The sequence below is a fragment of the Maylandia zebra genome, linkage group LG3 (genome assembly GCF_041146795.1).
Source record: "Maylandia zebra isolate NMK-2024a linkage group LG3, Mzebra_GT3a, whole genome shotgun sequence".
NCBI lineage: Eukaryota > Metazoa > Chordata > Actinopteri > Cichliformes > Cichlidae > Maylandia > Maylandia zebra.
Window position 1 is genome coordinate 59,884,423 of NC_135169.1, and position 72,089 is coordinate 59,956,511.

The 72,089-nt window shown below is 42.3% G+C and overlaps 1 protein-coding gene and 1 long non-coding RNA gene across 4 annotated transcripts; both read left to right on the forward strand.

Annotated features, from left to right (window-relative positions):
• Positions 1–2,771: 2,771 nt before the first annotated feature.
• LOC112433051 (uncharacterized) lies at positions 2,772–7,724 on the forward strand. Of its 3 annotated transcripts, XR_013096994.1 has the most exons (5): positions 2,772–2,853; positions 2,945–3,019; positions 3,171–3,246; positions 4,929–6,245; positions 6,365–7,724. It is a non-coding gene; the product is annotated as an uncharacterized LOC112433051 (long non-coding RNA). The 3 variants fall into 3 exon arrangements; XR_013096993.1 differs by having other exon boundaries at positions 2,853–3,019; XR_013096992.1 differs by having other exon boundaries at positions 2,853–3,246.
• Positions 7,725–16,071: 8,347 nt separating this feature from the next.
• On the forward strand, positions 16,072–40,916 carry LOC112433227 (protein NLRC3-like). The gene is made up of 9 exons (XM_076882486.1): positions 16,072–16,287; positions 16,372–16,470; positions 16,618–16,716; positions 17,480–17,581; positions 22,859–23,094; positions 23,211–25,002; positions 26,513–26,686; positions 38,581–38,754; positions 39,430–40,916. The coding sequence occupies exons 1-9, from the start codon at positions 16,199–16,201 to the stop codon at positions 39,437–39,439; spliced, it is 2,775 nt and encodes a 924-aa protein (XP_076738601.1). The 5' UTR covers positions 16,072–16,198; the 3' UTR covers positions 39,440–40,916.
• Positions 40,917–72,089: the final 31,173 nt, after the last annotated feature.

A 72,089-nucleotide genomic window follows, 5' to 3' on the forward strand; every position in this document is an offset into this window, starting at 1 on the left:
GTATGCTTTTCTCTGTAAGCGCTTCGAGCCTGTACTTTTTTGCTTTAGCTGAGTAATGAAGTTGAATCAGTACTTTAACTTTCACTGGAACAATAGTATTTTTACTTCTACTTAAGTGGAGAATGTCTGATCTTTTGCCAACTCTGGCTGTCTCTCAGTCTTGGAATACCCACTTGTTGTCCAGCGGTGTCCTGGGAATATGGGAACTAGACAGACTGGGGAAACAATGGGAGGAGACACAAAGATGGAATCACTTTTACCATCTTTTATGTATTTGCTGGTCGTCTTATTTCTTCTATTTTGCAAGCACAGTGTTGCAATCATTGTCTTTGTGGTACAATGACACAGGTAGAATGCAGGTGTTTTCATGTAACACGATGCCAGAAAGATGAGTAATGTGTTTTGAAGAGAAGATAAAACATCATGTTTGAACAAAGATAAGCAGCAGACACGTCTGTGTGTGAGTTGTTCAGGTTCAGTAAGAAGGTAATATGTCTGCAGAATTTGTAATTCTTATGAAGATATTGCTTGTACAATAAATAAAATCCCTTTAACTTCTTCTGGAGAGTGTCTTTATATATTTAGTCATTTTGGGGCGATCCTTTATTTAGTAGTAACTCTAGTCGGGGATATATATCAGAGTTTACTTTCAGATATGAGCATTGTGTTTCCTGTGGATGAATGAATGAATTATTTATTTATGTAATTTTTGAAAGACTGGCTCATGTAAAATCTCTGAAAGTATGACAAAGCTCTCCTGTTACACTTTATGGACACCTGAGCGTCACCATGAGGGCCTGTCTTTATTCACTTTATTCACTGAAATCCACTTTTATAATGAATTCACAGTAATCACTGACACCTTCAGAGCATTACATTCATTAAAGACGTCTTCTACACCTACTCTTCCAGACGACCGACACATACTTCAACCACTGCAGGTTAACCAGCCACTCATCAGTAAAGCAAAAACTAAATGTAAATGTCCTCATGTGGAAAAGACTGAAACACAACTCCCATATATCACTAATGTAACAGATCCATTTAGGGAGAGTGAGAACACTAGGCTGGATGTGTTTTAATGCAGGAACATTCATCATGTCTTCAGTTCAACAAATCATTTACATTGAATATGTGAGCTGGATGGTTACACGACACAATGTGATTGTCAACAATAACTGCAATGAACGCTGGTTTGAGGGCGGAGTCAAGGAGGCCATTTACGTGAAAAGGGAAAGACCCTCTCTGAATCAAGGAGGGGGCCTAAGGGTACATCTGTCACCATCTTACAATGCTGTGATTGCAGCCGTTCTCCAACTCTCTGTGAATGGTACTCAGGACCATTGATCAGTGGTTGTTGATCAATGGTCATGAGAATTTGCATAATCATGATTAAGGAACTGACCTCCCAGCCCATTGTTCCTTCAGTCGGCTGGTTTCTCTGACTGAAAACGCTACGTCCAGAAGAACAGAATCAACTTTTGGAGATTTACTTCCCTGATGATTGAGCACGCATCAAGACCTTTTAATCAGGCCAACAAATATCTTGTACTCAATTTTAGCAGCAGCCATTGTGACACTGATGATAAAACTTGTGTAAAAGTGCGAAGCTGTAAAAAAGTAATTATAAAAAAGCGTTTTTGTAGCTGAATGTTACTGGATAGCTGTTTCATCTGTAACACATCAAAATAACCTGCTAAGGTTTAATAGGCTATAAGGAACACACTCACTTCCTGAGCCCTGGGCAATAAGAGACGTTTTGTGTTTTATGATTTATTGATATGTTTGATCCTTTCTGAGCTGCGTTAATGAAGCAGTCATTAGAGCACCATGTCCGCTAGAATAGTTCTGTAGTTTGATGCTTGAGTCGTTGCAGACTTGTTGAAACTCCCTCACCCGTCAAAGCAGCGTCTTTGTTATTCGAGTCCAGCAGATGGCAGTGTTTCACTGTCTGACGGCTGTCTGAAGCTTCAGCTGGATTATCCGTTTTCATGTTTGATTAGAGGTTTGTGTGTGTGTGTGTGTGTGTGTGGGTTTTTAGCCACGAGTTGTCCACGATAAAGCATATTGAATGGCCTGTCTAATATTGTTAGAATTCTCCTTTGGGTTAGTTTCATTACTCAATCGGGACATTTATTTGGAAAAAGAAAAAAAGAAAAAAAAAGAAAAGAATTAAAAATAAATAAATCCTCATAGTTTACATTTACAAATATCAATACTGAATGTTACGTCCCTCTGCAGCTTCTAATGGTCTCAGTGTTTTCAGCTGGTGCTAATTGGCCACACCTAGTCAGGTGTGGATAAAAGCATACCTGAGGCAAGCTTCCCGGCAGTGCACTAGTCTTTGCCTTGGTGGCACCAGCCATTTTAGCCAACCTGGTTTTCCATTTTAGGATGAAACCTCTTCTCACCCACACTCTGCTATTCATCTCTGTTTTTATGTTGCGGCTTTTGAGCCGGGTCGTAACATGAGTATAATCACACTGGAAGTACCAGCATCAGGAATGTGGTTTCTTCTTTTTGGATCTATAATATTTAGTCTGGTTAGTTATTGTTACTGTAACCAGTGCAAAATCTGCTCTGATGACGCAACGTTAATGTTTGAGCCCCTGAGCGCTAAAAGAAGTGTTTTGTAAAGTATTAAAACTACCTTTAATGGAAGGAAAAACGGATCACTGCTTCCTATAAGAGTTGGTTTTCTCTGTGTGTGTAGCCACTCTGTGCCTGGTGGACTTGGCTGGCAGTGAGCAAATGGTGAAGAGCCAGTCTCAGGGTGACCGTTTCAAAGAGATGACCGCCATCAACAGCTCACTGTCCAACCTGGGCGTCGTTATCGCCGCTCTGGCCAAAAAGGTCTGCAGCTGCAGTTTCTGTAGTCTTAGATGTCACACCTGCTTTCTTTACATTTACAGTATTAATGATTTTTTTGGCCTTTGTGTTCCAGGAGACTTACGTAGCTTACAGGAACTCGAAGCTCACGTACCTCCTTCAGGGATGTTTGGGGGGGAAACGGCAAAACGTGAGTTTGTTGACATCACAAATCTTTATAATGACGACACATAAAACTGAAGGAATTTATCCCCAAAAAATATTTAACAGCGTTTGATCTCATCACTTCAGATTGTGACTGTTTATTCTTTGGCACTAATTTTGGATGTCTTTATTTGCAGCTTGATGTTTGTTAACATTGCTCCGGAGCCCGACAGCTTTGGGGAAACTCTGAACTCATTGAGGTTTGCCAGCAAGGTCAGTGCAGTCTTGTTTCCAGTGTTCATTGGACAGAGTACATTAATGATGTCCTTACATCAGCTGTTTATGGTAAACCAAAGCTCCATATCCATTTTAATACCTTGGTGTGTAATTCATACTCACATTTTGTCTGAAGAGTAGGGATGTTCCTGGCGTCTTATTTACTAGTCGACTAATCGAGGGGGAAATAATTAGACTAACCAACTAATGTAAAACTAAGGAACATTCAGATATTGAGTTGATTTTCAGAACTGATTAATAGAAACTGTCAAACTAGACGCAGAGGTATCTTAAACCATTTATCACATTCTGTTAAATACAAATGAAAATGCATTACTACAAAAGATGTTCTATTAAAATATGACAATCATTTGAGAATCTAAAAGTACGTCTAAGTGTGGCGAGAATGATTCAGGTAATACATTATACAGCCGTTTTCTAGTCAGGTTGTGGGGGCAGCAGGAAGGACTACTCCTGACCACAGCTGATAGATGTAAACTGGCTAGCATGACCAAGGATGCTGGGGCCTCCTACTGGTAGGACGTGCCCAGCTGGAACAGCCTCCTGGCCAAGGTGGCTGTCACCTTTTGATGTGAAGGAGGAGTGACTCTACTCTGAGCCCCTCCCCCATTGACTTAACTGCTCTCCTAAAGGAGAGGTTTTCCACCTCTCAGGAAACTAATTTCCTCTGCGTGTATCTGCGATCTCAGTGTTAACAAGAAGATCAGGGTAGATTAATAGATTTATGGTGTTTCTCAACAACAGTGCACCATCTGGTGGTGGATCGCTGCCTAACATTTAGAACACAATGTACCAGCATTGGGCATCAATTAAAATGTTAACAATTAGATTGAACGACTGGTAAGTCTGATACAGACTAGTGACAATTAGTCGACTAGTCACATAAATCCCTGATAGAGCCCACAGAAGTGGCCTGCACCATGTGCGTGGCTTGCTTTGCAGTTTAACCCTCAGTAGGACCTACAGCCATTTTTCATCCCCAGCGTTTTTTAATATTAGTCCATTTTCACTGTGTTGAATAGAATATAGCCAAACCTTCCGACCCTTTTTTTTTCTTTTTTCTTTAGAATTGCAGTCTCCGTTTATTAGATTAGCTTAAAGTGGCTAAGCTACAAACCGCCATCCACATGAGGTCCTAGAGCCATAAATCGCCCCATTGAAACCCATTATAAACGCTATTTTTCACTGCAGAATTATTACCATTAACGTATGGGTGATGGCTTCTGTTTCGGTTCCGTGTTGGACAAGGGGCCTTAGAATTGTAATTTTTTTTATTTGGCCACCGGGTGGCGCCCTTGTTCCGCATGTGACGCCTGCTGGAACATAGACATTTTCCAGCGGGCTGCTCGAGACATACACCCGGGAAAGGCAGACTCATTCCCCGAGTGCAGCAGCAGCTTGGCCCGCTGCTCGTTCGGGATCATTTTCTGCCCTTAGGGCTGTTAGAGGGTGCATTTTGACCTTTATATTTAAAAATAAATAAAATAAAGGTCTCTCTGCCTAAAAGAAAAAAAATTTGTGTCTGTCTCATTCTAAGTTTAGATAAAAGCCTTCCCTCTTTGAAGTACACCCTGCAATGCAAACAAATCTAACATGAAAACAAGAATAAAAAACAAATTAGACTTTATTTTGTCGCCAACCTCAGCTTGTTTATGCAGGTGCAGGCAGGAGAGGTTATAAGAATAAGCCGTAGCGCGGGAGTAGGCATTTTCACGATGGCACGGTACCGAGGAAGTAGTGGACATCCTGATGCGCTCTGACAGCGAGGATCTCTCCTCTTCATCTGCCGAGAGTGACTCTGATTCCGGGGGTGACACGGATGATTCGTCTCTCGACACTGATCACCAGGAGTCGTCCTCTGATTTTTCTTCTGAAGATGAGAACGAGGGGAGGACGCCGGAGGAAGCAGCGGCGTGGACCTCCAAAGATGGGAAGAAATGGTCCGCAACAAACGCCGAGACGCTGCGCTACGTCGCAGCACCCACGGGGCTTATTCCGGGACCGACCCACTACGCCGTAGCCCGAATTACGGACCCACTCTCCAGCTTCAGGTTGTACATAACTGATGGGATTATACAGCATATAGTTGCAATGACAAACCTTCAGGGCAGACGCTACATCTCATTCTGGAGAGATTTAGATAGCAACGAAATGCTCGCTTATGTGGGGCTGCTAATTTTGTCCGGTGTATACCGGTCAAAGCACGAGGCCATCGCCAGCCTTTGGAGTGAGAAAACGGGAAGGAAGATTTTCCGTGCCTCAGTGGCTGAGAAAAGATTTTGTCACATAACCAGAGCGCTCCGATTTGATGACAAACTCACCCGACCTGCACGACGTGCGGACAAATTGGCTCCCATTCGGCAGATATGGGACATGTGGGCACACTGCCTGGGGATGTTGTTTAGTCCAGACCGGGACCTTACGGTGGATGAGCAGCTGGTACCGTTCAAGGGAAGGTGCAGTTTCCACCAGTATATCCCCAAAAAGCCTGCGAAATGCGGCATAAAGGTCTGGGCAGCATGCGATGTCAAGACATCATACGCCTAGCGGCTGCAGGTTTACACCGGGAGAGCAGCGGGCGAACCGGCCGAGGTAAACCAGGGGATGAGGGTCGTCCAGCAGATGACTGACGGGCTCCATGGGCATGTCGTCACAGTCGACAATTTTTTTTCACCTCATCTGAACTGGCAGAGGAACTCCTCAAAAATAAAATGGCTCTGGTCGGCACAATCCGCCAGAACAAAAAAGGAATCCCACCCGTTTTGCGCCAGATGAGAGGGAGAGCCGTCTACTCCTCGATCTTTGCCTTTTCAGCGAAACAGACCCTAGTGTCGTACATTCCCCGACGGGGCAGGAATGTGCTTTTATTGAGCACGAAACATCGCAGGCCGGAGGTCAGCGATGACGAGAGAAAAAAGCCAGCGATCATCACAGACTACAATCGATGCAAAGGAGGTGTCGACAACCTTGATAAGGTGGGTGTCATTACGCATCAGTTACGCACACCTTTATTCATTTTTCTTCATATATTCTTGTGTAAAATATACAGAGGTTTTATGTTGGTTTTTTTTTTGTTATGTTTATTTTTTGTTAGGTTGTCGGCACCTACTCCTGCAGGAGACGGACCAATCGATGGCCAATGGCCCTTTTTCATCACATCATAGACGTCTCCCTCTACAACGCCTTCATGCTGTGGACCTCCGTGGATCAGGCCTGGCATCAGCAGAAGCCACACAGGAGGAGGATGTTCATTGAAGAGGTGGGAGAAGGCCTGATCACGCCCCATTTGTCACAAAGACAGCGTCTTCCCCGCTCATCAGCCACTGCTGAGTTAGTAAGAGATGCGCAGGATCAGGGACGTGCAGAGGGGGGGGCTAGAGGGGCTTGAGCACCCGCCCCTTTCCTGATGAGTGCCCAAAGTGCCCTTTTGTTGAGGCAACTTTTAAAAAATTTTTATTTATTTTTTTATGTGTGTGTGCGTGCGGAGTCCTTTCTGTGCCCCTCAACAATAATATTTAACTATTAATCACAGTTTTGCTAAATAAAAGGATCTGGCTTGCATCAGTCACATGATCACTATTAACCAATGATCGCCCTCGACGGCAGAACGCGCTGGTTACGAGCCGGGAACGAGCTCACAAAGAGCACGCGCATTTTTTGCGGTCCGGAGCTGTAGGAGAAACACAAGTTAACTCAGAGACACAGACTGATGCGACAAAACCAGTAAGTAGGTGTACAGCGTACACTGTAGTGTGTAGCACCCAGGAGTATTAGCTTATTACGTACACGTTGGTAAGATGTCTTGTTGCAACTGACGAACTGAAACAAACGAGCGTGCTGTGTGTGCAACAGCGCGACAAACATTACCTGTCCTTTTATTAACTGCACAAGTAGTGCTGGTCATAGCTGCTGGCTACCTGTGTAAGGCTGTCATGGGTCTGTAGCTCTGTCACCGTTTTAGGGAACATATTTAGTTTTAAAGTATTTAGAACATATTTAGTTTTAAAGTATTTAGAACATATTTAGTTTTAAAGTAAGTTTCTGGGCATTTCCTGCCTTTCTGGAGGGATTATATTTCACTAAAAAACGATCTAATATGCATGTCCACATAATAATTATTATAATTATAATATATTAAAAAACACAAGCTGTATTTTAAAAAACATACATTAAGAAGCAGATTATATTAGATTTATATTTTAAATAAGACAAAAGTTGGATTTTACAGCAGTAAAATGATTGTATCTCTACAGTTTAAACATGTAATAAGCTTTGCCCTGCACAGAGTGGATAGTGAAACAAATGGAATCATCATAAATACATTATTTCATATTTATTACTTCCCCCTCCTCATTGCTTTATTATTGTAGCTCTAGTAATGAATAATAATGTAAGGATTCTGGATCAGCACCATGATGCCCATAGTATATACAGTATTCTGAAGAAGGTCTAAAATGTCACTGTGTGTGCATATGTGTGTTTTATTTAGCTGGATTAAAAAAAATATTACTCATGATATAACATTGTGCAGACATGGCTGGTAAGGACATGAGGAGGAAACAGTAGGAGCTGTATGAGGCTACTAAAGGCAGTGCTATAACATTTTTCTGTCATCATTTTATTATAGATTAAGTGCAAGAGTTGTTAGGTGTGGATAATTAGATTATAGTTTATTGCAATAGCAAGTTGTGCCTTGTTCTCAGATAGACAGCAAGTGGAGAGTGATATATGAAATGATGGGAAGGAAGGAAGAAGAGAAGCAAAGAGTGATTCACAGGCAGAGCCTAATTTATTTCTCACAGTTTTTTGTGTCCTTATGGTTCCAAGCGCTGTCACCAATCTTTGCATTTTGTTATTATCTCATGACACTTGTTTAATCAGCTACCATCTCTCCTATGGACTTTTTAATGTCTACAGTCTCAGATCAACACAGCCCTGCCCTTCCCATATTAGATTCTTGATGAATGTGTGTTGTTGTTATTCAGCCTGGTTCAATGTGCCCCTTTTTAACTTTGAGCACCCGCCCCTTTAAACCTCTCTGCACGTCCCTGCGCAGGATGGTGCTGCTGCAGGCCCCTCTGGAGTGACAAATCCCAAGGGCAGGAAGCTCTGTGAGCTCTGTGTTGGGAAAAGGAGGCGAGTGGGAAACACATGCAGCAAATGTGGAAAATTCAGCTGCCGAGCCCACAGCAAATTTGTCTGCAGCCACTGCTCTACCTGAGCAAGACATTTACCCCCCAGCCACACACACGCCCCCCACCCTCTCACTGCTTTCTCACTTTCTCACACTCTCTTTCTCTCTCATACATTTCCCCATTCCCAACAACACTATACATAATTACATTTACCATATACATGTTCTTGTTCATTGTTGAAAAATAAATGTTTATTTGGTTCAAACTGATCTTGTATTTTTATTTACATAATGCTTTTTATTTGATTTTAGATGGCAACAAGGTAATATGCATTTATTGGGGCAAGAGTGAAAAACGTTCTCCTGCAAAAAAAACTAACGGCCGATCAAAATGAAGGTCAGTAGTAATTTTTAGACCATCCAAAGGCCAAATTAAAAGTACAATAAAATATAACTTTCAAATGTATTTTATGGAAAATATTTAATTTTTTCATTTTTTTTGCCAAAAAAGGCAGTGTGCTCATGTGACAAAACCGGGATATAAAAGGTTAAAATCGCGAAATATAATTAAAACTTTATATGAATATTTCAAGGAGAAGTAGGTCTAAAATATTGGCTAATTTAAAGTGGAAAAATATTAATGTATAATCTTTTTATAGCACTTTTTATGGCGTGGTCGATTTTTGGCTCTAGGTCTTCATAAGGGGTACTTTTTTTTTTTTTTTTAGGACTTACCAAGGGTTAACCACCAAAACACTCGTCTGCAGTGGAATTTCTTTGAGCTAATCGATTCATTTCATCTTCTAATTAATGTGGAAAATGGTGGCAAAGGTGGATGAAATGAGTGATTCCTAGAGTTACATTTTATTGCCTTTTTTCTTTCCTTTTCTTAAAGTTATGAAGGCATCTTGGATGCCATTTCAGTGAGTGGGGGTTAATGCCCCACACTCTTTTCTGTCACTGCTTTGAATGCACAGACTGGTCTTAATGTTGATCTTTGTGATCTTCAGTGTTACGACCCGGCTCAAAAGCCGCAACATAAAAACAGAGATGAATAGCAGAGTGTGGGTGAGAAGAGGTTTCATCCTAAAATGGAAAACCAGGTCGGCTCAAATGTTCTGTGAGTCATAGGAGTCTACTAACATTTCCATGATAGAACAAGGCTGCAACCTTTGTACACTATATAAGGCAAAGAACTAATTAGCCTCATTTTGTTTTCATTCTGAGGCTTGTTTTTTTTAGCACATACAAACAACTCTTCTTATGAGAATATTAGGACGCGTCTTGTATATATGATCGGCTCGCACATGGCCCGAAGATTGGTTTACCTTCTGCCATGTTGAGGCCAAAAACCCTGAGGACAGAAAAAACCAAAAAAAACCAAATGGTAGGTTGTCTCTGTGTGAGAGACGTTGGCATTATACCCGATATTTTTTTAAAAATGCAATGTGTGGATTTCTTTTACAGACAACATCTGCCATGTTGTGGACCGCTCAGAGTCTCCCCCTCCAGCACTGCTAATCCAGATGTTGGATCTGTGTTTCCACAAGCCCCGCGAATTCTAGAGACTTATTCATCATGAAGAAAACAAGGGAGGCCACCATGAAAATGACCTCTAGATCCTCCTCCTCCTGCTGCCTTTATTGAGAGACCGTTCACACAAAACACGTCAGAACAAAGCCACACCCAGACAAGGAAGGGTGGGTGTGTGTGTGTGTGTGTGTGTGTGTGTGTGTGTGTGTGTGTGTGTGTGTGTGTGTGTGTGTGTGTGTGTGTCAGACCTCCTGCTGACCAAAGGGTCATAAACGCAGGAAGGTTACATCAAAAGAAGCACAAGGATGTGTCTGTGATAAAAGACTACAGCCCCCCACCTTGATCCTCGAGAATCTGGGGGGAAGGACAGTGGAATTTCTTTCATCAGAGTTAAAACAATGTACAAATGGTAAACATAAAAATGACAAACATTTAACAATTCACTCTAACACCAGACCCCACCGACTCCGCCCCCCTCTCCAGGATGCTCACAGGACTCTGCAGGATCACACCCGTCTGAGGAAACGGAACTCAACATTAAACTCGCAACCTTCCACCTGCTGTCGACGGCACTGAATGAGTATGTGCAGGAGATATGTTATGGATGCCAATCCGGTCACCCCAGCCAGTTACAACACAGTTGCCTGTTTGAGCTGCCTGTGTTTTTCTTCGAGATCTACTATGATGAGGTGATGGAAAAGCTCCGGACGCCCCGATTCATCCCGGCCATCCGTCTGTTTGTTTGCTCATACAGTGTCAGTGAGGCTGAAGCACAAATCATCAGCACTGCAGAGCGTCTTCTGTGTGAACTGAGATCAGTGCCGCACATTGTTTGCACCACTGATGAGAATGTCGGATACCTGCTAAATACCAATCATCACACCCGCGGAGTTAAATCAGCGCTGCTCCACATGATTGGAAACTACTGGTCTGGGAGACACAAGATTTAATGCACATCTGTTATAAAAACCTTACTGTGCACTACACAGAAAATGAAATAAAAACGTATGCTAACACTTTTTTCTGGTCATTTGTGTTTGTGTTTGGTCAGAGTGATTATGGAAAACACGCTGAGAAAAATATATCACAACCCTGCACACCCAGGGGGTTTAGGAAGTGTAAAGAAGCTCCGTATCGCTGTCAGTGAGGCAACAGGCTTAAAGCCGTCATTACCTGACGTGGAGCGTTTTTAAAAGGAGATGACACATATACTCTTCATAAACCTGCAAGGATAGAGGACACAGAAATGCAAGGATACAGAAATGCAAGGATACAGAAATAGAGTTTTGGTTAACGGGATTGACAAACAGTTTCAAGCTGATTTGGTTGACATGCGTGAATATTCTGCGGATGATGATAATGTTAGGTACTTATTGACATGCATAGATGTGTTTTCTAAGTATGCATGGGTTAGGTGCCTTGAAACCAAGACAGGACAGGCTGTTGCTGAGGCTTTTGGTGATATTCTGAGAGAGGGCCGTGTGCCTGAAAAACTCCAAACAGATTTAGGGAAGGAATTTTATAATAAACATTTAAAAAACTAATGGAGCAGCATAACATCACACATTTTTCAACCTTTAGTGAAATGAAATCATGTGTGGTAGAGCGTTTTAACCGCACCTTAAAGGGGAAAATGTGGAAATACTTAACATCAGTTAACTCGCCAAGATATGTTAATGTGATCCAAGATCTTGTACAGTCCTATAACCTGTCTTATCACAGCTCTATCAAAATGACCCCACCGAGGTGTGCAAAGATAATGAGAAAGCAGTCTTTAACACCCTGTACAAAATGAAACCCCAAAAACCGGTGACTTTTAAATTTAATGTGGGCGATACAGAGAGAATATCTAAACTACGAGGCATATTCTGAAAGGGTTACCATCAGACCTACACAGACGAGTACTTTACCATAAAGGAGCGTTTAGGAAGAGACCCTCCCGTATACAAACTGGAGGATCTCACAGGAGCTGCAGTGAAAGGTGTAATTTATGAATACACAGCAGGTGACTATTGACAAAAACAAAAGGTTTAAAATAGAGAAAATACTTGGCAGAAAAAAAGAGGCACTTGGCACTTGAGTTTCCGAGCATTTTTATCCTGAGGTTATAACACCTATTGTTTTAAATGAACCGTATGAGGTCGGTGTTATAGAATTTCAATACCCAAGACTATGGTTGTCTTTTCCACAATCAGATTCGCGAGTGGAAATTTATGATCCAGTCACAAATGGAGCATTGTCCATAACCGTGATTGAGCTGTCTGTGGGGCATTATGCATCTGTGGCGCAGATAATAAAACATTAAAACATAACACCGACATTAAAACACAATACAGTGAAGTTAGTAACTATGTTAGTGTTATGGGCCCTAGGGGCACAGTTCTCACATTTAGAGGGAGACTGGCAGGAATCTTAGGATTCAAATCAGAAGACCCGTTTGTACTTCATTATAAAAACACATACGCATCACATCCTGCAGACGTATACGGCGGAAAATAGAACATTTTTATTTATGCAGATATTGTTGATTACCAGCTTGTGGGTGACGCCCATGCGCAGCTATTAAGAGCAAGAAATATAACAGACGATGACCGTCGGGGAGCCATTCTTCAATTTGACAGCCCACACTGCACACCGGTCTCGAAATCCTTAATCGATGACATAGAAATTGATTTGATAGACGACCAAAATCAACACATACCGTTTTTCAGGCTGGTGGCGAATTGAATGGTTATATTGGGACCAGCACGCAATGTGGCGCAGGTCTGGGAGGTTTGTTCAGCAGCCTGTTTAGAATTGCTGTACCATTGTTTAAAAAAGGAGTCAGCACAGTCAAACCCCACCTAAAAACAGCAGCATCAGGCATAGTGTCTGATGTGATATCCAACATAACCAAGCCAACATCTACTAAGCAGGATGGCAACGGCTTGTATGTGTATACACCCAAACCTTCTAAGACCCCTCCCACTGCACTTCTTTTTTAGCTGTCTGTACTGTTGATCAGTCATTTTGATCAGTCAGTCTTTACTGAAGAAGTGTTTTAGAATATTTTCCCTCACAGTACTGTTGATCAGTCAGCGGGATAACACCTTTCAAAACATTGAGCGATATCTCACACAGAGCATTAATAAAATCCATGCTTGCATTACAAATAATATTCCTCCGTACGCTGGGTGGGGATTTATACAACAACTCCAACAGTGCAATGTTTCTCTGCATCCGTGAATACGACATCCTTTTTACCGCTTTAGCAACAAATTCTGAACTAAATACATGCAGCTCAAGTTCCTATGATGAACGTATTGTGTGAACACATTTTGAACTTCTATGCTGTCAGACGCAGTATTCATCACATCGTTCTTATCCGGAGGTAAAAGGACATCGTCACTCAGAGACTCCGGTATACCATTCACAAAGGTGATTTTTCTTATATATATATATATATATATATATATATATATATATATATATATATATATATAAGATACCATATATGTGCGCAGGACCCTCAAGCTCCCAGGCCTCTGGTAGAGGACCCGAGCTTGAAGGATAAACCGCCCGCAGGGGCGTGCTGGTTTTTTTTTATAAATATATATATATATATATATATATATATATATATATATATATAACTGATTGTATCTGCAGTTTACAGTGAGCACTGAGGGAAGTCAGAAGTGGGTTTAAATTGGGATTCTGGGTAAAAAAGGGGGTGTAGGAAGTAGATTTAGGACATTTCACATTTCACAGGTGCTGTCTTAGAGCTTTATTTATTTGTTGTGGATAGAAGTAATTATGACAAAATAATAATGAAACATTGAAAACATAAAACCCGTTGAGGGGACAGATAGGGTTGGGCAATTGAAAGGTTTCATTTTGTTTAGCATAATCTCTTTTGTTATATTTTAGCCTTTTAACATGCAGGTAAACTTAATGGGATAAATTAGGAATTATGTCGTGTTTCTTAGGAAACACGAAAAGGGGGAGAACTGTCATGTAATTAATATATTCTTAGTGCTTATTTTCTGATTATATTGTTTTATGTACTTTAATAATAAAGGTTTGTAAAGCAAGGCCACTTTTGACTCACAAACTAAGTGCTCAACCAGACTGAAAAACAGGAAGTTAGTGTAGAAATATACAAGCATATTAATAAATACAGGAAGCCAGATAGAAAAAACAAACTTGTACCATATAAGGAGTTGTTGAAACTGTGTGACGTGTAAAGTACCAAAATAACACCTATATGAGACACATTTTTAGCTTCTAATGTTAGAGATCCTACAACTGCCATTGGGCCCATCTGATCTCTTCCGGAAGATGATTGAATAAAGAATTATAAATGTTTTGACCACTATGAGTCGGGTTTTCTCTGTTCTATCATGGGGATCAAAGAATCGGGTTTTAATACCAGTCCACTGCTGCCACCTGTGGCCAAGTGCCATAGCCTACTACTAGATGAACTTGTGACACACATCTGCAGCAGAGGCTGAGTGGCTGCTCTCACACCTGGAGCATCCAAATCGACCCACAAACACGCTGAAAGATGCAATGCCATCAATGTGGAGTGTCAAGACTGAGAGACCTCTTCCCTCTGACCCCTCCCCAAACCCTCAAACCCTCCTACCCACCTCGACATACAAACTCTGTGTGGCTTCATGTGTTCTGTTGATGTTTACATGATCGAAATAACTTGAACACAAACACAAACAAACAAAGAGGAAGACCGCACCGGAAGGAAACAACTACAAGTCCCAGCATCCTCTGTGTTTAGGGAGGTGCAGTGAAAGTGAAAGTATTGAGCCTCCGTTCAGAGCAGCAGGAGGAGGAAGGTGGAGCTGAGGCAGGTGAGTGTTAACATGAATATGTTTCTTCTTATGACATAAAATAATTCCACGCTGTACACTGACTTCATTTACTGAGGTTATATTTATCGAGTTTTTATTTCCTGATGTTCGTATGTGTCATACGTATTCCAGTCGCCAATTCTGAATTATAACTAACATTAAAAACACATTTAAGGAGGAGAGAGAGCAAAAAATTTCGATTAACATCTGATGTTTGGGTTGTAGTTATTACAAATATGGTCGCAGCTGTGGTTCAGGTTAGAGTGAGTGTCCATGGAATAAATGTAAGTCAGTGAACTGGAAACATGACTGTGTTCAAACGTTTTTTCTTTTTTATAATGAGTCTAATCAAAGGTGGACAGAAGTATCTCCACTGTGACTTTTCTGTGTCACCATCAGAGCTTCTGCACAGTGTTTCTGGGGCAGATAACATTGCAGCATTATGGAGACATTATGGAGACAAAAAGAAAAGCGTCTGGACTTCTTTAAGTTAAACTTAAAGAAGTCCAGACGCTTTTCTTGGACTGTTGGTTTCAGTGTTTAGTCTCATTCACACACTCCCTCAGACTCTTCACACACACTGATTTGCTGACATAAACACACTCCTGTGTGCTTCACACACACACTGAGGACCATCTACAGACTGTGAGCTCCGTCTTCTTTGTCTTTGGAGCCGAACTCTGACAAAGTTAGGAACAAAACTTTCTCCAGCGTGTGAACTTTCCTCCTAGACTCAGTCTGAGCAGTCAGACCACATATTTCTAAAGCAGCACATGAAGGTGTGGCTCACACACACACAGGTGAAGGAAACAGCTGCAGTATTAAAAGCTGCTTCACTGTCTACAAATATATGAACTGAATGTTTCTTTCAGGCTGTAAAAACCTTGTTTATCCTCCATTACAGTCCTGCATTCAGAGCATTACTTCTGTTATATTAGTACATGTATTTTATTCTGATGAACACATGAAACTCTGAGCTGGATTGAATCCATTGAATCAGAGTTCAGGACTCAGACTAAACACACTGAATGTGTCCTGAGCTCGGCCGCTGTTCCACAGTAACTGCTGTCAGAGTCACTGTTACTGAGTTAGCTTAGCTAGCAGAGCAGCTAGCAGTTAGAGTATGAACTCTGTAAGCAGTCAGCTCGGTCCTGGACGTTGTTACTGACATAAAGCTGCTCTCTGCAGCCATGTTTGACCTTTGTAGGACTACAGTAATGGAGGATTTGGAGGCTGAACTCGGCTCTTTGACACTTTTTGTAGTGAACTGATGAAAGCTGCGTCTCAGATGGATGTTAGTCCAACACATCAGACACGACCTCTGCAGCTCTCAGTTGATGTGCACATGAATGATTTGTGTTTCCTCTGCAGGTGAAGGTAGAAAGTGTGTGTGAGCTGATGTGAACTGAGCAGCATGGATCAGTGTGAGGACAGAGAGGAGGGAGTCCCTCCCTCTAAAAGCACTCTGTGTGGGGAACATGAGAGCCAGACCAAAGCTCAGAGGTGAGATGACCATCTCTAACTGTCCATGACTCTTCTCCATGTCACAGCTCAGCACTCACATCACTGCTGCATCATTATTCACAGGAACCCGCCTGGACCTCCACCCAGAAGTGTGTCCTCTAAGAGCAAACGGGTGAAGCATTTCTTTCGTAATTTAGGGCAAAAAAAGTCATCTGACAAAAAGTAAGTTCATGTCAGTATTAAAATGTTTGAAATTTTAATCAGCTTTTTACTATTTAACGATTTAAATAATATACTATTTACATAGTTTATACTTTTTATGTAATGTATTGGTCACATTGGATGTGACACATGTTCACATATTTTTAGCGTCAATGAGAAACCATCCAGCTCTGTGTCCTTAAAGAGTGACCGGTCCAATCATCGATTCATTGGTTTTAAATCCCAGCCTGTCTCTGCTGCAGAGAGGTGAGCTGTTAGTAACAAAAACTCTCTGATTTAAATGATTTTGATGTTTCCTGGTTTCTAAAATGCATCTCTGTAGCAGAGCAGTGTCTCCAAGGACACACAGGCTCAGCTGTAACTGTCAGTTTATCTGGTTTAAGACACATTTGGACTCAATTGGCTGTTTTTAACTATGTATTTTAATCAGAGGTGTAAATTTAGACCTCACACATCTGGATCCTAAACTATGATAGAAACAGCTGCTAGCAGTGGGTAGTTTGACTTTGATACGCTGCTCTAGAAAGCAAACAAAGGTTTGTGCAGCTCCTCTTCAGAAAAGTGTTCAGAGAGCAGCTGCTGTATTAGACAAAGGCTCGTCGTGTGAGCCCAGATGTGTGTAACAGCTGGATGAAGGAGAACCATCACAGTCGCGTCTCCATCCCGCCTTTATTAATGAACTTCCTGTTGCTTGCAGATGACAGGAACACAAAGTGTTTGTGCCACGTGATGCTGCAGGATTTGTTAACGTGTCCATGATGGTAACATCTCCTCGTCTAACTGCAAACACATGAGCGCTCCTAACGGCAGCTATCACAACCACACAGGCAGACTGTGTCTCACTGTTGCATTCAGGGACATTTGTTTTCCTGTAAAAAGCTGAACTCTAATCTAAGAGGACTGTTACTGACAGGAAACAGCTGCATTATCTGCAGTCTGTGTGATCACAGCTGCTTCAGTCACTTTATCAGAGAATTGATCATTGAATAAAACATGTTTGTGTCTGCAGAGGTCAGAGGTCACAGTCTGCAGGATCCAGCTGTCCGTCTGTGAGGAGTGACCGGTCCAGACATAAACCTCCAGAGTTCAGTGATGAACCTGGACCAACGAGGTCAGAGAACTGTGATGACTCCTTTACATGTTTGTGTTTTCCTGGATAAATATGACCAAAGATTCATTAAAAAGATAAAAATATTAGACTTTGTCCTGTAGCGCTGTGTGGCAGGCAGGATTGGACCCAAACACAACAGGATGAAGTCAAAGAGGCAGCTTTATTTCAGCTGTGAACATGCAAACAGCAGAAATAAGAAAACATAACTGTAGGTTTGCAGTGAATGAAGCCTCAGCTCGATGCTCCACTTTGTCCCTCTTTTCCTTCTCCAAACAGCCACATCAGGAGTCTTTGATTGAGTTTTAAAATATTTAATTACAAATGTCCAAAGATGGGTTCAGGATACCTGAATCCACAGTTATTAAAGCTAAAATAGTTCACAGGGTTTGGACTTTGTTAGGTAACGAGAGAACATCAAAGTGTTTTTATCTTCAAACAGTATTTTTATCACTTCAGTTGCTCTCACAGCCCTGTTTGTTATTTTAGTAAGTAAGTAAGTAAAGTTTATTTATTAAGCGCTTTTCATAGACAGGTAGTCACAAAGTGCTGCACACAGAGATTAAAATAAACAGTACGATAAATAGCAAAATGCACAATATACACAATATAGAGTTTAAATGTAAATTAAAAATATAACAATGTAAACAGCATTGGTCAACAGAAAGCTTGTTTAAACAGTAAAGTTTTTAACTGTTTTTTAAAGGATCCCACAGAGTCAACCAAACGTAGTTGTAGAGGTAGACTGTTCCACAGCCTTGGTGCCACAGACTGAAAGGCTCCGCCCCCTTTCGTCTTCACACGTGTTCTGGGAGCAACCAACAAACTCTGAGTCTGTGAGCGGAGACAGCGAGCAGCAGTGTATTTAGTGAGAAGCTTGGATAAATAATCTGGGGCCATTTAGTGCTCTGTACGTTAAAACAATCATTTAAAACGAATTCTAAAATCTATTGGGAGCCAATGTAAAGAACATAAAATAGGAGTGATGTGAGCTCGCTGGGTAGAGCGAGTTAGTAGTCTGGCTGCTGCGTTTTGTACAGCTTGGAGGCGAGAAAGAGATGATTTATCCAAGCTGGTAAACAGGGAATTACAATAATCTAAACACGATGACACAAATCCATGGACAATTTTTTCCAGTTCAGCTAAGGAGACCATATGTCGCAGTTTAGAAATATTCCTTAAATGAAAGAAACAGGAACGAGACAGAGACTTTACATGTGAGTCAAGGCCCAAAGAAGAGTCAAATATTATTCCAAGATTTCGAATATTTGGCTCAGCAGAAGAACAGAAAGGGGCAACAACTTGACTGATTTTAGAATATAGATCAGGAGGAGCTATGATCATGGTCTCTGTCTTGTTCTAACAAGGTAGCTGTTAGAAAGCCAATCAGAGATTTGAGTTAAAGCCTGGACTAGGGTGGACAGCCTATCCAGCTGATGAGGCTTAACCAGAGCTCTTATGTTTCACTCAGTGCTCCCACCAAACACCTTGGAGGACACATTAGTGTGATTTAGATTTCATTGCTGTAAACACCAGTCACACAAGCTAACCCATGGAGGCAGCAGCAGGCTTTGTGTTTGGTAAAGTCTGTTGGCTTAAACTAAGAGAGTTTAGTTTGTTAGCACAAAGAGCTGTCAGCTAAAGCCCCGAATGCACTTTGAATACAGACGAACTGAGAAAAACACTTTAAATACAGCAAACAGTCAAACTGACCACATGTTTTTCTGCTGATCATCCACAGCAGTACGTTTAGCATTCATGCTAGCAGCAGGCTATGACTGTTAGGGTTGCCAACCGTCCCTTAAAAAACGGAATCGTCCCGTATTTAGAAACAAAAGCACACGTCCCGTATTGAGCTAATAAGGGACGCACTTTGTCCCGTATTGAGCTAATAAGGGACGCACTTTGTCCCGTAATACAGTGAAAATCAAAAGTGGTCTATAAATGTTTATGGAATTAACGCTTTGTTTGAAAACATAATTCCCAGCCCCTCTCCTGCTTTGTGACCAATGAGCTGACAGCACACTTATGACAATTCAGATTACCGCTCATCTCATTGGTCGAGGAAAGGTCGCTTGCGGAGAAAATACCGGAAGACAACAGATGACCACAACAAGAAGCATGGCCAACAGGGAAACAAACGCTGACACTGCGGTGCAAGTCTCGGACGACAGTACACCTAAAGCTGGGCAGACACTGTGCGATTTTTTCAGTCACGTTATTCAGCTCCTGCTCAAACTGCACGATTGACTCGCAGTTGGTAGGTCACGATGCAGGTCTCACACTATACCGCCCGATGCTCTGATGCGACCTGAGTGCTCACACTGTGCCTCCATATAATGAAGGTTATAACAGAAAATCTGTCGCTCTCTCTCTCTGTCTTTCTCTCACACAGACACACCACCACCATCAACTTTGCTAAATTGCTAATGAAAAACATTGATCAGGCAGCTGTGATTGAGCAGCAGTGTAGATCCAACTATGTTCACGGTTGTTGTGGTCGTGATAATTTTGTGATGCCACATCGAAAAGGCTCTGATGAGCTTTCCAAAGTTCTACAGTTGTGCCTCCATCGCTTGTGTCCAGATCACACGCTGCACAGCCGTGCTGCTCCGTCTTTTTCACCAACGTTTACGTGTTTGCGCGTGAGCAGTGTGAGCGGCTGTGGTGACACGCTCACGAGCGATTGATGATCGGGAGCTGGTCGTGAGGTGTTAATCGCTTCTCGTTACCCCACGTATACTACACGATGCACGATGAAGGCCAAAATTGGGCCGATCGCCAAATCGGTCGCATGACTCAAAAATCATCTCAAAATGGGCCAAAAATCGCACAGTGTGAGCCCAGCATCAGAGCAGCAATGTTTTTTCGCTCAGAGAAAGGAAAAAAAGGCTGCAAAAGTACAGGGAGGAATGGGAAAAGGAAAACACCTGGCTGGAAAAGTGCACGATAACACCTATAAAGCACACTGCACTGTGTGCCGGCGCACTTTTTCCATAGGCATGCTTCTAATGGTGGGCACATGAAGAACATGAGGGGCGTGAAAGCTCGGGGAACCCTTAACCAATTTGTTGTCCACCAGGCCACGGCAGAAGCAGATATGGTATGTAGACACTGGTTTGTTTTTTAAACCCTCTGGTTAAGGTTAATATGGGCATGTGCAGTGAATATCAGCGCTATGTGGCCAGAAGTGTGATAATATAATTTATTTTGTGTAATAAACAACTGCAAGGATAGATGATTACAACAAATAGATGACTAATACATAAAAGTAATACATAGATGAATAATGATGATGAGTTATGATGCGTAATCATGGGAACAAGCGGGTTTACAAACAGGAGCAGCTGATTAGCATTAGAAAAGCTGAAATAATACCTCAGCTGAAGCCAATTGCACTAAATGCACTATATGTGCACTGTTACAAGAATATTTTTCGTTCTATTGCTTTCTATTAATTTATATAATTTTAAGTTAAGCAGGACAGAGTTCTTTTAAAGAAAGATTTACTTTTATTCTCAAAAGTTAAGCATGACAGGCTTCTGTTTAAGAAAGAGACCTGTTTTACTGTGTTAATGTTGTCATTTTGAGCTAAAAATAAATGGCTAAATGATCATTTGTTTCCCATATGGTCATATCACAAAGAATATGCATCTGCTTAAATCAAATTCAAGTCAAATGGTTAAAAAATAATTTCACACACACAAAAAAGAGCTACCACACTGGGAAGGGTGAAGACAACTAGGTTGCCCGGCCCTGGCCACGAGGTGTCCCTTATTTATTTTTCAGGGAGTTGGCAACCCTAATGACTGTCCACTGAGCACCAACACAGGTAGGAGTGAGCAGTGATGAAGCAGGACTGTGGGCAAGTTTGAGCTACAATCCTATTGGCTTCTCAGTTTCTCCAAAGAAAAGGGGAAAAATTCTTGGTGTTGTGAAGATGTGAGTTGGTCTTGTTGTCGTGGGGCTGGAAGGATGCTGGCAGTGAGAGGCTTTTCATACAGTGTTGAGTAGCAGAATGAGAAGAAAGCCACTGCACATGAAACAAGGTGCTCGTAGTGTTTGTTTACTGTGTTTGTGCCACAATGTCAGATCAGTTGTAGATTCACATGCAGACTTGTCCAGTGAAACCAGTGCAAGTACTGCAGTACAGAGCAAAGACTAAGCAAGCCAGGAGAGCTCTCCAACTTTCTGAAAGTATCAGGATATTTGAGTGATAAGAAAAAGTGGATCGTGCAACAATGTCCCTCAGCACACAAAACAATCAAAGCAGAATAAATATAATGTTTTAGATCAAACACTTACAGGGACCTGAAGAGAGAGAACCAACAAGATGTCATGGCTAACAGAGGAACTCAAGCACAGACTGAGTTCTGACAAACAAAAAGGTGACAGTTTATTTACCAAAGGGGTGAACCACAGTGCTCTATATATGTACAGTGAGTTGGGGAGGGGGTCCAGGGCTCCAGGGAAAAGAGGGAAGGGAGTCCACACTCACTCCTCTTCAGTCACTCTTGTCCTGCTCTCCACTCACACAGCCACACACAGGAATCACAGGTAAGCGTCTGTAACCAGGTCCGGGGAAATATTTACTCAAAGTATACACAAAGTTTACCCAACTGGTGAATTTAGAGAGAGATTTCTTAGCAAGGAGCTGAGATCATGAACACAGGAGGGTCAATGTCCCAGCGACGAACTGCTCCATGCCGCAGCGTTAAATGGTTACCGGTAAGCCCAGGTGAATCAGCAACAGGTGGTGTAATCATCATAACTGTGTGGACCAAGAGCGAGAGGCCATTACAAGCTCCACCCAGGCAGGCAAAACGCTAGCAGGAGAGAGCAAAACATAAAACCTGAAAAGCCATCATGAGCCAGCCAGAGAGACACAGAGTTTATACTAGAAGAGAAACCTGCTCATCTTCATCATGTTTGTTTAAATAGAGAAAATCAGAAGTCTCTGTGTGTCGGACCACGGCTCTACACGGACACTTCTAAGCTGCTTCAGAGTGAACTGACCCAGATAATCTGCACACAGCGGCTGTAAAACAGTGAAAGTCATAACTGTCTCTCTGATGGAAAGCTTTTATTGTGAAGTCAGGAAGTCTGCAGGAAGTGTTGAGTTTGTATTCATCACTCAGTGTTTAATGAGACAGGCAGACAGGAAGAGCAGCTCATTAGTGTTGATGACATCAAAGGAACTGTGAGGAACTGCAGTTTGGTCACATCTGGATGTTTTTCACTGACAGTAAATGTTTTAGTGATAAAGAAATGTGTTCACAGAGGGAGGAAGAGGAGTGGTGTTTGTGATGAGGAGCAGCTGTCCTGCTGTGCTTTGTGTCAGGACGTCCTGAAGGATCCAGTCTCTACCAGCTGTGGACACTGGTTCTGCAGACAGTGCATCTCCTCATACTGGGACCAGTCTGCTTCATCGGGAGACTCCTCCTGTCCCCAGTGTGGAGAAAGATCCAGAAGCAGAGCTGGACTGCAGACAGCCAGTCAGAGCAGCTGTGTACAAAGTAAGACTGAACATCTGTCTGCTGATGGACTCATTTCTGAAAACTGGACTTCTTGTGTTGTTCAGACATTGAAGAGTTTTCTTTCTCTTTAGTCTCATTGTTTTTCTTTCTTTCAGCAGATGTTGGTCTGCAGGAGGTTTTAGATGAACATAAGATCAGTCTGAGGAGGAGATGTGAACGTGTGACTGAAGGAAGTGATGAAACAGGAAGTAGAACCCTCCTCAACACCATCTACACTGAGCTCTACATCACAGAGGGACAGAGTGAAGAGGTTCATACCCAACATGAGGTGAGGCAGCTGGAGACAGCTTCCAAGATGGACGCCCTCCATGACGCTCCAATCAGGTGCCAGGACATCTTTAAAGCCTTACCTGACCAAAAGAGACCCATCAGAGTGGTTCTGACCAACGGCGTGGCTGGTGTTGGAAAAACCTTCTCAGTGCAGAAGTTCACTCTGGACTGGGCAGAGGGCTTGGAGAACCAACATGTCAGTGTGGTGGTTCTGCTTTCATTCAGGGAGCTGAACCTGATCAGAGATGAGCAGTACAGTCTTCTGGAGCTGCTCCATGTTTTCCATCCAACATTACAGAAGGTCACAGCAGAGAAGCTGGCTGTCTCTCAGCTTTTGTTCATCTTTGACGGCCTGGATGAAAGCAGACTTTCATTGGATTTCACCAACAGGAAGCTGCTGTCTGATGTCACACAGAAGTCATCAGTCAGCCAGCTGCTGACAAACCTCATCCAGGGGAATCTGCTTCCCTCGGCTCTCGTCTGGATAACTTCCCGACCCGCAGCAGCCAATCAGATCCCTCCTACACGTGTTGACAGGCTAACAGAAGTACGAGGCTTCACTGACGCCCAGAAGGAGGAGTACTTCAGGAGGAGATTCAGTGATGAAGAGCTGTCCAGCAGAATCATCTCCCACATGAAGACATCCAGGAGCCTCCACATCATGTGTAGTATCCCAGTCTTCTGCTGGATCACTGCTACAGTTCTGGAGCACATGTTGACTACAGAGCAGAGAGGAGAGCTGCCCAAGACCCTGACTGACATGTACTCACACTTCCTGCTGGTTCAGACAAAGAGGAAGAAGAACAAGTACCACGAGGGACGTGAGACGAGTCCACAGGAGCTGACGGAGGCTGATAGGAAAGTTCTTCTGAAGCTGGGGAGGCTGGCGTTTGAACATCTGGAGAAAGGAAACATCATGTTCTACCAAGAAGACCTGGAGCAGTGTGGTCTGGATGTGACAGAGGCCTCGGTGTACTCAGGAGTTTGTACAGAGATCTTCAAAAGAGAGTGTGTGATCTTCCAGAAACCAGTCTACTGGTTTGTTCATCTGAGCATTCAGGAGTTTCTGGCTGCTGTCTACAAGTTCCACTGTTTCACCAACAGGAAGACAAAGGTGCTGAAGAACTTTTTGGGAAAAAAATACAACGAGTCCTCTCTGGATGATTTCCTGAGCAGAGCCATGTATAAATCCCTCCAGAGTAAAAATGGCCACCTGGACCTGTTTGTTCGCTTCCTTCATGGCCTCTGTCTGGAGTCCAACCAGAGACTCTTAGTAGGTCTGCTGGGTCAGACAGAGATCAGTCCAGGAACCATCCAGAGAGTCATCAACAACCTGAAGGAGATGAACAGTGATAAAATCTCTCCTGACAGAAGCATCAACATCTTCCACTGTCTGATGGAGATGAACGACCTCTCAGTACATCAGGAGATCCAAGAGTTCCTGAAGTCAGAGAACAGATCAGAGAAGAAACTCTCTGAGATCGAGTGCTCAGCTCTGGCCTTCATGCTGCAGATGTCAGAGGAGGTTCTGGATGAGTTGGACCTGCAGAAGTACAACACATCAGAGTGGGGACGACAGAGACTGATTCCAGCTGTGAGGAACTGCAGAAAGGCTGGGTGAGTCCAGATGTGATCATTAACATCATTGATCAGTGTAGGTTAGTAGTTTAATTTTGAAAATAAAATCAGATTGTAACCACAAAGTGTTTGTGTCCGTACGCTGCAACCTTCCACACCATTCCTTTATTGTACAGACTCAGCAGCAGCTCCATGGATCCCAAATCCAAGAGTGGAGAACAGATTTGAAGTGTGTCACATCCATGCAGTCACAGCTGTGTCCACCATGTTTCCACTGATATTAATCCTGTTCAATGACACGTTTCATATCAGTGAATATGTTCTTTAGGACGTCCACTGACATGTTTAAGTGTCCTGCTGGAAATCACTCAAATCATCCATGAAATCCATGAAAAATCCTTTTAGTGTTTCTAACTTCACCCTCTGTCCTCTCTCTCTCTCCATCCTCCTCACTGCTTCTTTCACTGATAATCACACAAACATCGTATTCAGCTACAAAATAACACAATAATATCATCTGATGATCATTATTATAAGAGCAGGATCCATATTTGATATCAGAGTAACACACTGCTTGGTTATGTGCAGTCATCATCAGTGACTGTGGGTCAAACAGAAGCTCTCTGATTGGTTGCTGACCTTGGTCACCTGTCCACTCTCACCTGTTTGTGTTTGCTCTCTCTTTGCTGTCTCCATCCTCTCTCTCCTTTCTCTCCCTCTCTGTCTTTGTACGTCACTCAGGTCCAATGGAAACAGTGACATTTACAAACCAATCAAAGACAAACTGATCCATGTCAGGTTATAACAATATTCAAAGTGAATACAGGCTGCTGCTGGACACAGACAGGTAACATCATTTTGACTTGCTGTCACCTGGATCTGGACTCATAAACACTGAAGCCCTGAACAGGAATACAAATCATTTTCTGCCAACTAGCGACACAGCAGCAGATAATGGCTCAGAAAGCTCAAATGAGCCAATCATTTCTGTGTTTAGTTCCCCTGAAATCAGATCTGATATCAGCAGCTCTGAGTTCATTCATCATTATTGTCCAGTGATGAGATTTCTGCTCCGTTTGGTAACAGTCAGCAGGTTTTTCCTGCGTGTGGACGTGAACAGTCGTACCTGACAGCAGGTAGCAAACAGAGATCATCTTTCCAGCTGGAACTCTTCACTGAGCTGAACTCATTCAAAATGTTCTGGAGTCAAAACAGGAAACAGTCCAAATGTGTGTCTTCACTCTGACTCTGGATCAGATCTCAGTGACAGACTGTGGACATTATGGAAGCCAAAATGTGACACCTTCTTCCTCCTTCATCTGCAGATTAAAGCCAAACAAAGATTCTCATTAAAAGTCTGCAGGTCTGAGAGAGACTCAATCGTTGTGTCATGTCAAACACAGTAAGAGGAGCTGAAGCACAGATGTGAAGAGCAGATTCATCAGATTATGACCTCACTCTGTTTTGTCTTCATATACATTCAGTCTGTGTTTATAATGCAGATTTTCTGCTTTTATAATAACACATTTTATATTTTCTATCATCACAGACTGACTCACTGTCTACTCTCAGAGTCTCACTGTGAAGTTGTGGCCTCAGCTCTGAAGTCCAACCCCTCCCATTTGACACAGCTGGACATGACTTGGAACAAGCTGCAGGATTCAGGTGTGAAGCTTCTGTGTGCTGGACTGGAGAGTCCAAACTGTCGACTGGAGACTCTGAGGTGAGTTCACTGACTGCGGCTGTTGTAGTTTTTCTATATTTCAGGTCTTTGATTGATGTTTGAAACTTTCTTTAGTTCCTAAATGTTCAGGATGTGTCTGAAGACAAATGTGAAGGAGTTTGAGTGCTTTCAGAAATGTTGTCTTTCCAAACGACTGAACAACAGTTTTTTCCTTTTGGCTCCAAACAGAAGTGACAGACTTGAGCAGGGTTCATTTAAAGGCTGACAGAAGTGGAGTGGTGACGGGGAGATGTTTGACAGGACAGTGTTTCAGCCTCCACAGGTTCATGTTGTGCTCCATCAGTCAGTGAAGATGAAGTCGGTGCTGATGAGGCTGTAGAGTGTGTGAGGGATGTGAATGAGGATGATGAAGATCTGATGATAGCAGATAAAAACAGGCTGCAGAGACTTTGAGCCATACAGGGCACACAGTGTGTGTACAGAACAGCTGAAATCATTATGGAGGCCTCACTGGAATATGGAAGCATCACAGTACAGCTTCAGTGAAGCATTAAAGTCTCTGATATGAGATGAGAAATGAAGCAGCCAGAGCTTTTTCATGAGTGGAAACCCACTGTGACTGTGAGCTGCTGCTACAGCCTCCAGATTAGCCAGCAGCTCATCCTGCTCAACATTTTCTCACCAACTTTAATGGAAGTGTGATGTTTTCAGCTGGAGTGATGGTCAGGGTGGCCTCCCTTTCCTCTTCTTCTCCTCTTCCTCTTTCATTTGTAAAGCCACTTCTGCTGCTTTCATTCATTTGGAAGTCCTGTAGCTGAGTTTGGGAGAGACTAACAGCCTCGGCAGCAGAGGGGAGAAAGGCTGTAACACCACCACTTTACTCTGTTCTACCTGTCACATCATTTTATCAGGAAACAAATATGCTCATGTTTTTACTATGTTTGTCTTGAAGATGTAAGAAGATCACATGGTGCTTTTTATTATTGTGTTGGTTTGTTTCCTGTCTCTTGGATGGAGCCCAGCTGTGCGTGGCCCCTGGGCCTGTGGTCAGAGTGTGTGCTGGATAATCCGGCCCAGGATGAGGCCAAACTGACATGGGATGAAATGTCTGTCACATAATTGAGCTTAGTGTAGTTTCATTTCTGCACAATTTAACAACAACCAAAACTTTGTTCTGTCTTTTCTATGTTATACTGTAGACTTTCTTTGATACTGTGTCCAAAAGGAGCAGCTTTTACTTTGAAGGGGAGGCGTCTCTGTTTCCTCTTCAGGTTGGATGATGGAAGCAAATTAGTAGCTGTGTCCCAAAACGTCGGCTGCATCCTCCAGAGGCTGCATTTGAAGGCCGATTACGTCACAGCCAGGCGATGAAGGCTGTCCGTATTTGTCGACTCCTTCAAATGTGCCCGACAAATGCGTCCTTCATTTCCCCGAATTTGAAGGATTCGTCGGGTGTGTCCTTCGTGGCCCACCATATCCCAGAATTCATATCCCAGCCAAATTTCAGCTGCCAACAATGGCGGCAGCTACTAAGTTTTCAAATTACTCTTATTAATCTTTCTGGGTCACAAAGTAAACTTTTAACATATTTTCAGGCGAGAAAGTAGCTGTGTAAACTTCAAATATCTGCTCGGTTTATCAAGACATCGCATATTTGCAAAAGTGTGCCGACGTTTTCGGAGACGTCTGTTACCCACCCGCTCGCTAGCAAGCCAGGGGGTTCAATGGTCACTCCAGCCGGCGAGAGCAGCGGACGCCCGGCTTCATCGTTTTCAGACCCCTGCTCTTTCGCTACTCAGGTGAAACACGATATATAAGTCACTCGGATAACTTAAAAATGTAATTGTTTGCCTTTTTTCTGTGTTTTATTTGTTCCGGAGTAAATCGGTTTGGCTGAGATCAAAGTTCCTCCGGGATTTTCACACAGCTGAATAAACGTTAAACAGGAAACTGATTAAACAGAAGTGTGAGACGGTCGAGAATTTACGCCAGTGTCCTGTTATATTTTAGATAGCAAGGAGCAGACGGCCGAGTTTATTAAACTCCACAAACACAGCGGTGACGCAAATCTGAAGGCTAGACCGTCCCATTTCACAGCCTCGCACTTCCAGCCTTTTCGGTCTTTGAAGGACCCGGCCCACGTAGACCGCGAATACCGGGTCCTCCGAAGGATGCAGCCGAGGTTTTGGGACAAAGCTAGTGTGTGATGTTCTTTCAGTGTTGCACTTTGTAGACGCTCCCTGAGCACTGGTCTCACAGCCAGCTGCACATAGAGACCAGTGTTGTTAGTCCAGGTCAGAAGATGACTTGTTGGAATGAAAATGAGCTTGTAGTTTGTCTGCTTTAATAATGTGACTGGAAAAAGGTGTTGGACTTCAAATATGTCCATTTCTTTCACACTTCACCTTTAAAAGTGAAGCCTTGTGGTTCCTGGAAGGAAAAACACGACTTTTTCAAGTCTTTGTCCTGTTTTTATGAGAAATGTACGACTTTAATGTGAAACATTCAGAGTTTTTTCTCTTGTTGTGTTTGTTTGAAGCTGCTTCCTGTTGGCTTCAGCTGTTTGGAGTTTCCATTTTCTAAACTTCTACATTCTGAACCTTCTTCAGCTCTGAACAGATGATGAAACACTGAATGATTTCAAGCACTTTGTCTAATAAACTTACATCTTTCATTCTTTATACAGATTGTGGGGCTGTGGTTTGTCAGAGATCAGCTGTGATTATCTGGCAGCAGCGCTGAAGTCCAACCCCTCCCATCTGAGACAGCTGAACCTGAACCTGAACAACAAGCTGCAGGATTCAGGAGTGAAGCATCTGTGTGGTTTCCTGGAGAGTCCAGGATGTGGACTTGAAACTCTGAGGTCAGTCAGCATGTTTTAGTTGTGCTGAGATGAATATGATGTGAAAGTTGTGCTGACACTAAACTGCAGACATCAGGCTGATATTATACTGATCCACACTGAGGATCTTCATGGTAAAGTCTGTTTTCTTCTTCTCTGGTTTAGTCCATTGACTGCAGCAGAACAATGTTCACATTTCAAACAGTGAGACTCAACGTATGGCCCGCGGCCCACACGCGGCCTGCCCACCTTTCCTGATTCAGAGAGAGGGGACCCTGATTAACTGTGTAGTGTTCTTCCTCACAGTTCTAAGTATCAGACACAACAATGAATAATCCACAGCTGACTGTCTTTAGCAGGTCAAAGGTCACGGCACACAGCAGACAGTGGGAAATATTATAACTCTGATCATGCGCCAACCAGCGTGCAGCCTGTTACAGTCGCTCCTGCTTTTCTCTTAGTTTAGCTCTTTTTTCTTACGTATTCTTTTTTTTTCTCTGACTTGTATTTTCCTCCGTTTTCTATCTCTTACTCAATCATGTGGATTGAGAGAGTTTTTGTTCTTCTGGTGGCCGTGGAACTGTTACTTTTATCATGGAACGGGACCGCGGCACATCTCCTACACGCACGGACTGTTTACTCCAGAGATCAGCTGATCGCCCTGATGCCGGCCGGCTCGCTGGCCAGGCCCGCAGAAGTGCCCGCAGAAGTACCAGCTGAAATTTGGAGGAAAACACATCGGGGATGCAGAGGTCAAGGACAGAAGAGAAGAAAAAAGGTGACGGTGAGACAGCGGAGGCTCGAAGCGAGGAGGAGGTTTAAACCGTGTCTGCCGTCTATCGTGATGGGAAATGTGCGATCGTTGGCAAGTAAAATCGACGAGCTCTCAGCACTGGTACGGAGTCAGAGGGAATACCGAGAGTGTAGCCTGATGTGTTTCACCGAATCATGGCTGCACCAGGTCATTCCCGATGAGAATGCTTCCGTGGAAGGCTTCCACACTGTTCGGGCGGACAGGGACAGCATCGCTAGCGGTAAGCGTAAAGGAGGTGGGCTTGCTGTTTTAGTTAACAACCGGTGGTGTAACCCTGCCAACATAACAATCAAAGAAAGGACTTGTTGCCCGGACACTGAACTGTGTGCTGTTGGACTCAGGCCGTATTATTTACCCAGGGAATTCTCTCACGTCATCTTGGTGGCTGTTTATGTTCCCCCCTCTGCTAACCCCACAGCTGCATGTGACACTATCCACTCTGCCATAGCTCGGCTACAGACTCAGCACCCGAGTGCCTTTATTGTGATCTCGGGTGACTTCAACCATGTATCACTGGACAATACACTACCAACATTCAAACAATATGTGGACTGTCCCACCAGGGGAGAGAAAACTTTAGACTTACTGTATGCTAACGTCAAGGATGCATACAGCTCCTCCTCCCTCCCCCCACTTGGTAGGTCAGATCATAACCTGATTCACCTCACCCCCCGCTATGTGCCAATTGTGAGGAGGGAATCTGTGACCACCAGGACTGTTAGGAGGTGGTCAGAGGAGGCAATAGCGGAACTACAGGGCTGTTTCGAGGTGACTGACTGGGAAACACTCTGTGAGCCTCACGCCGAGGACATCAATGGGCTTACTGAGTGTATCACAGACTACATAACTTTCTGCACCGACTCCATTGTTCCAGCTCAGACTGTTCATTGTTACCCAAATAACAAGCCGTGGGTGACTAAGGACATCAAAGCCCTCCTCAACAACAAGAAGAGGGCTTTCAGAGGGGGCAACAAAGAGGAGGTGAGGAAGGTCCAGGTGTTACTAAAGGACAAGATCAGAGAGGCTAAGGACAATTACAGGAGGAAGCTGGAGTGGAAACTCCAGCAGAACAGCATGAGAGAGGTGTGGAGGGGCATGAAGACCATCACTGGATTCAGGCCAACCAACAGCAGGGGAGCTGAGGGAGGTGAGAATAGAGCCGACGAGTTGAATCTGTTTTTCAATAGATTCGACACCACAGTGTCTGCTCCCACCCCCACAACCTCACCTGCAGTCAGCCTGGAATCCAGAGCCACACCACTGTGCCAGCCTCTCTCTTCACATGTTGCCTCCTGTGAGATTCCTGACACCCCTCCCCCACCCATCACCTTCACTCAATACCAGGTTGAGATGCAAATGAGGAGACTTCACTCAGGCAAGTCTGCTGGACCAGACGGAGTGAGTCCCCTTGTCCTCAAGACCTGTGCCCCCCAGCTGTGTGGAGTCTTTCATAAACTGTTTATGCTGAGTCTGAGTCTGCAGAGGGTCCCGGTGATGTGGAAGACATCATGCCTCGTCCCTGTACCAAAGACGCCTCGTCCCAGTGGCCCCCAGGATTACAGGCCCGTGGCACTGACCTCCCACATCATGAAGACCCTGGAAAGGCTCATCCTGGACCAGCTGCGACCCATAGTAAGACCACATCTGGATCCCCTTCAGTTCGCTTATCAGCCTCGTCTCGGAACAGAGGACGCCATCATCTACCTGCTCAATCGTGTCTACACCCATCTGGACCAGCCGGCGAACACTGTGAGGGTCATGTTTTTTGACTTTTCCAGTGCTTTCAACACCATCAGGCCGACCCTCCTGGGTGATAAGTTAGCAGCGATGCAGGTGGATGCTTCTCTGGTGTCCTGGATTGTTGATTACCTGACAGGAAGACCACAATATGTACGTCTCCCACAGTGTGTGTCTGACAAGGTGATTAGCAACACAGGGGCACCACAGGGGACTGTCCTCTCCCCCTTCCTCTTCACCCTCTACACCACAGACTTCAGCCACTGCACAGAGACCTGCCATCTTCAGAAGTTTTCTGATGACTCTGCGGTGGTTGGATGCATCAGCAGGGATGATGAGACAGAGTACCGGGCTGTGGTCGACTCCTTTGTCACGTGGTATGAGCAGAATCATCTGCAGCTCAACGTGGCAAAGACCAAGGAACTGATCGTGGACTTCAGGAAGACCAGGAAACACTTGACCCCTGTTTCAATCCAGGGGGTCAGTGTTGACATTGTGGAGGACTATAAATACCTTGGAGTACACATTGACAATAAACTGGACTGGGCTAAAAACACCACAGCACTTTACAGGAAGGGCCAGAGTCGTCTCTATTTTTTGAGGCGACTGAGGTCCTTCAACATCTGCCAGAAAATGCTGAGGATTTTCTATGAGTCTGTGGTGGCCAGTGCGATCCTCTATGCTGTTGCATGCTGGGGGAGCAGGCTGAGGGTCGCAGATGCCAACAGACTTAATAAACTGATCCGTAAGGCCAGCAATGTTGTGGGGATGGAGCTGGACTCCCTCAAGGTGGTGTCGGAGAGGCGGATGCTGTCCAAGATAAAGACAATGTTGGATAACACCTCCCACCCACTCCATGACATGTTGGTCAGTCACAGGAGCTCGTTCAGTGAGAGACTGAGATTACCGAAAAGCACCACTGAACGACACAGGAAATCATTCCTGCCTGTGGCCATCTCCCTGTACAACGCATCCACTTAACACACTGTTTGCTGCTACAACTACACATGTTTCTTTTCCAAATATTTATTTATAAGTGACTTATGTATGTATGTATGTATATATATGTATATATTGTACTATTCTTAGTTAGCGTATTGTCTGTCTTGTCTTAATGTTGGTTTAAAATGGAGCACTGTAACAAAAAATAATTTCCCCCAGGGATCAATAAAGTATTCTGATTCTGATTCTGATTTATCAGCACATATCCATATGTATAAAAACAAAGCTGACACTGTGAGACTTGATCAGAGGTGTGATCATCACAGCAGAGGCCTTTGTGTCAAAGTCACTGAGGATCAAACAGAAACACATGAAGCAGATTTTCCTGTTCTGGCTTTTTATAGCAGATAACCTTCAAAATATTCTGCAGTCCATCAAAAACTGAAGCAAACCATGAATCAACATGTGAACATGAGCTGATGCTGCTGAAGTGAAGCAAAGTTACAGAGGTTTGATTACAGACACAGCTGAGAGTTTGTAATCTGTCATCATTTTAAAAGGTTTACATTTCTTCAGTATATCCACATTTGCAGCTGGTACCTCAACCTCCACTTGTCCAACACAACTGCTGTCCACTGCCTCCATGACATTGTGATTTTGCTGTTGGTCTTCTGTCAGATCTTCATCAATCACTTCTGCACGGGGCACACCTTCAGACTCTGCAGCTGCATAACGAAAGCCTGTAAGATAAAATTAGACATAAGGTAAATGTACACCAATATTCCAATGACAGGTGTGTGATTCATCTGGAAGTTATGTGCGGATTAGTGTACAGTGATAGCAATTTAGTATGTTTTTAGAGGGGGGGGGGTTGTTTACCTCCGATGGGTGCTCTTTTTCGCTTCCGTTGCGTACGCCTTGAGTGCCGGTCCGAGTCTGATACAGGTATGTCGTCATGCCCCATGTGCAGTGTTGGTGCCCAGTCTGGATTTGTTACATCCATTTCATATGCTGGTTTGCCTGCAATAATGCCAAATCATAAGCTACTCAGTCGACATGATGTGGTTCTGCAGCATCACACATTAGCATGTTTTATCTCATTATCTATGACCTCAGCACGTTGAAAATCACACTAAAAGCCTTTCAAGAGTGATATGAATTAATTTAGAACTCACCGGAAAGAAAATGCCGTGAGCAAACCAACAAAAAGCTGGGGATTGCAGAGAACTCGATATCCGCTCGTCTCACCGCTGCAATCCAAGCCTGACGTCTTTGTTTAGTAATATCGGATACATGGGATCCCTCACGTTGCCTCCAGGATGGAAAACGATGAAAAGAGAGCCCGTTATCCAGCTTCTTGCCTTCACGATCGTGTGATCTAACGTTGCAACCGACAACACAACACGTACGATCCATAGCTGAAATGGTATCCTTTGGCTGGCCTACTGTCATGGCGGAAGGGGGCATGGCCCATCTCCCGTGACATCACGCTCCAAAGCCCTATAGGTGGGAAAATGTACCATGTCGACCAATCAAAAATGATATGGAAACATGACATTTGGTTGTTTAGCAAAAGGGGGAAGTTTTAGGAGTGACCGGCAAGAGAGAGCGAGTGAGCGAAAGAGAGAGAGAGTTTTGATACGTGAGAGATTTGTGACGTTTACCGTGTTTGGTCTCAAGTTAGTTTGTTGTCTTGTGTATTTAGTGTGTAGCTGTTGTTTTGTTTTGTGTGTCAGTTCTACTAGTGATCGTCACAGTTGCTGCCTTAAAGCCAACAAAGGCAGATTGCAGTGTAAACGCTGAGTGACACACCTGCTGTCAGACCTGCAGGTTTATCCCTGTGCTGTTCTCATATGTGTTAGAGTGACACAAACTATTGTTTGACACCTGATTGTTCTGTAAATAGTTTGAAATGATTATATGAAAAACGTCTGAGCCTTGGCTGCATTTTTTGGTAAATAGTACCATATAACTTTGTTGTTTGCAAAACGTGTGCGTATTTTTAAAAGTGTACAATCTCTATTTGCATTTCAAGTTATGAAGATGATTCGTTAAACATGTGTGTGGTTTTTACAGTCAAAATATCACTTTCTACTTGTATTTTAAATTTTGTCTGAATTTAGATAAATTGTGCTGATACAGTTGGTCAAAATGAGAAAATAACAGATTGGCAAGATAAACTGTTTTTAAAGGTAAAATATAGAGGCCACATCAAAAGTAGTCAAGAAGGGTTAAAGGCTAAAAGCAAAGTTGTCACCAAGTACTGTTTATATTTGTGTGTATTGCTGCAGCTTTTTTGAGTATTAATTTGGTGCCTTTGTGTGAAATAATGGTATTGTGAGTGATCCATATAGTCACAAAGAATAGCCACTTGTTTCTGTGCTACCAAAGTTCCCCGGCTTTCATTCAAAATGTGTTTATCGTCAGCACCTGCACATTAAACTACTTAAACATTATAAATGTCTTCAAGCTCACACTGAGGCCTGTGGGGTACTATCAGCCACTGAGACAGTACACACATTTATATGTGTTTGTATATGAATATTTCATACTTTAAGACTGCCTGTTTATTTAAGGGAGATGAACAAAATACATTGGAATTGTACAAAATAATATCATGGATGATAAATTAAATAGATTTTAAGTAGATGCTTGTGCATTCTTAAAGTCTTATATGTTGAACTGAACTATGTGATCTGTTCAAAGCCTTAATCTTAATTTGAAGTGAAATGTGCATTTTGAGTTTATACACTATGTATATAAGGCGACCGTTTCCTTTTGCAGTATTTTTGTGTGGTGTACTTTTCTATGTCTTAACAAAAGGGGAACAAAGGTGTTTAAGTTCACCTAGGATGATGTGTTTTAATTTTCACATGGTCTTGCTTGAATTTGACCCTGACAAAGGCGTATGAACTCTGTCAGCTGTTTGGAGTTTCCATTTTCTAAACTTCTACATTCTGAACCTTCTTCAGCTCTGAACAGATGATGAAACACTGAATGATTTCAAGCTCACACTTTGTCTAATAAACTTACATCTTTCATTCTTTATACAGATTGATGGACTGTGGTTTGTCAGAGATCAGCTGTGATTATCTGGCAGCAGCACTGAAGTCCAACCCCTCCCATCTGAGACAGCTGAACCTGAGCTGGAACAACAAGCTGCAGGATTCAGGAGTGAAGCATCTGTGTGGTTTCCTGGAGAGTCCAGGATGTGGACTTGAAACTCTGAGGTCAGTCAGCATGTTTTAGTTGTGCTGAGATGAATATGATGTGAAAGTTGTGCTGACACTAAACTGCAGACATCAGGCTGATATTATACTGATCCACACTGAGGATCTTCATGGTAAAGTCTGTTTTCTTCTTCTCTGGTTTAGTCCATTGACTGCAGCAGAACAATGTTCACATTTCAAACCTTCAAAGAAGAAGAAAAATCCTCCACTGGATAATTCACTGTGAAACTCTGCAAGTCTTCATTCCACCTTAAAGTCTGTCTGACACTGAAATCCAAAGCAAAATGTGCGTTTGCTTTACAGACAGCAGTCCAACACAAACATACACACATCATCAAAACACAGTCCAACATCCAAATCTCCTCCACTGCCAGCATGAATGATGGGAAAGAGAAGGAGGAACACTCTGACATTCAGGGTTAGAATGAGTTTCATGAAGCAGACTGTGAAGATCAAAGCTGCATTAGAAAGCTTACATGAATGAATGAGTGGACAGAAGTGGACAGAGATCATCTGAAGCACTTCAAAGGCTTTAAATCAGCACATTTCTCTTTATTCTTTATCAACTCTGTTAGTTTCTCTCAGTTTTCTGTGGAATGAAGCTAACAGCAGGCTAATAAGATGCTGACCAATAGGTTTCTATTAAAGGTTGTAATTTGTATATGAAAAGTGCTTTGGCTCAGCAGGGATCAGCTTACAGGTAGAATACAGCTGCTGGATGGGATTAGCATGTCATAGCTATCTACCAAACTGCTAACTGGGGGATTTCAGGCCATCTATGGATCATTTTTGCTAACTGTTTATTCAGCTTAGGCTCACAGGGCTGCAGCCTGTGCCCTAGCTGTCATAGGGCAAGAGGCGTGGTCCACCTGCACAGGTGAGCAGTCCATCACAGGGCCAACAGAGAGAGACAGAGAAGCACTCTCTCACATCCACACCTACAGCCAATTTAGAAGCACCAATGAACCTAAGCAGCATTTCATTGGACTGTGGGAGAACATCCAACCTCCACAGAAAGGCCAACAAGCTTCAACCTACAACCTTCTTGCTTTAAGGCACTAGTGCGAACCACTTTTCCCCATTTCAGCCCAAATCCTGCATCTTCCTGTTTTTGACTCCAGGCCAGCTCCACTAACACTTTTTCATCAGACACTGCCACCTAGTGGAGGAAGTCTTAGTTCCATTTGAAGCTCCAGATTACAGTTAGTTCCTTTACAAAGAGGTGGAGGTGGTGGGGCCACAGCACCATCATCACTGAGTGCCATAGGACACTTAACCTTTGTTTCCATATGCTGGGAACTTCCTGTTGTTCCAAGGAGGACTGGAAAATGTGTGAAGATCTCCCAGTCAGTTCCTCACAGCACACTTCAATCATTTCCCTCCCACAGCATCAGGACCAGGGCTTTTTCTCTCTTTGGTCCCACTAAGAGATTTCCACACAAACACCTCATCAGTGGGACTCTCAGAGCTACCAGCCCTTTGCTACAATCACAAAGCTCTTCATTGAAATCAATGATATCAAAGCTGGAATCAAATGAGTCCAAGTCTTCTGCTGATTCAGCATCACATTCATCTTTGCTCCTTGTTCTGCATCCCCACCATGGACTTCATTCCTTTCCAAGCCAGCCTTGAGTGTCCTTTATTCAGCTCATCCTCTGCTTTACTTTTACACCTGATTTTAGCTGCTTTATCTCTCTTTCAACAAGTTTCTGTGCCTCAATCTTTTTCTTCTCTCCTTCATAACAAGACAGCTTCTTCTGCCTGAGAACATGTTGGAGTGATTTACTAATCCAGGGCTGCTTATTGGGGAAAATACTTCCTGTTTCCAAAGTAATCCCCATTTTTCCCAGAAAGAAATGTAAGTAGAAATCGATGATCTAAGTGAGAACATGAGCCTTTAAAAAGTCTCAGTGGGTGCAGTCAAAGCAGTCCCTCAGTCCCAGTATAGAGTCTTTGGTCCAGACTGGAACAACTGTGTGCCCAGTTTGAGCTCTCTTCAGTGCTGTGACCTGACAGACCCAGAGGGGCCATCACATCACATTTAGAAGCTCCCCTAATGGAGCCACAACACATGTCCAACACTTAGTCTGTCTTGTTGGACCAACTGGAAGAAATGATTCAAGGACTTAGTCACAGAACAGAGATTCAAATCTCCAAAATCCAACTGGCTGCATCAGGACATATAGTCTGAAACTCTGCACAGTTTCCTGTTTGAAGCTGCTTCCTGTTGGCTTCAGCTGTTTGGAGTTTCCATTTTCTAAACTTCTACATTCTGAACCTTCTTCAGCTCTGAACAGATGATGAAACACTGAATGATTTCAAGCTCACACTTTGTCTAATAAACTTACATCTTTCATTCTTTATACAGATTGATGGACTGTGGTTTGTCAAAGATCAGCTGTGATTATCTGGCAGCAGCACTGAAGTCCAACCCCTCCCATCTGAGACAGCTGGACCTGAGCTGGAACAACCTGAAGGATCCAGATGTGAAGCAGCTGTCTGATCTTCAGCAGAGTCCAGACTACAGACTGAAGACTCTGAGGTCAGTAGAGTGATGGAGTGAGTGGGTGGTGCTGTCAGCAGTATTGTACTAAACACAGTCAGTATGAAACAAAGATCCAGTGTTTCCTGTAAAGCTGCAGCTTCTCAGTGAAGCTGTGAGAGGAGAATGGTGACAGGCTTCAGGATTGGACACAAACACTTCCTGTTTCTGACCTTTATGGTCACCATAGTAACGGCTGACACGCTCTGATCAAACACTGTCAACAGCCAATCAGCTCTCTGAACAAAGCAGCACGCAGACCAATGACTGCATTCATTTCCAAGTTTAAAGCAGTGAAGAACACAGTCTGTAGGTGAGGAAGAATTTAGTGAGAGCAGATGTTTGGATGGAATTCCTCCAGTTAACAGCTGGAACCGTCCATCTGGATTGTTGGGCTTGTTGTTGGGGTTCCTACAGAGCTCAGAGTGGACACACCAAGGTTCTTCTAATGAATGAAAGTCCAAACTCAAACTAGGAGGGAAAAACATTTTCATCAACTTCAATAAAAATCCAAAGATTAGAAAAAGTGAAGCAACAATGAGTCCTAGTACAGTCCCAGCACTGAAGTCCCTGCTGCTCTTTATACTGGATGTGCTGCATCACTGACTGACAGCTGATGAAGAGTCTCTGGAAACACTCGTTTATCTCCTCTGCTCTTCCTTCTTCTCTCTGCAGGTGGAGCTGATGATGGTAAACAGGACGGTGTGTGTGCTGAGAGAGGAGGAGCTGTGTCCTGATGATCCAGAGAGGTTGAAGCAGCAGCAGCTTGTGTGTAGAGACGCTCTGACTGGGCCATGTTACTGGGAGGTGGAGAGGAGAGCTTCATCCAGCAGTGACTGACAGAGGAATGAGAAGAAGTGCAGATGACTGTCAGTGCTGCAGAGTGAACTGCTCTGAGAACAGCTCCACTGTCAGACACAATGTAGAGTCCAGCATCATCCCTGTGTGTCCCTCTGGATCTGACAGAGGATCATCAGTGTATCTGGACTGCTCTGCTGCTGCTCTGTCCTTCTACAGTCTCTGCACAGTCTCTGTCTGACTCTGGCTACATTTTTGGCATTTATATTCTTGGTTGCTCTCTTTATATTTTTCACATGCAAAATGTGCCCATCTTTGGCAAGATTCACACTGCACCTGGAAAGGAAAAATAAATGGCTCATATTCTGTTTGGTGAATACTATTACTCAACATTTTAATTATGATTGGCAAGTAATGATACTAAGACTTATGTGTTTCTTTTGTTTTGTTTTGTTTTACCATTTCAATCATGCTGCGGTCAGCGTTAGCATCTAACATGGAGAAAACAATGCAGTAGTCCTCAGCGTTCCCTGAAACACAATCATAGTTAGGTTTTAATCAAACATTATTTATTGAATAATTAAAAAATAATAGTACATTTTTTCCAAATATACTTCCTGGAAAATTAGTCTAAATTAGACTTTGAGAAGGGTCTTATCTGAAAGTGTTTGAAGAGCACTATTTGTACTGTGCTGTTTGAAAAGCACTATTTAAATTGGAAGTACGCACTAACGTGATAAGGACTTTACTGGACTTACCTCGATTTTCAAGTAGGGTGCAAGCTATCTGCATTCGCTCCAGCACAACTGGCTCTGTAGTGGTTGACACCTCACTGACCTCTCCAAAATCAAGGTAGTGTTCTGCAAACTGTGAGATTGATCATAATTAGAATGTAAAGTCTTAATTAGGTAAAGGATAGGATAATTATAAGCCACAAGGCTTCAGCCTATTCCTTTTTCAGTTACTGTATGATTAAGTACTTCTATGTAAAATGATCATCTTTGTTGTTGTTGACCGAAATAACTTTCACTTCACTTAAATTCACTTAAAGTCTTAATTCTAGCTAACAAGAAACTGAATCATTTGAATAAGGGTTACCTTTAACAGTAAAACTCCACAACTGCTGGAATCCTGTCGCTTGTTGTGTTGCATAGTCTGTAACTGCCACTCCATGGTGTCTTCATGCCCTCTCATCCTCAGAAAATTCCTAGTTGAACAAAAGTGTTTGTAATGAAACAAGATTTTTTTTTTAAATCTAAGAATAACACCTCAGTATCATACATACCTCCAGTTGCGCAGAATTTTCCTGTCATAAACACCTTCATTCCCATGGGGTCTATGAGCAGTATTTTCTGTGCAGAAATGTTGACAATCTAAAGAAAGGGTTAAATTAAAAATTACAATTGTTTGTGCCACTGAAAACTTATTTAAAATAACACTTTGTGCAAGAAACTGCTTCACAACAAATTATGCAAATTAATAACAAAATGAACACATACCACAAGAATCCAGTGTGTACCAAAGTTCACAGGGCACAGCCACGTCTTCAACTGGGAACTTCATCTGTGGGATTGGAAGTGCAGAGTAATTTGGATTTACTTAGGTACCATGCGTCTCAGGGTGTTTTCAAATATAGTCTTCTTTAAAGGAACCGAACTCTTTCCTCAGCAACAGAAAGGAGTCAACTGTTTGGACCACTTCTGAGCTTTCAACATACCAGTTGAGGCATCTGAACTGCCCAGAAAACAACGAGCTTGCAACTACTGAACAGAGCAGGTGTGCAGCATTCTGCACAAGTATACAAAAATGTTATAGAACAGTAAATAGGGTTTTTTTTTTTAATTTCAAAATTAGTAGGTAAATGACATTTCTTACTTACCTTTCGTCTGTCAATAACACGGTGCAGATATGCATCAATGAGTTTATACAACAGCAACAATTTTTGAAGTAACTGCTTGAGTGCTGTACACAAAAACATCTAAAGGAATAGAATTGCTGATAAAGGTTCTTTCTGCATATACTGGAACTGGGTATTATGATGTCACAACATCTGTGTTGTGGTTGATAACATTTTTTCCTATTGAAGTGAATGGGTGAAACCTTATCAGAGTTTTGCAATACAAACCCCCCGACCTACTCGCACATTTTAAACTATTAATGGTCTCTGCACTGCAAATGCTTCAGAAGGAGCAGAACCTCGAAATCAGAATCAATAATGATAAGTTCTCTTACCTCATCAGAAACCACCGTGACCCCTGCAGTGTTCGAAAAATAACTTGTATGGTCCAACAGCCCAGTATCCTTTGCACGCCATAGCCTCTTTACTAAAAGAAAAATATGATAAGTTAGCTCAGGCATGCATGAGATTTCTAGTGGATACGCTTGGTAAAGGCCGACGGGCCACAACAGGAAAAAGTCAATACAATAGGCATGCATTTACACGCAGAGAAATAGGAAAGGTACAGCGGGTGGGCAAAAGAGAAAATTACTGACAGGCAGATCCATTTCCAGACTTCCACAAGCTCAGTGCACGTTGCATGTTTCTTTACATCTAATATGAGTTGAAGACTGCAAAATGCAAACAAAGTCATGCAACAGTCAATTAAGTTGCAACGCCAAACTGGCAACAAATGACCAACTGGTCAAAAAGAGTTGTTCACTATGTCACCTTCATTTTCTAAGCTTTGTTTCCGGGAGGGAAGTTCTTGTTCACGCGTTTCTGGTCCTGGAACACAATTAAACTCCTTGTGTCAGCCGTTTTGGGTGCATAATGAATCCTCTGGACTTTGCTGGCACTGAGGGTTAGCAGTAGGATGGCAGGGAGGCATCTTCAGGTCTGTGCTGCTGTTCACTGTCTGACTGCGAGTTGGGTATTTTTAATTGTCACTGATATTTACATGGTGGCTTCTTCTGTACGGCTTGATATGGTCAATGCTGTAGTGATTTCTTAAAGTTGCTCCTTCTGTGTTTTTTAATCTCACACATTTGCCAGCGATGTCTTGAATTGTGTAGGGTCCTGAAAAATCTCGATCAAGTCTTCCTCCCTTCCTTCCACGTTTCATGTTCAAGAGAAGAACTTCATCTCCAACGCTGTACACAAGGTTTCTGTACTTCTGGACTCGTCTAGCATAAGCTTCCTTTTGTAAGTCTTGGGACTTTGCCATATTTTCCTCTACAGTTTTTTTTTAAACTTGCTCTTGTGCGTCTCTTGTAGAAGATACAAAGTCACCGTAACTCGACTCCTCAGGGAGAATGATGGAGGACAGCTAAAATTTTCACATTTTAAATTACAATTAGTCCACCACCAGCACCTTTGTTTTGGCCACATTCAGTTTCAGGTGATTCTCCTCACGAACCGACCAATCAGTCCTCTGTACTCCTCTTCCCTTCCCATTCCCTCTTTAATCCAGGATCTCAACCAGTTTGTTATGTTCTCTCTTATAACTTAACTGGTAAAGTAACAACACATTTTTGGTTGTTAGTAACTTACTTTATTAACCATGTTGTGGAAAGGCACAGGCATATCAATGCGCACATGCACCACGCTTGGTGTTCTCTACTTTACCACAAAATATAGACTGATTTTACTAAATACATCACAGTTCCTCCCATCCAGCTTTGATGAACACATTAAGTATCAAACAATCGAGATATTTTCAGGTAAATGCCGTAACCCAATAATTGTACTTAAACTGAAATATGACACCTATTCAGTGATTTACAACATAGAGGTAGGTTGTTTCCTCTTAAACATTTTAACCGCTTTCCTTACAAAATGAACTGGAAACCTATAAGTTCAGTCTCTGAGGTGCTCTGCGATTTCTCTCAGGGTAATGTCTGCCTGTTTGGTCAGAGTCCATAGTGCTCTGTGTGGAAAGTTCAGGTGTTTGAACATTGGTGGTTTCACGTAAACCCTGAACCTCAGGTGGTGAAGCGAGGGCAAACTCTTCTGAATCTTGAGGTGTAGATGTGTCCTCTCAGGTTGCTCTGGAACCACGTGACATTCTGCATCTAGAATCTGATCAACATGTCTACGCCAGACTAAGTTGGCTCCAACATTTATGGTGTATATCAGCGGTCCGGTCCGTGAACGAATCGTGCCAGAATGCCATTTCTGACTTGGGTCTCTGTAGTCTCTGGCGAGAACTCTTTGTCCAACATTGAAGAACCTGGTTTTGTTTCTTGTTGCTTCCACCATGGAAGACTGTTTATCTTGGACATCCTTGCGAATGTCTGGTTTCAGCAAATCTAGATGTGATCTCAGATCTCATCCCATGAAGAGCATTGCAGGTGTGTGTCCAGTTGTTGCATGAGTGGTAAGACAGTAAAAAAATTGTCAATTTTCTGTTGTAGCGGTTTCCCCTCTGTGCGACTGGCTGGTTCAGCTTTGTTGCAGGATGATGGGGAGCTGAAGTGATATGTCGTATGCCGTTACTCCTAAGGAAACACTGGAACTCCTCTCCAGTAAACTGATGACCATTGTCACTTACGAGCTGTTGTGGCGGACCTGTGCGTGCAAACGGTGACCAAAGACTATTGATCGTGCTGGCAGCTGTTGCTTGCTTTACGGGGAAGATTTCTGGCCACTTTGAGTGGGCATCAACCACAACCTGGAACATTTAGTCCATAAATGGGCCAGCATAGTCTATATGAATGCGTTGCCATGGAGCAGATGGCCACTCCCACGCGTGTACAGGTGCTGTTTGAGGCTGGCGCAGCGTCTGCTGGCAAACAATGCAGGAATTTAGCCATATTCTCCATTTCACAATCAGTGCCTGGCCACCAAACATAGCTTCTAGCAAGACCTTTCATCTTAACACCCAAATGTCCATCGTGCAGTGAGTCCAGTACCTTTGTACGTAGTTTGGGTGGCAGGATGACACGAGTTCCCCACATGACACATCCTTGGCAAACGGATAGTTGGTCTTTGTGGGTGGAGTACGCAGAGAACTGAGTGTCACTACAGGACGGCCAACCATTCACAGTAAGATCGTTTGACAAGATTGTGTTTTGGCTCGTTTCTCTTTTCACCTGAGCACTTGTGACAGGTAGGGGTTCCATTTGTGTAACATGAAACACAGTAGCTGGAGCAGTCATTTCTTCGGTGGGTTGCATGTGTGGAAGACGTGAAAGTCCATCTGCATTTCCATGTAGCTTTGTCCCTTTGAACTCAATGGTGTAGGTGTGTGCACCCAGGAACAAAGCCCAAGCAAGCGTACGCAAGCCATGGTTGGAATACCTTTCTGAGGGTTAAAGATGGACACCAGCGGTCGGTGGTCTGTGATCAGGGTGAAGTGTCGTCCATATAAATACTGATTAAACTTCTTCACTCCCCACACTAGACTGAGTGTTTCTCTGTCTATCTGCGTATAGTTGTGCTCGGCTGCATTTAGGGACCTTGAGGCAAAGGCAAGTAGTCGTTCGGATCGATCAGGCATTTTGTGAGATAGCACGGCACCAATGCCATATGGTGAGGCATCACAGGCAAGGCGAAGTGGTAGCTTGGGGTCAAAGTGTGTCAGAACCTCCTCTGATGTAATGAGCTGTTTAACTTAACTAAATTAAATGCCTCTTCATAGTTTGTCCATTTCCATTTGACATTTTGTTGCAGCAGAGAGTTCAGCGGGTGCAGGACTGTTGAAAGGTTTGGTAGAAACTTGTGGTAATAATTAATTAAGCCCAAGAATGAACGTAGCTGACTCACATTTTTAGTGTCTGGTGCCTTCAGGACTGCTTCAACTTTGTCCTCGGTTTTGTGGAGCCCATGTCTGTCGATCTTGTGTCCACAATACTCAATGGCATCCTTGAAGAACTCACATTTGTTTTTGTTTGCTCTCAATCCATATTTTTCTAGCCTGGCCAGGACTGCTGTTAGGTTAGCCAGATGAGTCTCCTCATCAACACCAGTGACTATTATGTCATCCAGAAAACACTGTTCCTGGAATGCCTTGTAGGACCTGATCCATGGCACGTTGCCATACTGCTGGGACACTGGCGATACCAAATACCAGCCTGTTGTACTGATATAGGCCTTTGTGAGTGTTTATCACCACATATTTCCTGGATGTCTCTTCTACTTCCAACTGGAGATAAGCCTGGGCAAGGTCAGTTTTTGAAAAGTGTTTGCCACCTGCGACTGCTGTGAATATGTCTTCTATCCGCGGAAGTGGGTACTGATCTATGTGGAGAACTGGGTTCACTGAAACCTTAAAATCACCACAGATCTGCACTCTGTCACTTGCTTTCTTGCTTACTGACACTATTGGTGTAGCCCAATCTGACCATTCCACCTTGGTGAGTATTCCTTGCTCTTCCAAGCGCTGGAGCTCTGCTTCGACTTTGGGGCATAAAGCATAAGGTACAGGACGTGCCTTATGAAATCTTGGTTTTGCATTGTCCTCCAGTATGATCTGTGCTTTAATATTTTCAGGGTGCTGATTCCATCTTTGATCACCTGGGCACGGTTATTAAGTTTCTGTTTCAGTCTTTCATCCACAGAATGTGCACTCGGGCCTCGTTCCAGTCTCATTGACATAAAGTTCCAGGTTGCGTTTCTTTTTCTCATATTCCACTTTCACTTTTCCCAGAGGAGTTATTCTTTCACCTGTGTATGTTTTCAGTTTCACTGAGGTGTGTTTCAGTTTCAGATTGGGGAATTTGTCTCTGTAATCTTCATATAAGATCAGTGAGAGGGCAGACCCAGTGTCCAGTTCCATCTGTAACTCAACCTCTTGTATTTTTGGTGTGAGCCATATTGCATCATTGTCTTTCTATTGCATTGTGTACAGCTCCAGGCATGCCAAATCCTCCTGAGAATCATTTGAGTCTTTCTCAGTTACTTCATGCAGCTTTCGGTCTCTTTTGCACATTTAGTTTTTGTTTGATGCTGCGCAGCAAGTTGTATGTTTTTCCTCCCATGACACTCAGGAACACAGCAACTTTCCTCTCATCCTCTATTTTGTTAGCCAGACAATATTGTTCATCTCTCACCACATATGTTGTTCAATCCTCTTTGCCATTATCAAAAATGTCCATTTGTCCAACGCCTCCTGACATTTTCTCAGTATTTTCAAAAACATCCTTCACTTAAAAGAACTGATGTTACTCACGTCCTCTCTGCAGCGCACTAGCCAGGCGAGTGAGTTAGTATCCACACGGATGATTAGTTGTTTTTGCCGTAACCTTTTTCGTGTCTTTTGGCCACTTTCACAAGGATTTCCCCCTCCTGTCGTCCAGTGCACATTGGAGATCCGTTTTAATGCCATTTTTCGGCTAAATTATCCACACCCACTGCCGCGCTATGCATTCTGGGATATGTTGGGCCACGAAGTCTACACTGCCACAGCCTTAAAATTCAGGGAAATGAAGGACGCATTTCACGGCCGCATTTGGAGCAGCCTTTGAATTGGCCTTCGGCGCGCCGCTGTGACGTAATCGGCCTTGAAATGCGTACTTTAAGGCTGCAGACCCTGAATTGGGATACAGCCACTGACATGAGACAACCCTTCACAATAAAACAGGAAACAAGAAACAGACGCAGACTTGACACTGAACCTATACTAAACACGAGACAACCTAAGAACTAATCCCTCACTAAGAATAACAGAAACATGGAATACCAATAAACAAAAGCATCGGGATACAAACCATAATACAAAGTAATATAAGAACTGAAAATGCTGGGTCAAAATGACCCAGAACCGTGACAAAAGCCCAGAGTTCAGTTTGGTCTTGAATTCTTTTAGTTTCTTCTCCACGTTCAACGACCGATTTACTTTTTGGTCCTTTGTGAGATGAATTTCCAAATATCTTATTTCTGATTTAACAGGAATCTTACAGTTTATCATTTATGGCAAAGAGTTCACAGTTATTAGGATTTAACGTTAATCCAGATGTCTTGGAGAGTTTTTACATTTTTCACTAGTTATTGGAGCTTGATTTGTTTTATCTTGAAGATGGCTGTTAGAAAGTGTGTGTGTGTGTGTGTGTGTGTGTGTGTGTGTGTGTGTGTGTGTGTGTGTGTGTGTGAGAGAGAGAAAGCGCGAGAGGTTGCGTCTTGATTTAAATCGAGTAGTTAATAGTCAGTAAGTGTCCGGCTGCTCCTGTATGCGATTAGAATGATGCCACCTTATCCCATAGTCCAGCCAATGATGCGATTCACATTCGTGTATATACGCAGCTAATCAACATGGTTGACAGGCTATGACAGCGTCCTTCTGTGTTTTAGCTAGCAAAGCGGCGTGGCTGATGTGGAGTGATACATCTGCTGTTGTCAGGCCTGCAGGTATCAGGCTGTTGTTCTCCTTTATCTCATAGTGGACAGAAATTATTTTTTGCAGTGGCACAAATAATTTGTGTGGCATCAGATTTGATGCCGAACAGCTGATTGTTCTGTAAATAGTTTGAAATGTTTATTTTAAAAACGCCTTGGCTGCATTTTTAGGTGAACATCTGCAAAAAACTTTGTTGTTTGCATAACTCACATAACTCATAACTCAAACATTACAAAATCCAAACGCTGAACTGCACCTATGCCACAGAGCTTCATTCCAACACATCAAATTAATGACGTTCCTTTCAATAAACCTTGGACACACACAATTAACAGGAGTAACATCCCCACTAATCTGCCTGTTAAACCTAGCTAACCCAGCCTAGTCTTCCGTACATACTGGCGATGGGTATTTATGTACCTCCATACCGTCAGCTGTGAGGAAGACAAACTGTCTTAAACACAAACTGCGGCGGTACTCCCAAGCCAATGGCTTCAGCCGCCTGATGCACAATAGAAAGCAAATCAGTACAACGCCTAATGCAGGTGAAACTGCTGAAACCTAACAGGGGAATAAGACTCCTGATTGAAACAGCTGTGTGAAGCCACAGGCTTACTCTAAAAGGCAACAGCGAACCATAAAACTCTCACCAATCAAACTATATATAAATAATCTAATAAAACCTACAAACTCTTCTGTTGACAAGTTGTTGTGGCTCCTCCAGCAAATGGCCGCAGCAGGCTAAACATGAGGATGCTGATGACGACAACAACAAACACATGAGATGCATTTCTGCAGTATTTGCTCCTTTAATTCCACATGTTACTGTCCACTATACAAATCAGCACATCGAACTATTAAACAAATGCACAGACTGCACAAACACAATAACTGCAACTCACAAAGAATTACACCAATTACTACACCAAACTACAACATCGGCCTATGGCATCAATTAGTGCATAAAACATACATCAAGTTACAGCCAAAAATGCATCAAAATGACTCAAGCTGGGGTCAACAGGTTTCCCCTCATGCTCACCCGACCTTTCTGCTCATCAGGTGAGTGCAACCACATTTATCACCTAACACGCCCACGAGTCACGCCTCACACCCGTGCACCAATACAAGGTGTGCATTTAAACCAACCCTCTTAATCCAAAACAAAAAGGAACAACTCATATGGCTCCTACACTTGTGCTCAAGAACTCAGTCCTATATTTTAGGTTATTCTGAATAAATCGTTCATGCCCTCTCTTGGGAAAGAAGCTGTTGTGGTTCCTGGTCCTAAATCTAGTCGTCCAAAAGTTCTAAACGACTTCAGGCCTGCTGCCCTCACCTCAGTCTTTGAACAAATCATCAGAAATGTGATTATGGAAGACACTGAACTTCAGCTTGATTCAATGCAGATTGCACATAAGCCCAATAGAGGAGTGGAGGACGTGCTTTTGATTCTACTTCACCTGATTGTCAAACATGTAGAGAGTACAGGACTTCAGTTCATCGATTTCTCTGCTGCTTTCAATAACACAGCCCCAGATTTGAATCAAAAGACTTTTAGAACAGTTTGAAATCCGGACAAACCTGAGCAAGTGCAGTCATATAAATATCTTGATGACAAATGCTATTATTTTTCTGTAAAGCAAATTTACCTAAAAGTAAAGTAACCTTGATATGTCAGGATGTAGATGTCCCACCCAAAAACGCCATCAGCCCTGAAACATCGGTACTGTTCCAGGCAGCATTGCTGTCCACACGTCCATCAGAGTGTTAGAGGTGGCTGTCACAGATGTTGCAGTCTGCTCTCTGTTTCCATGAAACAACCACACTTGAAATGATCATTAAAGCTACCTGTACTAAAGGAAGCTGAGAACATGGCAGACGTGGGACTGACTGTGATCAGACTGTGACGATTGTTCTTGAGCAGATCTACAGGTCAGCTGTTCCACATCATGTTTCTAGGATGGAGCCATTTGGAATAATGCCGCCCTCTGCTGGACAGATATCGTGTTGTCCCTGAGTCCTTCTGATCCTCAGCACTTTCTATCAGGAGACAACGCACTCAGGTCCCATCTGACGTTGTTCACTTGATGTTCTGAAGCCCAGTACGGACCTTAACACGGGCTCCATGTGGACATATTAGATTAAATGTTTTTTAAGACCAGTTCCTTGAATTACATGACGGTGTGATTTTTATTTTGTGCTTTTAGTGCAGAGAGAGTCTCTGTGGAGGTTGGATGTTCTCCCCGTGTTTGTGTGGGTCCTCTCAGGGGACTCTGGCTTCCTCCCACAGTTCACAGACATTCAGGTAGTGGGGTTAGGTTAACTGGTGAATAAGTGTGAGCGTGAACGGTCGTCTGTCTCCTCACCCTGTGTCTGCTGGGATCCACTCCAGCTCGTACATGCCCGTCAGGCACCGTCCTCATACCTGTTCTGGTAAATCCAGTCCTGGAAGACACAGCTCACCTGGAATCTGTGTTCATGTTATAAAATGTTACATTTCATTAGAAGTTGGTTGTATTCCAGTTTTATGTTGCAGTTTTCACTTTTGAAAGGGAAGGTTAGTCCAGCTCAGTCAGATGCTGAATGCTCTCTTTCAGTACGTTGTTGTATTAAACGATGACGCAGCAGACGACACATTGTAGCCATGTTAAAAATCATGCAACAGACCCTTGGTCACGATGTCGTTGTGGGGATGTCTAAAGGCTGGCTTCCTTCTAATAACCGTAACAAGTGTTTATGGCGCTCCTTGTGATGCTGGGTCAAAGTTCAGCCTCTGAAGACCTCGACGTGTTTGAAGTTATCCACAGGCTGCGAGGTCCACTTCAAAGGTGTTCTATGTTAGATGTTGGTCAGGTTAATCAAAATGGAAACTGTTGAGTTTACACATTAACCATGTGTTTACTGTTTGAAACTCATACTTGGCCTTCTACTCTTCATGGCTGCTTAACGAAGCTAACAGGGTGGACAGTCTGAGGAGCTGGGAAAGAAAAGCGTCTGAACTGCTTTAAATTTCTTGAAGACGTTTTATCCAAGAAGTTTCTTCAGTTCTGAGAGAACGGCGCGGCGGTGGGTGTGGATAATGTTGCCGAAAGAAAACGGCGGAAGAGGGGCGGCTGAAGAGTAAACTTTCAGAAGTAAGTACTGAATATTATGTCACTTATTTATGTGCAGATGTTTAATAATGAAGAACATTAAAACATTCCTGTTGGCCACATGTTGGCAAAGTTATGTGACATTAGTGATGTTTGTACTTTCAGCGTTTACTTGGTTTTAAAGCCTTTACTTTAAAATATACGCTGTTCAATAGTCGACCTTAATCCTACAGAGAATGTGATGATTTTGTGGATAATTAAAGTCAGTCATATATCCACAAACACAACAAGCTGAAAGTCAGTGATGCTGCTCGGTTTGCAGTCCTGAATATCACGGCACAAGCAGGATTCACTGCACTGTTAATGTTAGCTATGTTATATTGCTGCCTCTGTTCGGTGGTGTCGAGCCAAACGGACTTTAACGTGTGTTTGAACGAGCTGACGGTTCACTCGTTAAGCTGAAAGAAAGATGCTTTAATCACAGCAGTCACACATGTGTCCACTGCACCATCTGGGAACTCTTCTTGTTTAGCACTCGTAATAACACAAACACTAAATCCTCCTTCTCTGGTGCTGTTGTGTAGCAGTGTGTACACCTGAGACTGTCACCTGTCTGTCTGTCCTGCACAGGGCTGAACTGGGACAAAAAATCGGCCCGGGCATTTTGACTAGAGACCGGCCCACCAAAAATGTGACGTCATTCAGGGGTAAAACCACAAAGGATTCTGGGAACTTGTGGCAAGAGGTACTAGCGCATGCAGGCTTTCAATTGAACTCAGCTACAGAGCGATAAAAAGAAACACAAAAAATAGCCGGTGTTGTGCCAAAAAGTGATTGTCTGCCAAAAAGTGATTGCTCGTATTTAAATTGCTATAAGTAACTTGTTGGGCTATAATATGTGAAACATATGTCAAATGCATCCCTCATGGATGACATAAAGTCATCTCTCCATCTCCATCTCCTGCTCTTTTATTTCTCTCTCTTGCTCCATCTCTCTCTGCTGCTCTTCTGTCTCCTCTGTCACAGACTTCTCCACTTTTGATGATAAATCAGCCTGGTGCAACATGTAAGGATTGGCACAATTTGTTAAGATTTTGAGGAGTTTGAGAAACTAACCTTAAGCATAAAATAAAATTTACTATCAGTAACTTCATAGCACCCGCCCAGCAGTATATAAACTCCGTCATGCTAGCTAGTACCAGTTATTCTAAGCGACTGTAAAAAGTCAGCACAACGAAAACAAACTACAACTAAACTTGGTTTATATCTGACACAGATAGACAGCAGGTCATAACTTCTTACCTGAAGTTCAGTTCCTCTGCCACTATGACCGGTGGCGGCCTCGGGTCTCTCCTCCTCTTGCCTCCCCTTTCCCTTATCCACCTGCTGGCCTCCACCACTTGCTGATGTTGCTAAATCTGTGGAAGCTATGCCACAGCTACCGCCAAACAATTCAGTTATTTTTGCACATTTGGCAGCGTCTGCCTGAAGGGCTTGTTTCTTTTTGGCCCTAATTTTTTCTGCACCTTCTTTCCTTTTTTTGTTCTCCATTTTCTTTAGTTCATTTATAAGATTGCTAAACAAGGGGGAGGGTGCATCCGCCCTCCTCGGCTGTAATTGGTCCAGCCCAGAGTCGATCATGACCAATTGGCCAATCCAACACCTTTCATTATTTATACCCTTCCAAAAGAAAAAAAAAATCGATCGGCCCATAAAAGCAAAAAATCGCCAGCGGCCCACCGGGCAAATGCCCGGTATGCCCGATGGCGAGTCCAGCTATGGTCCTGCACTCTCTCTCTGTTTCTTTCTCTCTGATTGTGGAATAAAAGTATGAACATGTGTTTATAAGTCACACTTGTGTTTGAATCCTGCACCTTATCACACATTTGATTTCCATGTGTGACGACTGCAAGTGTCCAGAGTGAGGACAGACTGAGGGAGCCACTGCTGCACATCATCTGTGAGGCTTTGCAGCCCTGATGATCCACCAGGACAAACTCAGCAGTGTGTGAGGAAGAGGAGGAGGAAGAGCCAGCAGCAGCTGACAGATGGAGAGAATAGACAGACTGTTCCCTGTTTGTGAAGGACTGCTAGGAAAGTTTAACATAACTGTCTGTGCTGAATCAGTCTTATTAGGTAATGTTCAAATAATGTTGTCATCCCAGTGTTTTCAGTGTGGGAGAAAGTACTCAGGGCCTTCAAGTTACACACTATGAAAGGCAGCAACAAGTTTAATGTTCAGAAACCTAAAGTCTGTATCAGCAGCAGAATGGAGCTAAAAATAAATGTTTGTTTCAGTTCTATGAAGCTTTGAGTATTTTGGATCAGTAGCACTGCTGTGTTTGTTGCATCATATTGCTGTGATTGTTTATATGCTTTATATATTCTGAGCTAAGTTGATCTATAGTGTTACATCATTTTCTATAAGGATGTTATGTGTTTGTAGACTTTCTGCCCAGTTTGACCCATTTAGCAGAAGTCAGCCTGTTTAAGGCTCTGATGTCTATTCTCAAAGTCAAAGTCAAAGTCAACTTTATTTGTCGATTCTGCCACATGTACCGGACATACAGAGAATAGAAATTGCGTTACTCTCAATCCCTAGATAAATAGCAAATGAACATTTAAATATATTTAAATATAAAAGTGATTAAAAATGCAAGTAAAATAATTAAAAAGTAAAAATTTAAATAAATACAATTTTACATATAACAAGAAAGCTATACAATATACAATATAAGGGTAAATGACATTGAGTGTAAACCAGGCAGAGTAGTGCAAATAGGCAAATAGTGCAAATGGAGATTTAGTAGTGTACGGTAAGAGAAAGTGTAACAACAAAGTCTTATGAGGTAATGGCAGTCCAATGCTCCACAAAGTGACTGGTAACTGGTGCAGGCCAGTGAGTGAGTCAGAGAGTGTGTGTGTTTGTGTGTGTGTGACAGAGTTCAGTGAGACCGTGGAGGAGAGAGGGGAGATGGGGCAGAATCGGGAGGGAGTTAAGCTTCCTGACAGCCTGATGGATGAAGCTGTCCTTCAGCCTGCTGTTCCTGGCCTGGAGACTCCGCAGTCTCCTCCCCGACGGCAGCAGCTTGAAGAAGCTTTGCATTGGGTGCGTGGGATCAGCCGCTATGCAAAGGGCTTTTTTAGTGAGACGGGTGCTGTAAATGTCCTGGAGGGAGGGGAGAGAGACACCAATGATCCTCTCTGCAGCTCTCACTATGCGTTGGAGGGTTCTATGACAGGACGCATTGCAGGCTCCAAACCACACAGTGATGCAGCTCGACAGGATGCTCTCGATGGTGCCTCTGTAGAAAGTGTGCATGATGGGGGCTGGAGCTCCTGCTCTTCTTAGTTTGCGGAGAAAGAAGAGACGCTGCTGTGATTTCTTGGCCAGTGCTGTGGTGTTGTACGTCCAGGAGAGATCCTCTGTGATGTGCACACCCAAGAACTTGGTGCTGCTCACTCTCTCCACAGACGCTCCGACATTGTACATATTCTGTATGACTTAAAGCAGTTATGACATGGTCTGATTTTCTCACCCAATAAAGGAATATTTCATTTATCAGTCTACTCTTCATTCTATCAGACACAGTTATCACAGCTCGTACATTTGCTTTTTACACATATATGTAAGCACTGAGCCACATTTAGTAATGCCAACATATTAAAAGAACAATATTTCTCTCTTATATATGATACATCTATATACACACTGTCACAGATACTTGAGTGTCTTTGAGTGAAGATTTAAGGTGATAGGAAATATAAATAACTGCAACTTGAATCTTTGACACAGAGTTCATGCTTCAGAGTTCAGATGTTCAGAGTTCATGGACCGTTGAGGCTGCGAACTTTAAGGCTGCAGACCCTGAATTGGGATACAGCCATCGACTGTGGAAACCTTGCAAGTGGATCGTAAAGGTTGTTACAGAGTCTTTCATGTCTAAATTTGCCGTTAATAATTATATAATTGTAGGAATCATCTAGTTTGCTTACACTGATTACGTTGGCACTTTGTTAGCGCTACAACAACGGTCAGACCCCCGAGGCATCTAAACTTTAGTAAGAATGTGCACTTTTGACACCTCTGGTTAGCATTTAGTGGTCAGTTTCAAACATATTTGATTTTTGCTTGTTATGAACAAATTCACTTCACTACTTTTCACGATCTGTAACATCAATGCACATTGTTCCATTTACTGCATATTGCACTTTATTCATGTCTCTCATTCCACCTGCAAAAACATTGTAAAGGTCGTCACAGAGAGTTTTATATATGTATAAATACTAATATTCTCTATTTATTCTGTTTTATTGCCAAGATGTTAGTTAGCCTTTGTTCAGTTGTCTTTTATATGTCAATAGATACGTATGTCACAAATAAAAGTTTCTTGTAAATTATGTTTTTGTAAAGAATTTTCTCCCAAATCTCTTACATGCTAACTGTAACGTGTTATTTCTGCTAAAACCTGAACTTAAATGTGTATATGGTGTTTATCTGTTTTTCTCTCTGTTTTAGATGCAAATATCAAATTGGAGTTCTGCCTCCAGGCCAGAGTTGCAGGAATGCACCACGTGTTGGCTGTTTCACTGCCCTCTGTGCCCCACTTTCAGCCCTGCTGTCAGGGCAAAGATTGAGCAGCATATAAATGGACACATTCAAAGTGCTTTGCCTTTCAAAGGTATGTTGGTATTAAATATACCTCATAGTTAAAGTTATAAATATGCACTTCTTTTCAGCACCTCTGCAGGTCTTTGTTGACTTAAAAGTTATTTTTCACATTGTACAGTTCAGTTCATTCATCAGCGAGAGAAAAAAGTGTTTTCATTAAATATTTTTCCTGTTCACCACATTTCCTGACAGCTCTTGTGATCCACACCATTTTGCTTTCATTATTGAGGACGGCTTGGATATTTTTGTTAATATGTACAATCTGATTGTTAGATAAACTGACTGCATTCTATACAACTACATTTAAATTACATGTTTTTTTCTTTTTTTCTCTCTTACAGACAAAATGATGTGCCGGTGCACTTTCACTGCCCTTCTGTAACATGACAGTCATACAGCGTGGGGATATGGCAAGGCAATTATTGTCATGTCAGCATTCAGGACTTCTCCCCACTGAACTCTCCGTGGAGCCTCGTCTCCCTCTCCATGTCTCGTCTCCAGCATCTAAACCATTTCCTGAATCTTGGGTAGAACATTCATGTGCTCCACCCTCTGTGCTAAATGAAACTGGGGCTTGTGGAAAGTCCATGAAAATGAAACGTCCTCACTGTGGTCTTAGTCTTCTTACAAAAAAACTTCAAGGCTCACATGATGAGGAGGCATTCAAACAGGTCAATAGATGTTTGCCTGGCCTGTCATCCACAGTGTTTTTGTGTAGAGGGACTTCTTCCTCTTTGTTTTTCAGTTTGCAGAGGACATGGAGCTCTTTTTAAAAGCATGTGCTGACGAGCAGAGACTACAGGTCAAAGCGATGTTTGACATTTAATGGACAGATGAAGGCACTGGCTGTTTGTTTGTGTTTTTTATCTGTTGTTTGTTTTTCAGTGTACAGAATTCCAGTTAAACTTATTATAAAATGCTGTTCACTTGTTTCCATACTTATAGTAAAAAATGTAAGTGTAAATGCAACAGCATTGTTTATACTTGTAACTTCAGAGTAAAAAGCTTATTGTTGATATTAACATTAATGTATTATCCTGTAATCAATAATATTTTTATGCATTTTACGCATTAACCCTCTGATCTCTATCCTGGCCATTTGGGGCCACTTCACTTCTCCTTGTTTGACTGCTACACTGCAGTGGACCAAAAGAATGACGCAGGTTTGATCTTAAGGCTCTAATAGTTGTGTGTGTTGTGCATGACATTGCAACGCAAACATGTATTTGCAAGATAGACTGGAATAAATTATGATGCATCAAATATTACACAGGCTGCAGTGAATTGTTGTTGATACAGGTTATTGAGCTTTGAGTTTCCCAGTCAAACGTAGCTTTGACACACATGCTAACACTCTTACTCTTGTACATTTCATAACAAGACACCATAGCCAAAATATTAGCTCTCAAAAGAAATTCAAAGCTGCAGCTGCAGCACACACAGCAACAAACACTGTTAGTAAATGTGTCCTGGAGTTTCTGCAGGTGCAGAAAGTGCTGCTGCTGTAAGTCAGCCTAACAGCTTCCAGATCACTGATATTTCTGGAAAGATGGCAAGAAGGGCATCACAGCTCATTTCTACAATCTCCCAGATCTTGGAATACAAGCCCCTGTCCCATGAAAACCACTTCACAGTAGTAGGAGTCCACTAAAACCTACAAATGAAGAGTGATCCTGGAAGAAATAGGGCGCACACTAGTGACCTCAACAGTTGCAAGACAGCCTTGTCCCCGATGCTTATATGAAAAAAAATATGAAGATTTATGAAACCATTAGGACTTTATTACTGTTTTATCTGAAAAGCTACTGGTAATATTTAACCTAACTGGGATTTAAAGTGTAAAAAACAGAATGTAGATAAAATTTTGGTTTTGATGAAAAGGAGTGGAGCTTGTGAGCCACAATGTAAGCAGTGTTGCTTTGCTGACATGCACTCGATGCTGGCAGTACAAGCATTGTAGTGGTTCTTATGTTTTTGTAAACTAACTGTATAATATATTGAGCCATTCAACAGTACACAAATGTTTGTAGGCTCCTTTTTGTATGCAACCTGCATGTCTTTCTGAATTAATTGTTTGTTTATATCATGTTTTTCAGGAAAAAGAAGAAGTTAAAGTCAAGTGGAAGCCTTGCTCAACATGGTATGTAGTAACAACTTTGTTGGACGGGAACAGACATTCATACTGTTGATAAATAGTTATCACCTCAATTTGAATTCATGTATTTGGACTAAACTAAATTGGGAGCTGTTAGCTGTCAAGCTGCTCCTCTGTGAGGAGCTTGATAGCTGTCCACCTCCAAAGTCCATTATGAGTTTTGGAGGTGGACATGGTCAAGACTTTTAAGAGTTGGCATAAGACTTCACTTCTTTATAGAGCTTATAGTTGGGGCTGGTTCAGGTCAGCCCTTAGTTATGCTGTCATAGCACCAGACTGCTGGGGGTTAGTGTCTACTCGTGTCATTGTATATATCCAGGAATATGTGCCTGAGGATAGTTGTCATGAAATCAATATTAAATCAAAGTTTTCCTTAATGACCACAGCTGGCATGAGTTCTCCAAAGCTGCCTGCTGTCTCAGGATCTGTCTCCAAAAAGAACCAGGGAGCGCTAACATGTTATGTTCTAGACTGATGAAGAAAATGCACATTAAACATAGTATAAACTCACTATGTTAAGTAATGTGAAGAGGATGCCTTTAGCTCCTATTGGGTTGGTTCCTTGATCAGTGCAATACAGAATCATTCATCTGGTTTGATGTAATGTCCTTCAAACACGTCAAAATGAGGCTCTGTAGTCTGTGTGGCCTCCACATGCTTGTATGACCTCACTACAACACCTGGGCATGCTCCTGATGAAGTGGCAGATGGTCTCCTGATGGATCTCCTCCCAGACTCCAGGACTAAAGCATCTGCCAACTCCTGGACAGTCTGTGGTGCAGTTGGTGGATGGAGTGAGACATGATGTCCCAGATGTCCTCAAATGGATTCAGATCTGGGGAATGGGCGGGCCAGTCTACAGCATCAATGCCTTCGTCTTGCAGGAACTGCTGACACACTCCAGCCACGAGGTCTAGCGCTGTCTTGCATTAGGAGGAACCCGGGGCCACCCGCACCAGCATTTAGTCTCACAAGGGGTCTGAGGATCTAATTTCAGCACCTAATGGCAGTCAGGCTACCTCTGCCGAGCACACGGGGGGCTGTGCGGTCCCCCAAAGAAATGCCACCCACACCATTAGTCACCCACTGCCCAACCATCATGCTGGTGGATGTTTCAGGCAGCAGAAGGTTCTCCAATATGTCTCCAGACTCTGTCACAAGTGCTCAGTGTGAACCTGCTTTCATCTGTGAAGAGCACAGGGCGCCAGTGGCAAAGTTGCCAAGCTTGGTGTTCTCTGGCAAATGCCAAACATCCTGCACGGTGTTGGGCTGTAAGCACAACCCCCACCTGTGGACGTCGAGCCCTCATACCACCCTCATGGAGTCAGTATCTGACCGTTTGAGCAGACGTGCATATTTGTGGCCTGCTGGAGGTCATTTTGCACAGCTCTGGCCTTTCTTTCCTACCCCACAGTACCTTTCCTTATCTTTTGTTTCCTACTCTTTTACTTAGTCTTTGATCACGGTTGTCTTTCTAGATAATTAATGTCATTTGTTCTGGGGCGAGTCACTGGCTCGGGTGCATTCTGGGACTGTCAGTTCACCAGTGTGCTGGCATGCTTCTTAACAAACACACCACTACAGCAAACATCTCAGTTGTACTTGTTGATTTCTTCAACAAAACACTGAACAAAACATGTCCTTGTGAGTGTGCTGCCTGGTGCTTTTACATTTTGTGGTAATTTGAGCAGCCCAGAAAGCATCCCATGAATTCAATGATGTTATTGTATCTGAACATGTACACGAGTCATTAAATTAGATGGGAAAGAATGATTCAGGGTAAACAACTGCACCAAGGGAATTACATTTTTCTTCTCAACATGTAAAATGTCTGTTGATAAGCAATTTCTGAAACAGACATTATAAAAATCACATTAAACAGATGTGATTAACTTTTTATTCTAGCAAACATAACATCAATGATGACACAATCAGTCTTCATCAGAAGTGCTCAAATCACTCTCATCGTCTGGAACGTCCTCCTCCTCCTCTGAGTCCATTTCCAGGAGTGGTTGGTGGCTGAGGATTCTCTTGTACACGTCCTTTACTTTGAGCGTTTCAGCTTTCAGTTCACTTTGTTTTTAAACCAGGCTATGGAGTCCTTTCTGTGCATCCTCCAACATGCCAACAAGGGAGGCTGTAAAAACAACAAAACTATTAAATATAAGTAAAACAAACAAACAAACAAACAAACCTCACCTCATAAACACAAGGAGTTAGGATCATGTAATAAACTTTTTTTAAGGGAGAAGGCAGTGTTAGCTAGCAACCCAAATATAGGTAAAAGATCCAGTAAGACTTTAGCATCTGCTATTATTTTCAATCAATTCATCACCAAATGTATAAATAAATAAAAGATGTGCTTACAGTCTGAGGAGATTGTCCCCAACACCACAGATCGCATTTGCAACACTGTCCAGTGATGCTGCATCTCCCTGCAAAGGATCATCTCCTCCTCTCTCAGGCGCCTCACAGCCATCACCTTCTCAAAGACCTTTCTCTTTGTCCGGAGGTCAGCAGCAGCTGCAGTTTAACAACATCAGATGGGAAAACATAGCAGCATATTATGATTCAAGAACAAAACATTCAACTGCTGCTCAGATACTGGGAGTTTGTTTAAAAAGGATATTTAGAAATCAAGAGCTTACGTTCACTTGTGCTCTGCCAGGGCCAAACGTCGCTCTGCATGAGGGCATCACTGGATACGATTTGCTTTGTTGCTTGTTTCCTTGTTGTAGTCGTCAACAGCAGCCGCCAAGCGTTTCTTCTCATCTAAGATGACCTTGTGAATTCTGTGTCGCCTCTTGTTGCTATCTGTAAATAATCATAAAAAGGAACACCTTCACATAATGCATATATTTACATTTTAATCTACACTCATCAATTCGTTTGCTAGAACAAATCACATCCAGCTTAAACAAACCTGGATCTGATTTTATTCTGTTTACAAAGTAGCTGTACAAGCTGTACAAACTGAGCATCAAACGGTCCGTTTCAAAGAAACTGTGACACCATTTTGTCTGTAAAGACTTTGTGTTCGCACTCTGATGATGACGACAAGCTCCTCTACTCGTGCCTGCAACGCTCCAAGGCTGCCATCAGTTTGATCCGTTTCTAAGTGAGAGGAATATTAATCAGAACACAGGATGAGTAACAGTCACCAAACTACAGTGGACTCTGTAATCACTGACTTGATGATATTCATTATAAGACATCTGGAGCCTTCATGTGCTGCATTATCATGAGATAACAAGTATGTTGGTGTTCAGCTTTATAAAACCAACTAGTACGACATCACTTCAACCCAGGTCCAATCCAATTTGATCAAACGCAACAACTCTGCCATCAATTCTGCTTTTACAAGCTTATTTTTCATTGTTTGTTGACACTGTCAGAAAGATCTTAACTCTAAGTTCTTTAATGAGGCCATGGTGGGTCCTGTTGTTATACACGAGTGCATTATATTGAGACTCACCTTCAGCCCATTGCTGCAGTGTGTCGTCATCCACACCCAGCTCATTTCTGCTCGCATTCAGGCTCTCCACTTGTTCTCTAAGGATCCTTATGATCTAAGAATACATTAATAAATGTCATTCATATGGACATTTTTAGAGTACTGGTGTTTTTGCCCCATTACCACACACATTAAAATGGGTGTTGAAAAAATGACCTTTAGATATCTCTGGCTCAAAGTGCGGCCCAGTTGTTCCACTTTCCTTTTGTTCCAGCCCAAAGCCAGGAGGCTCAGCATGTCTGTTCGCCCTGCATTTCAGTTAGTATACAAATAAGAATGAATGAGCAGGAGACTGAGTGGAATCTCACACACAGACACACACCTGCTTTAGACATGTACTTCGTTGTGATGGCCGCCCTAGACAGGAAACTGTTTACTTGCTCCACCTCTTCTCCAACTGTAGAACCGGCCCCATCCTGAAACGCACCTCCCCATTTGATCTATAGAAAGGAGGTCACAATACATGACTGCTGAATTCATTCAACCTTATAACAAAATGTCTTAAACGTATCCAAGCCTACAAGCTGCAGTATACCTCGCACATCCAAGTGTGAGCTACTCAAAATGAAGTACACATTAAGATAAAGTCAAGTAAATAGTATTACGACAACACCAAGAGAAAAACAAAATAAATATCCACCCATCCAAATATGTATCCACACACACACACGTATGAGTATATGGTTATGGCGTTAACGTCATTTTAACAAGATTAACGCTGACAGCACTGATATATATGTGTATCTTACATCATTTGTGTGTCTCTGGATGTATTTCACAAACTCAGCAACTTCCTCATCTTTCTCAATGAAGACACCTTCAAAGTTCCCCTGCTCTGAAGTGCTGAACGAACACGGTGACAGTTGTTTGAAAAGAAACATCAAAATACAATTTTTGTACAAATCCATATTTGATTTATGTACACAATGCATAACGTACCTTGCATTTGATTGAAAGCGATAAAGCTTGCAGTTTCCATCAACTGAGACGGCGAGCATGTCTGGAGTGCAGGCAGGGCAGCTAAAGCATGGCTCCTTGCACATCCTGTCCACCTCACACTTTACAGCACTCCACTCCAAGAAACTTTTGCTGAAGGCATCAGCTGATATTCGGCCAGTCTTTTAAGTAGAGGACAAACAACAGAATATTCACGGACAGTCATCATAAACATTGATTTGCACAATTTCCTTAAACTTGACAAATTTAGAAACTCACCCTTCCAAAATGGGCTGTTCGTTCATCCAGCACTTTGACAAAGGCCTTAAGTGACATCCCTGCTGCAGCTTCTTAATGTCATAGAAAGACTGAAAGACATCCATTGAAAACAGGGTGCAGAAATTTAAGGTGCCAGGCCAATATCCACCACCCTGGAAGTCCTTAACTGAGGGGGACCACATTAGGCCACAGCTGGTGCAGCTCACCACTGGCAGTGCAAGGTTATAACGGCCTTTAGGAAGGATAAGGAGAAATCCAGTCATGGCTCAACAAAGACATTCATTTTTTCCCATGTTGTTTTCAAAGCGGTCTGGTAAATCCAAATGACCTTTGACAGGTGCCCACATATACTGCGGGCCGAGGGTAATTCAAAACAATGTAGCAATGTACAATTTGCAATAAAACCTGCAAACACATCTATTGTGTATGTACTGTGTGACAAAAGAGCAACTTACCATTTATGGTTACAAGAGCCACAATTGCACCGGGTGAAACCTCAACGTTACCTGCTGGGCAGTCACACACAGTCTGGTCTTTGCACAGGCAACAGCCGAACTAACATTAAAAACACACAATATATATAAAAAGAATTGGAAATTAAATGATACACAATAAATATACAATAACAGCACACACTCATAGTACATAGCAATAAATGCATAAGACTTAAAAACCGTACATATTGGATTGTGAAACTCTGATGAAGGCTGCAAAAACCCTCCTGTTACTGCCTCTCTGCTGTGCAGGACAAAGCGTGTGTGAACTGCAATATCACAGTCAGCACAAAGGAATGGAAGAGGCAGGCAGTCCAGACACCTCACAACTACTTGTTTGCCACACTGACACACACGGTGTGACTGTGGATCCAGAGTAGCTAACATATTGTCTATAAGACAAGGCCTGGCCTCTTTCCACTTTAGCAAGGACACCATGTTTCTGATCGCCCAGTGAGTAGCAGCTGACTCAGACAACGTCTCACAAGTCATGGCTGCGTCCTCTTCTCCATCCTCCAACAACTGAAGGAGCTCCTGACGAAGCACCTCAGTTCCACACACTAACAGAAAAAAAATAAAGAAACTCTTCCACAAAGTGAAAAACACTCTAGGCAGTATGTTTCTTAGGACTGCACAAAAGCCCTGCCTAACTCAACTATAACAACAAATATAAAAGTAAAGGAATCACAATATATACAAGAAGGTAAAGTACCTTTTGTTGGGTTGACACTGGCAACATAACTAGGTTCTTCACGTGGACACTGATGCTGATCTGCAGACACTGGGGGGAAAAAGAGATTGAAGAATATTTACTTACTGAAATTCTTTGGTGAAAAGTTGTGAGATAAAATCAATGGTTGTGAGAACACTGACCACGTGGCAACTAGTACTTCGACTGGATGATGGTCTTTGAGGAATAAAATCTCCCTGTCTGTCAAGGGCGGCATCACTTACATTTTGATTAGATACCTTGAGTTTGTAAATGATCAGATTACATAATTGGAATACAATGTATCCAATTCAGGGTTGCAGGAGGATGAAGCCTATCCCAGCTGATACAGGACAAAGACAGGCTGCCAGTTTATTGCAGGGCTAACACGATATGTGTAACAGAAAATCCACTTAAATGTTTGATATTTCTTATAATAATCATAATTATGACTATTATTTAAAGGTTTCTTTAAATAATACATTTTGATTTTTTATAACCTCTAAAATATAAACCTGAGCTGTTTCAGATTCTGACCTCTGACCTCACTGCAGCTCCCTCTTGGAAGTACGTCTGCTTCTTGTCTACCCCCAGTGATGACCGCCTGCCCTTGATATCACGTACTGTACCTGAGGAACAAAAAAGGACAAACACTTGCCTTCATTTAAGAAGTACATTCATACAGAGGTAATCTATGGAAACACACTAGTTCACCCTTTGGGAGAAATCAGTTCCTGTGAAACATTTCTGTAAATGAACATCATGTGGAGAATGAATGAAATGAGTTCTTCAGGTGACTCAGCAGTCCCACACTGACAAATGAAATCTAGTTAAACTATTAAGCATATTTGCTCTTCTGAAATCTGTGTTAAACAACAACAAACATAAATTAGTAACAAAAATACAGCTGAGTAGAGGCTTTACAAACCACCAGCAGCCATAATGCTAAATTTTAATCTTCAAATGTTTCTGAGCCGTCTTCAACCTGCTTTTAACACATTAAAGTCCCACAGTCAATGCAGCCTGACTCAATCCTAGATGTTCAGCACACAGAGACACAGAGGTGCCGTTTAAAGTTTAGTGATAACCTGAGTCACTGATCATTTGCAGTATTACAGAGTCTGGCAGTCTTTGCATGATGTCCACGTCACTGTGAGTTTCTAGCTGACTCTCAGGTGTGACAGGTGTGCCAGCAGGAAAGAGTAATAATAACCTGCATCCTGAGGTTTGTCATGCAGGATTAAAGCAGCCAGGCTTTGTTCACACAGCTAGGATTGTATTTTACACTGACCCTGGGTCAGTATAAGTATCATACAGTTTAAACGAAGCACTGAAACTTGCACATATTTATTACAGATGCACTGAAGCTAATCGAGATATTTGCTGTCAGTCTGTGGCTGCGATTAAACACTTTACTGGAAACTTTATTAACTAGTAACTTCATCAGTCATGACAGAAGCTAATATTTCTGTGCTAACATCGTTTAAACAGTAACAGCTTTCCTCCAATATAAGCTAACGTTTACACCGTAACTTTAAGCTAGCACCATAAAGACGGTAAAACACGTAATAACATCTACAAATGCATCTTAAAGCTGTTATATTAGCACTCGGTGTATTACTAACATAACCACATTAACATTACTGACACTCGCTGACTTTTAATAGTCATTCTATAAATGCTGTCCGTTTAAATGGTCTTACCTGGTGGTCCATATGGTCCATAAGTGAAGCAGAGGGAGCCTGACCATGCGTCACACGTTTGACGAGTTGGGAGTGAGAACGTGTTGGGCTATAAGGAACACACTCACTTCCTGAGCCCTGGGCAATAAGAGACGTTTTGTGTTTTATGATTTATTGATATGTTTGATCCTTTCTGACCTGCGTTAATGAAGCAGTCATTAGAGCACCATGTCCGCTAGAATAGTTCTGTAGTTTGATGCTTGAGTCGTTGCAGACTTGTTGAAACTCCCTCACCCGTCAAAGCAGCGTCTTTGTTATTCGCGTCCAGCAGATGGCAGTGTTTCACTGTCTGACGGCTGTCTGAAGCTTCAGCTGGATTATCCGTTTGCTATGTTTGCCATGTTACAGTGGGGAGGAAAAACTCCTTTTTAACAGGAATATCTAGACATGAGTGATTACTGCAGTGGGGCACTATCTGTGCTATCTATAAGAAATGTTAGCAACAATAAAACTCTGAGGATCAGGGCTCCATTTCACTCCAGTGTTCAGTGGCATTTTAAAAGAGTGAATACCGACGCTGAATGTCTTTGTAAAGCAAAAGCACTTTGTTAGCCTTTACAGAGCAAAGCTATGGATCAATGTGCAGTGAAGAAAAATCGAGGTGGCCAGTCTGTCCTTTCCTAACCAATCACAGAGCTCCTTACATTGCACCATGTGGCTAATTTGCGTTTTACTGATATTGCTGGGCTGCTGTCAATCATTTTGTCTTTATATTACAACAGAGCATTGACCTTTAACCTGTTTAATTCATACTGAGTATTTTTTTAAAAAAATGTATTGTCATAATAAATTCTGCCTCACTGAAACACCATTTTGCATTAGCCTCTATCACCTGACTTGTCACTGATGATATCACTGCATGAGCAGGCGAGCGGTAGCGGCGGGGGGGTGTAGGTGAAGCTCGTGAAGAACAAAATTCTGTACGAGCGGACGCAGTGAGTCCAATAACCAGGGGTAACTGGAAATAAGGTGTTGTAGGCTGGCTTCCACAGTGTAAAGAGACACTTCTCCCTCATGCTCTAACAGCTGGTAAATCAATTTAGAAGCAGAGTCGATAACGGCCTCCTGAAGCTCCCTAGGTGGGGTGACTGCCGCTGGATCCATATCTGGCTGGTCCGTACTGCCACGGCGGGTGAGGAGAGCCGTGTGAAAATAATAAATGAGGATCCAATCGCAGGCAGTAGTGAAGAAGTGAAGGTGGTTTATTGAACACAAAAATAAATATGGACAAACAGCAAATGGAGCACGAAGTAAACTAGACTGGAAACAACTAAACTACAGAGCACAAACACACGGGTGAGACATGGTGGACACACAGACAGACCAGCAACTAGAATGACAGAGGACACGACTTAAATACACAGAGAAACACAGGGGAATTACACACAGGTGGTGGACACAGCTGGGAATAATCACCAAGACGAGACAGAGGTCAAACTAAACACACTCACATGAGACGCAGACCTTCACAATAAAACAGGAACAAGAAACCATCACACTAAGACGCAGACTCGACATAGAGAGAGAGACAGAAAATGACACATGGAACTAAACTAAACCTGCAAAAACATGACAACTCAAAATACTGGGTCAAACTGAGCCAGAACCGTGACAGACTTTCTATAATGTTTTGCTTGAGCATGTCCTGCTTTTCTGTAATGTTATTTCTACAGCCTCTTATTTCTAACCTCTTGTGTACCTCTTTTCAACCACTGGGAGGCGCTACAGCTTCATTCCTTTCACACTAAGGCAGCGGTAGGGAACTCCAGGCCTCGAGGGCCGGTGTCCCTGCAGGTTTTAGACGTTCCCTACCCCTGCACTAAGGCCTTTGAAATCTTCATTAACACTGAGCTTGAAATTTCTATCAGTCGAATGCAAAGGAGTCCTGTGGTTGTAGGACAGAGGTAGGGAACGTTAATCTGCCATCATTTAGATTATATGACAACAACCTTCAAATCTGAAGTCTCAGAAATCTGCTTCATGTACAAGTTCCTCCAATAATCAGGGCTAATATCACCAAATTGTACATAAACAGACTTTTACATGTTAAATATTTCTCAAATATGGGGAAAAAAACAATATAAAATACTATATTATTAACAAAATATCTTAAGATACAGCTACAAATTGCTTGAAACATTTGCAATGAAATATATAAAACAGCTTTATTGTCAGTGAGGACAAAGTTATAGTGATGCTGTGCTGGAGTGTTCAAAAGAAGACAGAGACATGAAGTATAAATATTGTATAATATTAAATATAAGAAAGAACAAAGTTATAAAAACATTAATAATTGAAATCTGCAACAATATTCACATAAAGTGTAAAATACAGAGTTAACTGTTTAATAGGTAAAGTTTAGGTCTTGCAGTCGAACAATGATCCCAAACACAGCAGCAAATCTACAGCAGAATAGCTGAAAAGCAAAGTCCAGACCTCAACCTGGGACATTCAGAGAGCTGTGCTTAAATAAATGCCCACAAAGCTCAAAGAACTGAAGCAACGTTGTAATGAAGAGTGGGCCAACATTCCTCCACAACAATATGAGAGACTGATAAAGTCAAGCAGAAAACAATTAGCTCACATTTGTGCTGCTAGAAGTGTTTCTAGTTATTCACAGGACTGTAGTTTGAATTTAAAGAAATGTGAAAGTGCACTGAAATTAACATAAAGTTATTGCAATTTTTAAAAAGAATCAAGAAATCTAAGAGGAAGAAACAATGTAAACCACACAATTGTTTTCCTTATATTCTCCACACGGCAATGCACATAACAGACATAAAATATTTGCATTTATCAATAGAAAATATACAATTTTTCCATAGTCATAGCCAGGCCCGATTACTGCCAAACCTGTGCTGAATCAATCACTTAAACAGGACCTGTCTGACAAAGTAGAGTAGACCAAAAGATCCTCAAAAACTACACATCATGGCGCAATCCAAGGAAATTCAGAAGCAAATAAGAAACAAAGTAATTGAGATCTCTCAGTCTGGAGATGCAACGTCAAGATGAACAGAATCCAGTTTCTGGGATCCTGAAGGAGAATGTCTGGCCATCTGTTCACGACCACAAGCTGAAGTGCACTTGATCCAAAGCACACCAACAAGTCCACCTCTAAGCAGCTTAAGTAAAACAAAAGAAAGACTTTGGAATGGCTTAGCCAAAGTTCATACGTGAATCTGATTGAGGTGCTGTGACCTTGGAAAGGTGGTTCATACTCAAAAACCCTCCAGTGTGGCTGAAGTACAACAATTTTGCAAAGATGAGTGGGCAGAAATTCTTCCAGCACCTCGTAAAGGACTCATTGCCAGTTATCCCAAACACTTTATTGCAGATGTTTCTACTCAGGGTGGCCCAACCAGTTATTAGGTTTAGGGGGCAATCACTTTTTCCACACAGGGCCATAATAATGGCCGCCTTAATAATAAATGCCTTGATTTAGGAACTACTTTTAATGTTTACTTGTGCTATTTTGCAAAAAATAAAATCTCTGCAAAAACATCAAAACTGCTGACCATCTGACCTCAATATGAAATTATTAATCTTTTGACCAAAAACATTTAGATTTGTAAAAATAAAGAAACCATAGAGGAACAAACAATGTTGTTTGCTACGTTCTAACATGGCAATCTAAATAACAGTAATGCAAACATATATATTTATCAATAAAAACAGATCGCCTTTTCACTGTTACAAAAGTCAAGTATATCAATGTTTGTTCAGCTTTCATAAATGTAAGTTTATAAGTACATAGTACATTTTTTGGTCCAACTTCTTTTAATACATGCAACACATTTCAGAACATTTGGGACAGAGACAACAAAAGACTGGAAATACTTCGTAAAAATCTGGTGAAACACTTTAAAGCCAGTGGGATTAAATGGGAAACATAAAATGTAATACTAGACAAAGACCGATTGAATCATGAAGCAAAGAATTAATAACTAAATCACAAGTAGAAAATGTTATGCAGATATTATTGGATAGATTTTGGTGTAGAAAAAAATGACAAGAAATGAAAAATGAAAGTTATCTGGTCTTTTTCTTTAAAGAGTAGCCTACTGCAGAGCAGCAACACTGACAAACACCATCATCACCAATACTGCAGCTAATACAATGATCCAGGAGGAAACTTGAAAAAGCAGGAAAAATGTGACACTGATCAAAATGAATACATCAATTATTGATCAAAGAGAAAATGCATACTACCACAATGCATTGTTATTGCATCTCAGTTTCTCACCATCACTGATAATCTGACGTCTGCTGGACCTCAGGAATCGTCTCCATCACCTCTCTGTGAGGAGCAGAGAAACATCACTGTGGTTTCCCTTCTGTGTTAATAAATTGTCAACCCTTTGCTTGCCAGAACGCTGCCTGCGTCTGAATCCATCTGTTAGCCCTGACATTGGATACCTGGAAATCAGTGAAGGGACCATTAATGCTTCAACTTGTACACAGGTTTGAGAGCAACCACCCAAAAGCTTCTGCTAATAAACACTAGTCTGTGTTTGTGATGCAAATGTTTCTGGCTGTGTTCACAAACATTTAGTAAGGTGAGTGAGGAATATTAATACTTATTATTAGATCATTAGCAGACTGTAGAACTTGACTGCACGCCAAGGTGGCAGTTCAGCCATTTGATTCATGTTGCAGCAGCTCATGAGTGAATGAACATCGTGCAATAAAAGTACTTCTAGAAGTACATTTTTGCAAAAACGCACATTGTGGAGGAATGTAGGGAAGACACGAGGGAGCCCAATATTTGACTCAAACGTTAATCGCTGCATCACACAACTGAACATTCAAAGCGCCAAAACCTAACCCTCTCACTTCCCGTTACACTGGGTACGAGTGGAGCTACCTGGTGGTATGTACTTACATTTATTTAAATTTACTTGAGTAGGGTAGAGTCATGCTAATGACCTAATAATTTTATTCAGGTGTGTTGCAGCAGAGATACATTTCAAAGCTTCAGGACGCTGGCTCTCAAGGCCTGGAGTTTGACACCCCTGCTTTACACAAAGATGGGTTAAATCACAGTGCAAAGAATGAATGAATAAATGAAATATAAACAATAAATAATTATTAAATAGTCTTACACATCAATGTCATTGGTTGACTTTTGAAGTATTTGAATCCTTATTGGGTTCCCTGAGTGACAGAAGGATTAAAACACTTTAAAATCAGTACTGAAAATATGTGCAGACATTACTGGATAGATTTAGGGTTAGAATCAATAAATCACTATCATGTTAAACACTCTTAGAGTTCAAACCTTCGTAGAAACATAAGTCCAGTATTATGGAATGAAACCTAAAGGTGCATTTGAGGGTGCAAAACGTTTCGTCGGCATTGTTGTGTTTGTTTGGGAGAAAACGTACAAACACACAGTGCAGCACTTCAGAGTTACACTGCTAGCGATCGAAGATTTATGTAAATTCGACAAGCTAAACGCATTCTGTACTGTACAGCAGGAGTCCCCAACCTTTTTGCGCCACAGACCACTTTAATGTCAGACAATATTTTCAGGGAACGACCTTTAAGGTGTAAGATGGAAACCTAAGCTAGAATAACACCCAACTAAATCCTAACTAATAATGGCAACACAAGAACTAAGCATATATTCAATATAATATAAGACCTCCAAAAACACACAACTCAAAATACTGGGTCACAGATCCAGCCCCCGACACATAACGCATAATAAACAGACAACCTGACAATGAACAAAAGGAAAGTCACACAATATATACACAAAGGGATGATAAGGGAAATGGAAACACATGAGGACACAGCAGGGACAAATTAGATGTGATGAGACAGGAGAAAGCAAAACTAAACACACTGAACAGGACACGAGACTTTCCAAATAAAACAGGATACAAACTAAGAGACACGGCTCGACACACAGGGACCGACATGGGAACACTGAGTGAATCACAAGGAGGGGAAACATCAACAAAACACAATGATGTGACTATGGTGACTATGGAGGAAGACCAAATACAGACGGGAAATTATTTTTGATAAAAGTAATATTAATTTGACTAATGGACAGGCAGTGATAAACAGCAAACAAGCTGCTTAGCTTTACAGTCTTTGTTTTATCATCTGCAACTCCTGCAGTGTGAAACAGTCTTGGTATGTCAAACATAAAAACATTTTAGATACCGCTTCATCAGGTTACATATATATACCGTATTTCTTCATCAGAGAATCTATAATGTATTAAACTAAAAGTGTACACCTGGTTTAAAGAGTATTAACTAAATAAGAACGTGACAACTTTCAGTCATTAATGTAGCAGAGACAGAGTCTGACTAAAGGGACATCACAGTGAGACCTGTTTGATCTGCAGACACAGTCTCTCTCTACTAAGAGTGTGTTTGACTTTAATTTTCACACAAATGATTCAGCTCCTCTAAACCCTCCAACAAACATTTACAAATGCTTAGAAACATTTTGTGTTTCTAATTACTAATGTTCCCCAGCCCCAGCATTCCCACAAATCTGTCTGTTTCCTTTTTTAAGTTTCACTGTCTGTCTTCTAAACTTCGCTGATGCAGCTGGTCGTCTTTGTGTGAATCTGCGTGTGAAGGTAATCGAATCAGTATGTATTTTTTTCTGATAATATCAGCTGTGTGCAGCTTCGCTCCAGCACA

What these genes read in the sequence shown, in the direction of transcription:
- LOC112433227 (XM_076882486.1), top strand. Translation starts at nt 16,199, where the DNA reads ATGGATCAGTGTGAGGACAGAGAGGAGGGAGTCCCTCCCTCTAAAAGC. An exon ending in AGCCAGACCAAAGCTCAGAG is followed by an intron (nt 16,288 to 16,371) that starts GTGAGATGACCA and finishes CATTATTCACAG; the next exon opens with GAACCCGCCTGGACCTCCAC. An exon ending in AGGAACTGCAGAAAGGCTGG is followed by an intron (nt 25,003 to 26,512) that starts GTGAGTCCAGAT and finishes CTATCATCACAG; the next exon opens with ACTGACTCACTGTCTACTCT.